The 72,089-nt window shown below is 34.4% G+C and overlaps 1 long non-coding RNA gene across 1 annotated transcript; it reads left to right on the forward strand.

The window, feature by feature from the left end:
- Positions 1 to 6,687: 6,687 nt before the first annotated feature.
- Positions 6,688 to 39,392, forward strand: LOC146406120 (uncharacterized). The gene is made up of 3 exons (XR_014806030.1): positions 6,688 to 7,411; positions 8,829 to 9,108; positions 36,742 to 39,392. It is a non-coding gene; the product is annotated as an uncharacterized LOC146406120 (long non-coding RNA).
- Positions 39,393 to 72,089: the final 32,697 nt, after the last annotated feature.

Genomic DNA, 72,089 nt, shown 5'->3' on the forward strand with positions numbered 1-72,089 from the left:
GACTCAACATATTGAAAGTATTAAAAGACAAAGCCAAAGGTAGGGTATTAAAATAGGCCAAAGAGATGGGAAAGAAAAACATTTCTTACAAATAAGTTACATTAGGTTGATATTTGACTTCCTAGAATTAATTTTGACCATCTAACAGTCAATAAAACAAGTAATCCACTCAATTCATGATATTTGTTGTTGTATGGACTTGTGCAGAATACAGTGATGCTCTCCCATGGAGGGATTCCTATCATCCACTGCACAACCTTCTTGCCATCTGCTTTCTCAGTTGGCTCTTCCTTTTCTCTCCCTCTTGCTCTTTAAAATTACCTATTTCTCACAACCCAGAAACTCTAGGCTTTGAAATAGTCACTGCCAGAGTAAGCTCCTTCTCCTTTAACATTCTGGCTTTCATGTAACCTGGGTAATCAAAGATATCTAATCAAACAGAATGATATCCCTGAAATAAAGTGTTTTGGAAATAAATTCTATACATTGAGCTCTTTAAAATGATACTATTATTAAAATATTGTTATTAATATTTTTCATCTCACAACACACAAATATTTACAGCTCAATTTTTCAGCCAACACACAGTTCCTTCGAAGTTTTATCACTGAGAAAATATGGATTCTACCAGTGTAAGTAGAGAGATTGAAGTGAGACTCATAGCCTCATTATTTCATCATGCCCAATCTTTTTTCTGATTTCTTATTGCTAAAGAAATATTTTTCCTTTATAGCCACTAGTTAAAAGATGAGTAACTTGAAGATTTTTATACAATCCCTTCCTCCTCACTTTTTACATGTAATCACCAACTATGTCTAGATAATTCCATCTTCTAATGGTTTTCTTAACAAACATATATTCTTTCTTATACTATTTCACCATAAACTCTCAGCTGCAATATACCAATAGTCGACCTTTATAACACCTGCCTTCAAGATAAGTTCAAGCCGTCTTCCATATCATTGCTAAATGAATCATTCTAAAATCTAAATACATTTCTTTACTTGGAATATTCACTCCATAAATGATGTATCTCCTAAATCACCACCAAGTAACCATGAAAAAAAAATCTATAAAAAGCAACTCGAGCATTAACTTAGAGAACAGTGGCCATAGCCTTCAACCATTGATTTGGTGCCATATCTCTGCAGTCCCATAGGAACAGGTACTTATCTTTCAGAAGCATATGAAAGTGTATACCTTTTCCAAATCTTATTGTATCATATTGTGAGCAGTGGTTTAATCTTCTACATCTCTCACTAGGTAAGGATTTTTCTAATGGCATGTGTAATGTACATTTATTCAGTGATTAGTAATTCCAGGGAGTATGATAAAAAACTATGCATGGATTACCACATAGATTACAGAAGCAGAGTAAGAAGTTAGCTAAATGGTAATGAAGACAAAATTCAAACTTAGACAAGGCAGCTGAAGAGAAGGTTTTCTTAACAATTGCACTTTTTTCTTTAGAGTTCCAGAACCATTTTTCTGTTTCTCTATCTTGTACTATAGTAAAATACCAGAGCGGTAATAGACATTTTGTAAATATTCACTGGATTATAACATGAATGAATGATATGTAGATAAACAGTGAATATATTAATAGAGTGCTTTTCACTTTGATATAACATATTTGCATTAAAAGTAAGATTTGGCCAGAGCTTGCAAGCAAGAGTCTACGCTTAAAATACTAACAAAACTATGTTTGAATCGAACCTTCATAAAAGGAAAAAATACATTTTTAAATTTGGGAGTACTCTCTTATAGATTCTAAAAGATTTAAATGATTACTATGTTTTGAATAAATATGTAGACTCTGCTTTGTGCTTGGATAGATTCAAAATATGGCCATATTTTGAATACACAAAATGAGTCTGAAAAATTCTCTTTACTTCCCTCTGCTCCACATATTTAGCAATTTTAGAGGTGGTGATCATATGCATCCTAACAAAATACATCATCAGATACCTCATCGTAACATGAGGTCCCTTCTAGTTCCATCATTTATAATCTTCTGATTTAATTTATATTATATGTTTTACTAGTGCACATCATGTTTTCTTTTAGTTCCTGACAAATTTATTTTTTTCTCTCTAAGTCTGTAAACCAGTGCTAATTGTCATGCCTAATCTATAGGCCAATTTGTAAAGAAAAAAAAAATCCACTGAGGAAATTGCAAAGAATCCACAATTTGAGAAGAGTAGAGTGGGAGACCTGCTGTGCCTGGATTGAAACAGCTGTTTCATGAACCTTAAGCATCTGGGGAAGTCATCCAGAGAAAGGCCATCCACTGTGCTTTGATCTCTCCACTGAAGCACTGCCTGCCCATATGCTTGGTGAAAGCCCAGCCTGTTAGGCCCATGCCTAGGGCTAGTTTTCCTCTTGTTTCTGCCCAGGAAATGGCACCAGAGTGTTTCTAAAGTATAAGTGAAATAAAATTTCATTATGGTTGCGATCTGGATAAAACTGAGGTTACATGATATTACATTAATTGGGCTGAGTATGCTTTATAAGTGAAAGAAGGGGAAATTAAAAAAAAAAAAAGAAGAAAAGGGTAATGTTTAGAAACATGTGTGCAGAACTGGATGGCTTTTTTAAATGCTTCTCAACTATTTTCACTTTAATCCCCACAAAAGCCCTATGAGTATACCATAATTGCTTCCATTTTATAGATGAAAAAACTGATTCTCAGATAGTTGCTAAGGAACACATAATTAGTAAATTTGGGTCTGGACTCAAATCTAAATTCCCTGTTACAAATTCCTTACCCCTTTCATCACTGGCATCAACCCAATAGGGAAAATATACTTGGCATATTTAATTTCCTAGAATAAATTTGATACATATTTTAATGGAAAATTTTTACAGAATTAGAAATAATTTGCATGGGTTGTTATGTAGGACACAATTTTCTATAGCTTGTTTCCATAAGAACAAAAACTATTTTCATACAACATTCAATTTTTCACCTTATTCTCTATCAGTGAAAACAGTTAATTAAGAATATAATTGAGCATTGACGATGTATTCTAATCAAACATCAATTGATTCATACAAAAATAACATATAAAGTGTTCTTAAATACTTAAATAAAATCTTCCTGAACCATGAATTTCAAGGACATCGTTCTGTCAGGACCAACTGATTTTTGATACCTACCTTTGTCAGAAACCACCACTTTTTTACCTCATCTCGTCTCCTCCTGTTTACTAAAAGTACCTCAAAAAACTAAAAAAAAAAAAAAAAATAGCATTTCTGAGACTTTCTGTGAAAAGTCCATATGACCTATAAGTTGCTAATAATAGCTGGATGACTCCAAAGGAATTTCTTAAAGTTTGAAAAATTCATTGGGATGCACATTTTGCTCTTTGCTCTTTCTCTTCTTCCTGAATGGAAGGTGCACATGTTGCTATATAAGCAGCTGTCAACTTGGGACTATAAAGAGATGAGAATGAAATGCACTGTCTGCTAAGGATAGCTGAGAAAAGAAAGAAGGAACTTATTATTGTAATGGATTGTGGAGCTAGTGAACCAGTCCCAGCCTGCCTGGTATGATAGAAATAAACTGATATTTAGTTGTATCACTATTATTTGGGTTCTTAGTTACATGCAGCTTAACATAATAACTGATATATTTACCCTGAACCAACCACATATTGGGAGAAGGATGGGAACTGATTGTCTTATGACTGGTCTAAGGCCTCCCACCTCACTAATTTCTACCTCATTAGACATAATTTAAATCAGGCCAATAAGGGCCTACATCACAAAAACCATACAGATGCTATAGAATGGGGAAAATCCAAGACTTATTAAGAAGGGGGAGAAGAAATAATAAATGATAGTCCCTCTCACAATGTCCACTATAATATTAATGAACCATAATTGATTTCAGTATTCAGACAATTTCTTTCTTTTTTTTTAGACTGTTTCTATATAGTTATTGTAAGCAATGATTTGTTAAACTCCTTTGTAGATAAACCACTCTAAGAGTTTCTGTGTGTGTGCATGTATGTATGTGTTCAGATAGAGAATTACTGGCACAGATATTAAATTTTCTTATAACCTTTAATATATTTTGCCAAACTGATTTTCACGATATTTGTTTCAACTTAAATTTATTTCCAAGTGTATGAGAATGCCCAAAGTATAGTTACCACCATCATCATTTATTTCTATCACCATATGTATATATTTAACTTAGTTCCATATGCAAAAATTATCTTACATATTGATTTTAATTTGTTTCAAACATTTCTAGTTTTAGTTTTTTAAGTGTGCATTTTTATTTGTAAATATCAAAGTAATTAATAAAAATTTCAATAAGTATAAAGTGTAATTTTAAATAAATGTCCATTAAAATCTCTCTGGCTGTGGTTCTCAAAATTATATGTATATATCAGAATCACCTGGAGGGCTTTACCCCCCAGATTTATTGAGGTAGAACAAATAAAAGGACATATATTTAAGGTGTACAACCTTATGATGCTATTGTATGTATACATTTTTAAATGATTGCCACAGTCAAGTTAATTAACATATTATTATCTCACATAGGTACTGTTTTGTGTGTGATGAGAACACTTTTAAGATTTACCCACTTTGCAAATGTCAAGTATACAATATTGTACCATTAACTGTAGCTGCCATGCTGTACATTAGATCTCCAGAACTTATTTATCTCATAACTGAACATTTGTACCCTTTAACCATCATGTCTCAAACCCCACCTCACACACCCCAACAACCACCATTCTGCTATATGATTCTATGAGTTCAGCATTTTAGATTTCACATATTAGTGAGGTCCTGCAGTATTTGTCTTTCTCTGCCTAGCTTATTTAGCATAATGCCTTTCAGATTCATCCATGTTGTCACAAATGGCAGGATTTCCTTATTTTTTATTGCTGAATAATGTTCCTGTGTGTATCAGTTTTTTTTATCAATTCATCTGAACACGTAAGTTGTTTCCATATGTTGGATAATGTGAATAATTATACACTGAACATGGTACTGCAGATATTTCTTTGAGATACAGATTTAATTTCCTTCAGATTTATACCCAGGAGCAGGACTGCTGAATCATATGATAATTTTATTTTTATTTTTAACTTTAACTGCATTTTCCTCTTATGAACAGGTTATGCTTTTAATTAATTTTTCTAAGAATTATATTGTCTTTGGCTAAAGATTTTTTTTGGTTTTTTCATATGCGCCAATTATTTTTCCAGCTCCTTAACTGTATTTAACACTTCTCTTTTAATAATTTTAATTACAAGATTTCAAGCTTGTGATGTATCTTTTGTGATTTCCCACATTGCTTTTATATCTAATTATATATTAGTTAATTACTCATTTATATTTTCTTATACAAAGATATTTCTACTATTTTTAACAGCTTTCCATTTTGTTGAAAATCTCTATGGGTAGTTTAATCTTTGCTTAATTTCTTTTTTAAAATTTTCATCAGTTTTTCCCACAGTTCCTGTGCATTGATGATATTTTTCCAGCATGTTTAAGAATATGCTCACTAATGTTTAATATTTCCTATATTCTAAAACAAATTTAAGAATATAAATTTCCCTTCAAGTTCTCATTCAGCGCCATTAAACTTCACATATCATGCTGCTATTCAATCATAATTAGTTTATAGTAGTTAATAAAGTATTTTACTCATTTACTATTAATAAATTTATTTTTATGTTCCAGAGCTATAGGTTTGAGGACATATGTTTATTACTGAATTATTCATGTTGTAGTGTAATCAAAGAACGTTTCTTTATGTGGAGTTATTTCATAATTTGATGAAACTTTCTTTGCAACCAAGAAGCAATAACTTTTTGTAAATGTTGTACATATATATATATATTTGAAAAAAGTGGGAGCAACATCCACAAGAAGGCAGAATAGGAGGCTCCTAACTCTCCCTTCTCTCCAAAGCAGATGCACAGTCCTAAACAACTACACATGCATCAATTCCTCCTGAGAAAAATCCAGAAACCATGAGAGTCCCCTACGCACCAAGCAAGTGAGAATACATCCACGTTGAAACAGGTAGGAAAAGCGGGGGCTCTTGCCTCATAAACCTGCCACAGCGCCATATAATCTGGACACAACCACCAACTCCCGTTTTCATTGAGAAGTTAAGAGTCTGGACCACACATCAAATGCACCAACTTCTGCAGTTTCCACCTGAGAGGCTGACAACCAATTTTCTGGGAACTGACAGGGCCAGAAATTTCACCCTCCAGGGGCCACAGAGAACAAAGAGGCTTTTTGAAACCTACACAGAGCACTCCCAGGGGCTGACCCCTGCCCTTCGACTACAAGAGGTCAGACGGAAAGGCCCAGCTTTCAGCCTCTCTCTATAAAGAGCTAGACTGCGTATGGAGCTTCCAAACACTTGTGAACACTCTATGCCCCTGGAGAGTCTAGTTTAGAACTTGCTTACCTTTTTTGCTGACGGTGTCCTCTGGGAACCTGGCCCTGTTCTGCCTGGTGAGACCTGAGTCAACTCAGTAAGGCTTCCACCCGCAGCCATATTTTTTGTCGTAGCGGCTCCACTGGGGTAGCAGGTGTAGACCACTGAGAGTGGAAATGAGGGAGGCCAGAGGGTGCTTCCCGTGGTTCCGCCCTCTGCCCCACCCCACATCGGGGAAATAAAGTCCCGCCTCCAGCTCCGGATGGGAAGGAATTGGGCTGTAGTATAGCGCCCTGGCTTTTCCAGCGGCTGAGGGACTGGCTTCTAATTTGTGTGTGCCTGGAAACTGCTGGGGTCTGGTATTTGCTAGTCCCTCTGGGTCTACGGAAAATATGAGGGTAGTTTTGGTGGTTTTGTACAACTCTCAGAAGGGCCTCTCCCTGCCTCACTGCCGCACCAATGTCCAACTCCTAGCTTCTCCGTGTAAAGGGAGAGACTGCACACCCAGTGTCTCAGCTTTCCAGTTGCTTCCTGAGGGCGTAGCTTCCAAAAGGCCTGCGTTTGGGAATCTGGGACCGGCAATCGCTAGTCTCCGGGGAGTTTAAAATGGTGGGCGGGCACTTCTGCAGCTGCCGCCACTCCTACTCCAGGTGGGACCAAGCCTCTGGCTAACCCATCTGTCTCTGAGAGCCGAAGCCCTCCCCAGCCCCAACCCGCATTCGATTGTATGGAAGAGGGAGTGGAGGGGACGAAGAGCAAAGCAGTGGTGGGAAGAAGACTGTGGTCTGGGCCTTGTGCAGTCTTTGCCAGAGCTCCTCACCTCAGCTTTGTGGAGAGCAAGTAGGCGAGAAAAACTCCAGCTCCCAGAAAGAAGAAATTGGATCACAAATCTAGCACCTCAGCTTTTCCGGCTTCTGTCTTGCCTATTTTGGGGGACTAAAGTGACTGGACAAAAGGCTAATCTGGAAAAAAACAAACAAACAAAAACAGGTAACTTTGTGAAGGGGTACCGGGACTTTTACATAATTAGCTTGACTGTAGTAATCATTTCATTAACTACTATATCTAGTGTTTTCCAGCATTTAAAGTGTGTCTTATGACGGTAGATGTTTTTAACTAATAGTCTTTTACTATCATGGATATGATATTATATATATGTGTATAATATATGAATATATATAATATAAGTGGTCTAATCTTTTTTAAACGGTATTTGTGTAACATCTATTAGTAACATTTATTAACATTTCATGCTAGTTATAATTAACTAAAACCCTCATCAATAGTATTGAAGCCTTCAGTTCTCAGAAATTGACTTCTGAGTCCCTCTCAAGAGGAGGTTGTTCGTTTTGTAGAGAATTTGCTTATTGATATCAGGAATAGCAAAATGTATTTTAATATAGTGTATGGCTTATGTAAACTTGATTATAAAAGCATATCCTCATGAACAAATATACATAAAATGTAATGTTGATTTAACATTTTATAAGCCCAATGATTTATCTTAGATATATCTCAAGTACCTATTATAAAATAAGGGATTTTTTTTACTTGGTTCCTGTAATTTTCAAATCAAGTATATATTTATTTTAATCAGTCAGACTCATGGGCTGATTCCCAATGACAAACACATGGAAGACTTAGATTTAAGCCAACAGGCAATTTATTACTTTTACTATGAGGATGATGCCGTTGCTTTTTGTGGGACTAGAACACTGATGTTTATCATTTTTGGCATCCCAACGTGACATAAATGTGAATAGTACTGCATTGTAATCAGAAAGTTTCCTGAGGGATAACATACAGTGATTAGGTTATAACTTCTTCCTGTTTAATGATTACTTTTCCCCTGTAGTAATCTTGATTGGATTTGGTGATATCCTACATATTTACAGATTGTCCCTTAGGATAAGATACTTCTAAGATGGCAGCTCTCAAATGTTACCTCTTCATTTTTTCATCTTTTCCTTTCAGTAGCTAATCTATTATTGAAATTAAAATACACATCTTTAAAACTCATTCTCAGAATTCTTATTTCAAGTCTTCTTCCTGTCCTTTTGCTGCTAAAAGTAATTAGAACCATTTGTAATGTTTTTTTGAACTACAATTGTCCTTTGAAATAGACAGATGTTGCACTAAAATATATGCTTTGGTATGGGTTTTTGGCTTCTATATTAAGGCACTAATGATTTGTTAAGAGTAAAAAATAATATATTTTATAAACATATTTTCAATTTTAAATGATAAAATGATGATTTCTTTGTGTCACATAATTTTACATCCCAACATTCTATGATTCTGTGTTTGTGATTGTATAATTAAAGAATTCTAAATAAGAGCCCTGTAAATCTTCAAGATGTTTTGTTTTATGCATACTAACTCATTTTCTTCTCATACTATTTTACAGATGGAAAATGAGTCACAGCAAAGTCAAATACTGTCCTAGTGCACAAAACTAGCAGGGGTGGAGCAAGTATTCAAATCTTAGCAGCCTTGTCCAGGGTCCTCTGGGCTTTTTGGAGCCTTTGGCTACATATGATAAATGGCAATACATCAAACTACATCTATTACCCAAAAAGAGAATGGGAAATTTCTTATATGGATATAGGAATCCAAGAAGAAAATATATAGCATTGTCTTGGAAGTAGAATGTCAGCATACTGGGATGAGATATTATTTTTGACAAGGTAAGTGTTAAATTCAAATGTAAAATTTCCATTTTTTCCACTTATTAGTGTAGCATAATCTTTTGTTAACCAAAAATATTGTAAATCTGTTTATAAGAATGCTATAATTGTTCTTTTTTTAAAACTGTGGATATATCTATCTTTTATTTTCATTTTTGCCTCATGTATTTTTTTGTTTGTTTGTTTGTTTGTTGTCTTTTCTAGGGCTGTACCTGCGGTACATGAAGGTTCCCAGGCTAGGGGTCTAATGGGAGATGTAGCCGCCGGCCTTTGCCAGAGCCACAGCAACATGGGATCCCAGCTGCGTCTGCGACCTACACCACAGCTCAGGGCAACGCTGGATCTTTAACCCACTCAGCAAGGCCAGAGATCGAATCCACAACCCCGTGGTTCCTAGTCGGATTTATTAACCACTGTGCCACAACGGGAACTCCCATAATTGTTCTTATCATTACATAATCTTTTTTTCTGGATGTTTTAGGCAATAATCAAGAAAACACTAACAAGAGAAAGAGATATTTGAGAGAGATTATCATTAATATTTGCAGAGTGATTATATTCTTAAAAATACATCCCAAGGAATTCAATTAAAACATTGTTGAAATTGAAAAATTCACCTCATGTGAAAATAAAATGGAAATAGTTCCATATGGCAACATAAAATATAAAATGTCTAATAATATGAAATAAAATATACAGATCTTTAAATATGTATTACAAATGTTTCTTGGAAGGAAAATGAAGAAGACAAATAATTGGACATATACATAATAATAAATGGTATTGTCTCTGTTAATTCACTGATCACCTATTTATTGGGTTATCAGTGTATGGCATATTCTCCATGGATAAAATGTATGAGCCAAATGAGCCAAAACACTGCCTTTACAGAGCTTACTATAGAGTTGTAGAGATAGATTAGTCATATGGCACTGTAAAAATAATTATATAACAGAAGACTGTAACCTAGTCAGGGAGTTCATAAAAATTACCCTCGGAAAGAGACAGTATACTTAACATCTAGTATAAATAGAAGAGTCTCCTTGGTGCAGAGGATGTAAATGGGTAGCCTCTACAAGGCAGAGGGAACTTATAGTAAAGAGCCTGGTTGGAGCAGAAACATAGAAGTATTATGGGAATACTCTGGAGTTAAAGTATAGTGAGCAAAAGGAAGTACATTACAAGGTAAAACTAATATTGGGTACATATCAGGTGATACTAGTCCTGCTCAGACAGGTTAATAATGTATTCTGAAGAACAGAAGGAGACCATTTTAACATTTTTAATGAGAGGGAAACATGATTCTACTTGTGTTTTGTAAAAATTTCCCTGGCTGCAATGAGAACAAATTTAAAATGGGATAAGAATTCAGGGAATCCAGAAAGACAAAAAGGGAAAGCATAGAGGGTGAAGACAAAACAGAGTCATTTAATGAGACTGAAATACTAAAAGAACAAAATATTTCTGGAAATTAAAAAAGTAGAACAAGTAACTAAAAATATTGCCTGAATATCTATCTATCTGGCTTCACTACAATTTAGATTGTCATAAAAAAGTGATTTTATATGTGGAGAGAAACATTTAGTGAGTAGTGTCAGGACAAATAACTGTGGGAATTTTTTAATTAGAACATAATTTCAAAACTTTTATCAAAATAAATTTAAAATATTAAATATTTAAATGATATTTAAAACTTTAAAATTTAATAAGAAAATTACCTAACTAAAATATAAGTTAAATATTTTGGGACTAGGGAATATTCTGATTATTAAACAATTAATCTCAGGTTCGAATTGACCCTCTATACTCTGCTTTGTGAGAGTGGGGCTGGAACTTTGCAAACCACATATCTCTTTTTATGGCTAGTTCCTACTTTTTTATTTTTTCAGTAGAAGTAAATAGAGTAAAGTTGTAGGAGGAAGAAGGACATGCTACTTCTTTCTGTTTCCTACTCCTGTGCCTATTACAAAGCAACTCCTTTCAGCAACAGAGCTGATTTCTATGGCGGCATCTGATGTCAGTTTTCAATGTTTCCATGCTATGGAAAAGCATGCTTTTCATGTTGTGTCATCTCTTAGGTAGCCCAAACTTGGCATTACCCCTTCCTCAGAGGTGTAAGTTCTACATTCACAAAACTCTTCCTCTAATGTTTTAAATGTTAGCAATTTCAACCTTATTTCTTTGTCCTCTTGCCATGGTTGTGGTATCTGCTCCCTCTGCTATGATTTTTTCTTTTCTCTCTTTTTTTTTTTTTCCGTCTTTTGTTTTGTTTTCCTTTTTTTTTTTTTTAGGGCTGCACCTGCGGCATATTGAGGTTCCCAGGTTGGGGGCGAATCTGAGCTATAACTACTGACCGATGCCAGAGCCACAGTAATGCCAGATCAGAGCCACATCTGCAACCCACACCACATCCCATGGCAATGCAGATCCCTAACCCACTGAGCGAGGCCAGGGATGGAACCCACAACCTCATGGTTCCTAGCCAGATTCATTTCCACTGTGCCATGATGGTAATTCCTGTTATGTCTTAATATATCCTTTTTTACCTATCTAGTTGTCTAAGACCTGGTTTATTATTCTTTATACCAAAATTCTATTAAACTATCTGATGAAGTGTCTATATTTAGACTAGACTAGCTGATAGGGAACTGTTATTTAAGTATGATATCCATTAAAGAAACTTTAAAAGAAAAGAATCACAGATGCATCAATGTTTGTTAGAAAACTGACCAGTATTCCCTGAGAACCTCCTATGTGTTAAGCACTTCTCTAGGTGGAACACTGGAGTAAAGACAGACTGAATCCTTGACATTAAGAAGCTTACATGGGAGTTCCCGTCGTGGCGCAGTGGTTAACGAATCCGACTAGGAACCATGAGGTTGTGGGTTCGATCCCTGCCCTTGCTCAGTGGGTTAACGATCCGGCGTTGCCGTGAGCTGTGGTGTAGGTTGCAGACGCGGCTCGGATCCCGCGTTGCTGTGGCTCTGGTGTAGGCCGGTGGCTACAGCTCCGATTCAACCCCTAGCCTGGGAACCTCCATATGCCGCGGGAGCGGCCCAAGAAATAGCAACAACAACAACAACAATAACAACAACAACAACACCAAAAAAAAAAAAAAAAAAAAAAAAAAAAAGAAGCTTACATGATCTTGGGGGTTAGATTATAAGGCAAGAAAAGTTCAAGTGTTGATAATTTCCTTGATGAAGATAAACAATAATTAATATGCTAGTGTTGTAACAGTCTTTAAGGAAGGGAATGAGATGGAAATTTTATTTGAGACCTAAAAGACAGTAGTAGGCAAATGGGCAATGAAAATATCCGAAGCTTCCAAAGCACAAGAATAAGCATGTACAGTCCTGAGAGTGAAATGATCTGTCATTCTTTCTTCTCTTGAAAGAAGGGGAAAAAAGTCTCTTATCCTGCAAGAAAAATAGATAGATAGATAGATAGATAGATAGATAGATAGATAGATAGATAGATAATAAAGAAAAGGAGAGTGAAAAAAGAGAGATAAGCTAAAATCAGATAATGTAGGTATTTTAGGTCATGGAAAGATGTTTATATCTTATTCTGGTTAAACTGAGAGCATGTTGAAGGGGTTTAACTCATAAATGATAGTATCTGATTTATGCCTTTAAAAGATCACTCTGGCTGCAGAGTGTTGTATGACTTGTAATGTCTAGCAGCAGTAAGACAGGTTTAGAGCAAGGAGTAAAGGCAGAGGGAGTAGATGGGTTGTTGCTTGCAGTTACACAGGCAAAGAGATAGTGGCATTAATTAAGAGGGAGTAAAAAATTCTTTTGTTGAAAATGTGTGTACAAATTAAACATAAAAAGATGTTGGAGTTCCCATTGTGGCTCAGTGATTAACGAATCCGACTAGGAACTATGAGGTTGTGGGTTTAGTCCCAGGCCTTGCTCAGTGGGTTAAGGATCCGATGTTGCCTTGAGCCCGTGAGCTATGGTGTAGGTTGCAGACAGGGCTCAGATCTGGCGTTGGTGTGGCTGTGGCGTAGGCCAGCAGCTATAGCTCCAATTAGACCCCTAGCCTGGGAACCTCCATGTACCACTGGTGCAGCCCAAAAAAAAGATGTACAGGAATTTTCATGGAAGTATATTTTACATCGAAAGGGGTATCTTGGTATCTGAAAATAGAACACCTGTGAAAATGAAATTATGATACAATAGTAAATAATATACAACTATTAAGTTAATTTATATCAATTTTATTTATGGAAAATATATCTATGATCTACATGAAACTATAAATTACCATAATATGTCTTTATATGTATATAGTCATAGAAAATGGATTGGTGCTATCAGGAGTTTGTATGACTTTGAGATTTGTTTTTCTCTTTTTTGGATATTTTTTATTGTTTAAAAATGAGGCAGGTTTTTTTTTTTCTTTATGGTCAAAAAATAAAAATTAAGAAAAAGTGAAAATGTTTAAAAATCATATCCTATCAATAGAAGCAAAAAATGTATTTACCAAAGTCTAACACCTGTAAATAACAAAACCCTCAGTGAACTAAGACTAGAGGGACACATGATAAAAACTTGATAAAGAGTGTACAAAAAAATCCGTAACTAACATCATACTAATAGCAAAATCTCAAGATTTTCCCACTAAGACCCCATACAAGACAAGGATGTCCCCTCCTACCAGTTTTTCAACATAGTGGATGTTCTACAAACATTGCTGAGATAAATTAAAGAAAATATAAATAAAAAGAAAGATATACTAAAAAAAAAGAAACAAAAAGAAAAACATCTACAAATAAGAAATGTTGGAGAAAAGGGATCTGGAGAAAGAGAACCCTTTTACACTGTTGGTGCAAATGTAAACTGTTGCGGCGACTATTGAATACAGTAAGGAGTTTCGTCAAAAAAAAAAAAACAAAAAAACAAAAAAAAACAAAAAAAAACCTATGATATAATGCACTGATTTTACTCCTGGGTGTACATCTGAAGAAAATGAAAACACTAGTTCAGAAAGATTGATGCACCCAAATGTTCATAGCAGCATTATTTACAATTACCAAGATGTGGAAGCAACCTAAGTATCCATCAACTGATTAATGGATAAACATATATAAATACAAAGAAATATTACTGAACCATAAAAAAGAATGAAACTTCACCATTTGCAACAATGTGGATGAATCTAGAAGGTATGTGCTTAATGAATTAAGTCAGAGAAAGGAAAATACTCTATGTTGTCAGTTACTTTCAGTTTGAACTGCTGATTCAATTGATCTCAATTAAAATCACTGAAAGTTTTCTTGTAGATATCAATAAACTGATTCTAATATTTATATGGAGAGGCCAAAAGCCCAGAATAGCACACACAATCTTGAAAGAAGAAGAAGATTGAAACTGCTCTACTTCAAAACTTGTTGTAAAATTAATAATAATCAAGAAACTGAGGTTTGTGATAAAATAGACAAATAGATACTGGAACTAAATAGAGACCTCTGAAATGGACCCTCGTAGTGTAATCAGCAGATCTTTGCAAAGGGAGCAAGGTCAACACAGTGGAGAAAATACAGTCCCTTCAGTAAATGGCTGGAGTAATTGGGCCTCAGTAATATATACCCTTTACAGAAGTTAACTCAAAATGGACAGAAGACCAAATGTAGCATTCAAAACTATAAAAATCTGTAAAACAGGATTAAACTTTGATGTCCATGAATAGGCCTATGCCTTTTTATATATAACACCAAAGACATAATTCATGAAACAAATACTTGATAAACTGTATTTCATTAAAATTTAAGAACTCCTTTTTGACAGACACTGTCAAGAGGATGAGAAGTCGTTTTCTACCGAGTAGATGAAAATGTTTGCAAACGGCAGTGATAAAGGACTGTTACACAAAATAGACAAAAACCTCTTTGAAGTCAATAGTAAGAATACAGCACAATTAAAAAAATGGCCAAAGATCTTAGCAGACTGCTCAGCAAATAAGATATACAGATAGCAAATAAGCATATGGGACGACGTTCCTTGTCATATGTCATCAAGGAAATGCAAATTAAAATAATACTGTGATACCATCACACACCCATTAGAATGGCCAAAATACAAAACACTGAAAACATGAAATGCTTACAAGGATTTGCAGCAACCAAAATTCACTTATGGCTGGTGGAAATGCAAAATGTTGCAGCCATTTTGGAAGACAGTTTGGCAATTACTTACGAAACTAAACATATTTTTACCATAAGATCCAGCAATTACACTGCTTGATATTTACCCAAAGGAGTGAAAACTATGTCCATACCGAAACCTGAACATGGATATTTATAGCTACTTGATTCATAATTGCTAAAACTTAGAAGATGGGAATTAATATTGTTAAATTGTCATAAAAAATCTATTAATAATAAATGCTAGAGAGAGTGTGGATAAAAGGAAACCATCCTAAACTGTTGATGAGACTAAGCAGGTACCACCACTATGGAGAATACTCTGTAGGTTCCTTAAAAAACTAAATATAGAACTACCGTATGATCCAGCAATCCCACTCCTAGGCATATATCTGGACAAAACTATAATTCAAAAAGATATATGCACCCATATGTTCACTGCAGCTCTATTCACAATAGCCAAGACATGGAAACAACCTGAAAGTCCATCAACAGATGAATAGATTAAGATGTGGTACATATACACAATGGAATACTACTCATCCATAAAAAGGAGCACAATAGTGCCATTGCAGCAACATGGACAGAACTAGATGCTCTCATACTAAGTGAAGTAAGTCAGAAAGAGACAAATACCATATGATAACTCTTTTATGTGCAATCTAAAATTTGGCACAAATTGGAGTTCCCATCGTGGCGCAGTGGTTAACGGATCCGACTAGGAACCATGGGGTTGCGGGTTCGATCCCTGGCCTTGCTCAGTGGGCCTATGATCCGGGGTTTCCGTGAGCTATGGTGTAGGTTGCAGACGCGGCTCGGATCTGGCGTTGCTGTGGCTGTGGCGTAGGCTGGCGGCCACAGCTCCGATTGGACCCCTAGCCTGGGAACCTCTAAAAAAAATAAAATAAAAATAAAATATTGCACAAATGAACGTATCTACAGAACAGAAACAGTCTCACAGATGTGGAGAACAGACTTGTGGTTGCCAAGTGGGAGAGGAAGGGAGTGGAATGGACTGGAAATTTGGTGTTGGTAGATGCAAACTATTATATTTAGAATGGATAAGCAATGAGGTCCTACTATATAACACAGGGAACTATGTCCAGTCTATTGTGGTAGAACATGATGGAAGATAATATGAGAAAATGCATATGTATAAATATATATGTATAACTGGTCACTTTGCTATACAGCAGAAATTGACACACCATTGTAAATCAACTATACATTAATAAAAAAATTAAAAAGTAAAACTTAGAAGCAATGAAGAGGTTCTTCATTAGGTTAATAAACTGATGCATTCAGATAGTGAAATATTATTCACAGATAAAAATAAATGAACTATCAAGTCATGAAAAGATGTGGAAGCACCTCCAATGCATATTTCCAAGTGAATGAAGTCAGTCTGAAAAGGCTACCTACTGTATAACTTCAACTATGTAACATTGTAGAATGGCAAAACTGTGGAAAAAATTAAAAGATCAGTGGTTTCCAGGAGTTGAAGGCAGCGAAAAGGATGAATAGACAAAATAGAGAGGATTTAAGGGGCAGTAAAATTATCTGTATGATACCATAACAATGGATAAATGTCATACATTTGTCCAAACTCATAAAATATACAACCCCAGGCATGAATCAGAATGTAAACTGCAGATTTGGGATATTTATGATGTATTGATGCAGGTTTGTCAGTTGTAATAGATATGTCGCTCCAGTGGAAAATGTTAATTATGGGGAAAGCTATGTTTGTGTAGGTACAGGGGATACATGGAGAATTTTATACTTTTCCCTCAATTTTTCTGTAAACTTTAAACTGCTCAAAAAAATAAAGCCTTTATTGAAAAAAATGAGAGGAAGAAAGAAAAGAAGTTTCTTCCTTACCTCAGCAATATTCTTAGGCCTCAACTAATTTGGGGCTTATAACTCCAAATAATATATTTGCTTTTATGCTTTCCTTTGCTATTTCTACACAATATGCATTCTTAATTTAGATGTATCTTTCTGTATATATGAGTTAATTGGAAAACTTCTCGATTAGTGATATGTTCATACCTTTTTAAAATTATGTTGTTAATGTGTTTCAAGAATTTGTATTTTTTTACTCTTTTATGGCTTTATTATAACTGATATACAAGAATATTTAAATGGTTTGATTTTGTAAGCATATAACCTATGAAATCATCTTCATAATCATGATAATGATTTATCCATCGCCATAAAAGTACCTACATCATGCTGTTAACCATCCCCCAAAACTCCACCCCACTTTTATGCCTAGGCAACCACCAATCCATTTTTGTTATTATAGACTGAAATTTGAATTTTCCAGAATTATATGTGTATGTGTGTATAATGTTATAGTATGCACTCTTTTATTTGGCTCCTATGCTTAGTATAACTATTTTGAAATTCATCTGTGTTGTCACATGTCAATAGTTTGTTCATTTTTATTGATGCTTAATATTACATATTATTAATGTACTATACCACAATTAGTTTATTCATTCATCTATTGATGGATATTTGGGTTGTTTCCAGGTTTTGGCTAGTACATATAAAGCTATCATGAATATTTTTGTATAACTCTTTGCATAAACATGTGCTTAAATTTATCTAGTCAAAAACCTAGTAGTGGAATAGCTGGAGCACATGCTAAGATTTATCTTTAATTTTTCAGTAACTGTCAAACTATTTTCCAAAGCTGTTATATTGTTTAATATTCCCACTGGCAGTATATAAAAGTTTCACTTCTACTAGGTCCTTTCCAATACTTGGTATGATCAGGCTTTTTAATGCTAGCCATTCGAGTAGGTATATAGTACTGTCTCATTGTGATTTTAATTTTGCATTGCCCTAATTTCAAATGATGTTGAGTATCATATTGAAAATGAATTTATCCAGTTTGGAAAATGGCTAAAAATTTAAACAGATACTAGATTTTTGTTTGGAGTTATCCATTCAGCTTGTATTATTTCATTTATTTATTTATTTACTTTTTAGAGCTACACCTGTGACATACAGAACTTCCAAATCAGAGGGTCGAATCAGAGTTGTAGCTGTCAGCTTACACCACAGGCGCAGCAATGTGGGGTCTAAGCTGTGACTGTGACAGACCACAACTCATGGCAGTGCTGGATACTTAACCCACTTAGCGAGGCCAGGGATCAAACTCACATCCTTATGGGTACTAGTTGGGCTTGTTACCACTGAGCCACAATGAGAACTTCCTAATTTATAATCATAGGCCATGATTGTGTGGTTATGTTTTATCTCAAAATTTCAAAGTGACTTTCCTTAATTCTAAATGTCTGTCGGATTTTTATAGGTCTTCACAGACTTTTTTTATTATTTACTCCAAATACAATTTCTCCATTGACACAGCAGTGTCTACCACTTTTCTTTACATATCACTCATAAATTAATAAAATAGCTTACCTGCATAACTATCTCTATGGCTCTCTCAATTTTACAAGGTTAATATGTATATTTTAACATAAAGAAGAGAACTGATGAGCAAGCATTTTTTCCCCCCAAGATCACACAGTTATTAAATGATAAGGCTAAGGTTCAAAATACATCTACCTTATTCCAGAGCCTACAAGCATGCTTTCTAATTCATGTTCATTGTTCTCAGGGTTAACACCAGTTTTCTTTCACTTATGGTTTGAAAAGAAGGTACTGAAGAGAAAGGCTTAGTAAATTTGAAGTCACAATTTTGCCCAAAGTTTTTCAAAGCAACATCTCTCAATTGTATAAAGAAAATGGGCAATCATAGCACTGGATTAGTGGAACTCAATAGTAAGAAACAAGATTATACTTTTCACAGCTATTCTTTATGCATTTCAAAAATATTAAGTCCAATTTAAGACCCAACTGATATATGTCTCATGTAAAGATTTTTGGAATTTTTCATCTTTTCTCTAGAGCACTCTTTCATAAATGTAAGTTTAATCAATATCAATATATAAATATTGTAGAGATATGATATGAAGATACGAAGCTTTAAGAGATAGAAAGCTTCCAAATATACTGTATCCTCTGTTCATGTATGGCACAAAGAATAATTATGAATGAACAAACATTTTCATAATCATTTTTCCATTTTTCCTTCAAATTTTAGTAATTCCTTCAAACACTCTTTCAGAAGTGTATATTGAATGCCTGCTCTACACCTTGCATTGACAATTTCCTTGTCACCATGGTAAGAAACTAGCACCTTCATTATCTTAAAATCACTTGACTGGTATTTTCATGTTTAAACCCCTGTGAGGATTTTTTCTTTAATTAGTACCTATCCAAGGACTTGAAATTTCCTGGACAAGGTAACACCAGGAATTTCTTTAGCAACCCGTACACTTTAGAAGAAATTAGCTTAATTTAATTAAAAAAAAACATCTTCTAGAAAGATGAAATTCACTGCACTAACATATATCCTCATATAACACAGCCTTGCTCAGAAAACTCTGAATTACCAAGTGTAATTCCAAACATCTCAAATTACAAAGGATTCAATTTCTGGCCAACTTCCAATTCTATATCCTATTTCCTATTCGGATATCCTATTTCCTATTCGGATACCCTAATTTTATAATATTTCAACCCAAATACTACCCCTAATTTATTAACCCCATGTTATTTTCTGGCTGAGAGGTCTATCATTTTTCCTTTCTCAGTTTACAACCTGGTTTAGCACTGTAATCAATACCATGAGTACAACCTCTACTCTAATATTCTTTCCCCCCCCACACACCTGTGGTACTTAGCTGACAAAACCTGAATTCTCCACCTACTTCTGCAGTATACCCAGATTGCGAATGTGGGAGCTGGAAAAGGATAGATAACCTCACAGACTAGTCTTTCTTTGAATTTTTGGCCACAAACCTCAAGTAAGCCTTGAGCCCTTTCATAAATCCAACTGTGTTTCTATCAGACATTTTCTCTTTGCTCTCCAGAAATATTCTTTACACTTTTTAAAACTACTCTTTCTTGGGAAACTGATCTTTAAGGATAGGAACTTCAGATTTTGCAATATTTCAGCCTTTACTGGGAGAAGTCACTTATCATATTTCAATTAAGATCATCCAAAATTTTTGGTGTTTCCATTGCCAGCCCTCCCCATTAACAAAAACTTGGGCTCAAGAATACCCATATTTCTCAGGAATTCACTACAGCATTCAACTTCTCTTCATTATATCTCTGACTCCCTCCCTTCCTGGGGCAAAGGCTATTTATCTTGTCTTCAGGGAATAGAAGTCTCACTCACACTTTTCAATTGCATGTCTAACATTATTGCTATGACATGCAAGTTTTTATACCTACTCCTAAAAGCCAAGTTTTTAAACTTCCTATCAGGACTTTTTGTTATGTTGTGTTCTACCCTATCATACCAGTGTGACAGGTCAAGCTTTATGAATGGGAGGAAGCACTGGAATAGATTGAAATATTACAGAATACTGAGGAATAGGGTCATATTTCACACATATTCAAATATCAGTCTGTTTCATACACACTCAAATATTTTATATTTGAAGTTTTCTAGATTCACTGAAGTTTTCTAAATTAGCCCCAAGAACACATTAACTATAAATTAAAGAGACTTCTTCAGCTGTTAATGAGCTTCCATTACTGGAGTATTAAACTGAATTAGAGCTATCATCTCTCTGGTATATTGTCCAGTAAATGAATGCATCATAAGGAGATTGAAGAAGATAGCTTTCCAGAAAAAGATGAATTTTGTGACTCACTCAAAATCTAAAGTTTTATGCTTTTAATGATGAGGTTTGAGATATAATGAAGTTTTTAGTCAAGATCATTTTCCTCTGATACATATATCCCTGATGTACTACCATATAACCATTACAAACTCAGGCATGCTCTGAGTTATTTTAGGTATCTACAGTGCATTAAAGTTTATTGTGATATTCTGGTAAACATTTTACCATCCTCACCAATTCCTTATGTTGTTTGTAGCCCTTATATGACCTTAATATTTTAGAAGATGATTGTTCAGGAGAGTGTTAGGTGTCCTGTGGATTTCAGAAAAGAGCTGTTTCTTTTGTAAATACTCACATAAGGGCAAAATGACCAGTATTATATAACTATTGGCAAAACTCTTTTGTAGAAAGAACAATGGATTAGACAAAGGAATGTGTAGATGACATCACCTCAAGAAGCTTCAATATATTCAAATATATATAATCATAAGAAAAATATGATTCAATAGAAAAACTAGGCAGAAAAAAAAGTGCTCTAGTAGAGGTGGACATGTCTTCAATGATAATTAGAAAGGCAGCAAGTGAAAAGTAGCATGATAAGGATAATTTAAAAAGATAGATGAGAAGACAATTGAAAAGATTAGGCACAAAATGAAGTGTGGGAGGAGTGAAGAGTTCTTTGTTCTATAATTGTGACACTGGATGGAATTAAAATTTCAACATGAACAGGATCTATTATTTTGAGGTGAAATTAGGGTAATACTAGCAGCTGGCAGTGTCCTTTCCAGTGAATGAAGGTTTCTGCTGATTCTCTCCAGTCCTTTGGAGCCTACAACACCAGTTTTTTTTAAAGAAATCTTTTTTTTTTTTTTTTCTTGGCTTTTTAGGGCCACACTGTCAGCAGCATATGCAAGGTCCCAATCTAGCGGTGGAATTGGAGCTGTAGCCACTAACCTACACTACAGCAACAGCAACGCCAAATCCGAGCCGTGTCTGCGACCTACACCACAGCTCAAGGCAATGCAGTATCCTTAACCTACTGAGTGAGGTCAGGGAATGAACCTGCATCCTCATGGTTCATTTCCTGCATCAAATTCATTTCTGTTGACCCACAATGGGAACTCCCAGTGTTTTTATCTTAAAGCTATTGCTTCTCATTTAAATTTTGTTTTGTTTTGAAATTTTAATTACATCAAAGTCACGGAATCCTATGCAGAAACTCTCTATCTAGTTTTTTTTTTTTTTTTAGTGTCCTTTGACTTCTTTTTTCTTTTATTAAAATTACATTGATTTACAATGTTGTGCCAAATTCTGCTGTACAGCAAAGTGATCCAGATTCTTTTGCTCATATTATCTTCCATTATGTTCTATCCCAAGAGACTGGATATAGTTCCCTGTATTATACACTATGAGGGTCTCTTTCTTATCCATTTTTTTTTTTTTTTTTTTTTTTTGTGTGTGTGTGTGTATCTTTTTGTCTGTCTTTTTAGAGCCTTAACTGTGGCATGTGGAGGTTCCCAGGCTAGTGGTCAAATTGGACCTACAGCTGCCAGCCTATACCATAGCCACAGCAACGCCAGATCCGAGCTGCTTCTGCAGCCTACACCACAGCTCACCACAATGCCACATCCCCAATCCAGTGGGCCATGGATCAAACCCACAACCTCATGATTCCTAGTCAGATTTGTTTCCGCTGTGCCACAATGGGAACTCCTGCTTATCCATTCTATATAACGATTTTTATTTTTTTCATTATAACTGGTTTACAGTGTTCTGTCAATTTTCTACTATACAGCATGGTGATCAGTTACACATACATGTATACATTCTTTTTTCTCACATTATCATGCTCCATCATAAGTGACTAGACACAGTTCCCAGTGCTGCACAGCAGGTTCTCATTGCTAATCCATTCCAAAGGCAATAGTCTGCATCTGTTAACCTCAAGTTCTCAGTTCACCCCACTCTCTCCCCATCCCCCTTGGCAACCACAAGTCAGTTCTCCAAGTCCATGATTTTCTTTTCTGTGGAAAGGTTCATTTGCGTTGTATATTAAATATAAGATATAAGTGATATCATATGGTATTTTTCTTTCTCCTTCTAACTTACTTCGCTCAGTATGAGAGTCTCTAGTTCCACCCATGTTGCTGCAAATGGCATTATTTTGTTCTTTTTTGTGCCTGAGTAGTATTCCATTGTGTGTTTTGTGTGTATATATATATATATATTTACAACATCTTCCTAATCCAATTATCTGTCAATGGACTTTGGGTTATTTCTATGTCTTGGCTCTTGTGAATAATGCTGCCATGAATATGCAGGTGCATGTGTCTTTTTTAAGGAAAGTTTTGCATGGATATATGCCCAAGAGTGGTAGTTCTATGTATAGTTTTCTAAGGTACCTCCATACTGTTCTCCATAGTGGTTGTGCCAACTTACATTCCCACCAACAGTGCAGGAGGGTTCCCTTTTCTCTATACCTGCTCCACCACTTATTTATGGACTTATTAATGATGGCCATCCTGACTGGTGTGAAGTGGTATCTCATGGTAGTTTTGATTTGCATTTCCCTAATAATCAGGGATGTTGAGCATTTTTTCATGTGCTTGTTGGCCATCTGTACATCTTCCTTGGAAAAATGTCTATTCAGGTCTTTTGCCCATTTTTCCATTGGGTTATTGGCTTTTTTGCTGTATGAGTTGTATAAGTTGCTTGTATATTCTAGAGATTAAACCCTTGTCAATTATATCATTTGAAACTATTTTCTCCCATTCTGTAAGCTGTCTTTTGTTTTCTTTTTGGTATCCTTTGCTGTGCAAAAGCTTGTTAGTTTGATTAGGTCCCATTGGTTTATTTTTTCTTTTATTTCTGTCTGGATATATTTTCTGGGTTCTCTATTCTGTTCCACTGGTTTGCATGTCTGTTTTTGTACCAGTACCACACTGTCTTGATGACTGTGGCTTTGTAATATTGCCTGAAGTCTGGGAGAGTTATGTCTCCTGCTTGGTTTTTGTTCCTCAGGATTGCTTGGGCAATTCCGGGTCTTTTGTCATTCCATATAAATTTTTGGATTGTTTGTTCTAGTTCAGTGAAAAATGTCATGGGTAATTTGATAGGGATTGCATTGAATCTGTAGATTGCTTTGGGTAGTGTGGCCATTTTTACAATACTAATTTTTCCAACCCAGGAGCATGGAATATCTTTCCATTTCTTTACGTCTTCTTTAATTACCTTGATTAATGTTTTCTAATTCTCAGCATTCACCTCCTTGGTCAGGTGTATTCCCAGGTATTTGATTTTTGGGGTGTAATTTTAAAAGGTATTGTATTTTTGTATTCTTTTTCTAATATTTCATTGTTAGTATACAGAAATGTGTCTGGTTTCTGAATGTTAATCTTATATCCTGCTACTTTCCTGAATGTGTTGATCAGTTCCAGTAGATTTTGGATTGAGTCCTTAGTGTTTTCTATATATGGTATCATGTCTTCTGCATATATTGACAGTTTTACCTCTTCTCTTCCTATTTGAATGCCTTTTATTTTTTTGTTTGTCTGATTTCTGTGCCTAGGATTTCCAATACTATGTTGAATAACTGTGGTGAGAGTGTACATCCTTGTCTTGTTCCAGATTTTGGTGGGAAGGCTTTCAGCTTTTTCCCACTGGCTCAGGAGCTCTGTATGTGTGAGGCAATCAAGAAAAAAAAAAGAGCCATAAACATGAAAATAAACTACTGAGGCTAAATTATCAATCATGGAATGCTGTGTCAGTCACAGAGGTATAGATGAGACTCCTCTAACTACCCTAAAACTGATAAGATATTGAAAAAACATACACCAAATATAACTAATGAATCAGTATTAATAAAACATTTAATATTATAGAATTTCCTTGAACACTTACTATAAATTAGTAAATGTCTCATTGACACAGGGTTACAAATGATTGTTTAATCTCAAATTTTGGGGAATTTATCACAGTGTTTGAGAAGCACTTGTTTAAATTCACAGTAACAAAATTTAAGTTTCCTGTGATATACTTTTAAAAAGTAATAATTAGAATATATGTCCAGGCTGAAACACATATGTAAAAGGACTTTATGAAATAGTTTGGGAAAGTGAATCTGCAGCAAATCACAACTTCCTGTGTATAAACTTAATGTTACACTTCAATAACTTTTAACAATTACCAAAATGAGAGCATTTAAAGGGTCATAGCATGTATTTCAGTAGTTACTATTAAAGATAATTTTTTCAAAATATTAAATCATATATTGTATTATTGAATGCTGATATTTAATTTTATCTGGAATTGTTAAAATTATGGAACATTTTCAAGTGCAGTATTAGTTATAACTACTCTAGTGTAGATATCATGGAAATAAAATATTAATAAAACTTGTAGATATTATACTTTACTCGAATATAACATATCAAATATCAAATATACACTAGTGAAACATGATTTAAAAATCTTCTAAGGACATAAATATAAATATTTGGTATATTGAGAGATTGTTAATTTTGTTCTTTAACTTTAATCCCCTGAGAAGGGTAAAAATAATTCACAAAAATTTCTTGTGCAGACAAAAAATGTCGTTAGTTGGACATGATAGAATTTGCAGCTATTTTAAGTCAACATGAGTTGTTTAATCCTCTATCTGGTGCAGGTAGAATTAATTCATTACTAACTTCACAACAAATTTCAGGGAAACTAGGTCTGCTGTAACTGTTAAATTGTTGTAGAAATTTGGAAATGTTGAAACGGTCTCATCAAGAAACTGTGCATAATGTCATTTAGTGCATTAACAGAGTCTCCCAAATCTTGTTCAAAAGTGTCTTTCTATCTTTGTTTCACCATTGCGTGGCTCATTTGAAACAGCTAGCATGTCTGAAGTAGTTTATAACTGTGGTTAAAGAAACTATTCAACACAGCTCGTTAACTAGCAATTTTACTTCAAGACCATCTAGAGTATTTGATTCTTCCTGGTTTATTCCTTTGAAAAGAGAAGAAAAATACTACAACTTATAAATATACTTGTTGAGTGTGGGTGGTTTCTTGATGAGTTAACTGATAATATTAATTCAGTTTGTTGGCTAACTGTTTTTTTTTTTGTGCATATCTTTGTATGGATTGCTGAGGGTAGCAATAATTCTGTACACATGCTTAATGTTCTAACATCATTGGTAATTACTTGCCTCTTCCCCTGGAGTCTCATAAGGTGAAGATGGTCAAGTAATTTGAGTTCTAGTCCCTGCTGTGTAGTTGGCTTTCTCTACCTGAGTAAACACCCAAACAATACTGATTGTAAGCATTCATTTCACTTGGTTGAAATAAGGACTCTTTTGATAGTTCTCCCTCGCACTTGTTCTCTCTCTTTCTACCTCTTGTCTTTTACCCTAATTCTTTCTATATCATCACCTTTATATTTTCAATCTTAATAAAATTTGTGTTTATTCCTGAAAGAATATAGATTTTCTGTGAAATACATAAATAATAAAAACTAATATAGTGTTCAATACATTATGGCTTAAATTTTGATCAACTTCCTTAAACCTCTAACTGTGGAGAACTTTCCATGTCTTTGCCATGTTGCCTATGGAGACTGAGAGGAGCTAAGTCTATAAACTTTTGGTTAACTGACTGAAGCAGCTCCTATGGTAGGAAAAGCAAGGCAAGTTGCTTCAGTTTGCCTGAAAATTGTTATGTAAATAATGAATTTAGGCCTAGAATTATTACGGGTAGCCAGTGTATATGGTATTGTGTTTCCACAACAGGTCTATTCTCAGTATTAGAAGATTTACTTGGATGGATTGAGTGTGTGGGAAGGTCTTCCTGACTAGCAGTACTCACTTTCAGGTATAATGAAGAAAAAAAGAGATGGACATTCTGAGATATTCTAATACAGAAATAAAAAGAGCTTCACTTTTGGAAGCTGTATCAGATGCCCTGCTCCTTCCCAGCCTTACTGATTTTTTAGATCAGATAGTAGAAATACCTTTGGACAGGGAAAGATAACCAATAAATCAATTTGTTGTGTTGTAGTTTGGAAGGGCCAAATATGTAGGAGATTTTCTCACTTTTGTGAATTCATCTTTTGATTAATTTATCCTAATTATTTTCTCACAACTTAGTGTCACATTAACCACCAAACTGGAAGCTTTGTTATCATTCTCTACTCTGATGAACATATTCTGGTCTGTGTCTTTCTCCACTCTTGCTCGTTTTTTAATAAAATACCATGTGATTGTGAAAAATCAATTGTTGCCCTCTAATTCTCAGAACTGTAATAGATTTATGTTATTGTGGTTTTTAAAAGTTATTGTAACTGTGTTAAGTTACAATATCAAATTGTAAATTCTAAATAAGTGCTTCAAATTATTGGTACTTATTTGGCTGGTGCAATCTGAAGTTCATGTAAATGTGACTGAATTGGTGATGTGAGGCATCAGATGCCCTTAAAAGTACAAGCTTCTCTTTACCCCACCTAATCCCCACCTCTTCTTCCCCTTTTTCCCATTTCTTTTCTTCCATTTTCCTTTCTGATAAAATTTGGATAGAGAAATGTCTAATTTCACAATCTCCAATTTCTCTCTCAATCTTACTCGAGATAGCTCCAAGCTATCTCACACACTTCTGAAGCTATTCTAAGAACATAAAGACCTCCATAGTACTAAATCCAGCAGTTATTCAGGCACTTGTATTACCTGACTTACTGTCAATATTTGGCCCACCTGATAACTTAGTCTTGTTCAAAGCATTGTTTTTCTACTTCTCTTGAGATATTTCCTAACTCAGATATAACTAAAAGAAATTAAGGAGTCTGTGTCCATTTTTTCATATTTGACTGCTGATATCTTTTCAGCCTCATCCCTCCGTTTTCCCCATTAGCCCCAGATCTACACAAACTGGTACAAAAGCCTGGGTGCTCCCTCCTTTGGGTACAGGAGGAGTTTTAAACTACATAAGCCCCTGGTTTTACACATTGACCCTCCCCACCCTCCACCCCCCACTAAACCTCAAGCCTGTAACATACTTCCTTTTCTTCTCAAGTCATTTTGAGCCAGCTTGGGAAGACCTCCCTGCTCTCTCTTCTTAACAGAACTCAGTAAGAAAATCTATTTTTTTTTTATTTTAGTGAACCCTCACTCCTGAAGTGATTCCATACAGTTTCAGAAATTATCTATATGCTGAAAATTCCAAGTCTGTTATTTATATCAGCCTCTCCTTTGGATTCTCAACATCTATGTAAATTACCTGGTGGGTGTCTCTACTTAGATATCTAATAGATATCTCAAACTGAACATTCAATACTTATAATCTCCTCTAACCTTTTTCCACCACAGTTTTCCCATCTATTTAGTTACTTGATCTAAAAATCTTAAAATAATTCTTTACTTCTTTCCTTCACAAATATGTATGCAAATCTTATCTGCTCCACAATAGAAATATATGCAAAATCTACCTTCTTACACTGCTACTACTACCAAAGCTAGCTACTATCATTTCCAAATCAGGATGTATGAAACAACCTATAAACTCTTATTTCTTCTTCAGCCATTGTCCCAAACTCTTCAGGCTCAAACACAGCAGGTTAAGTGATCTTATTAAAATATACAAGACCATTTCATTCCTTTGCTCAGTCCCATCCAGTGGCTTTTTGGCTCACTAAGAGTGAAAAATATATTTCTTAAAATTGTGTATAAATCAGGATAAGCTGCCACCCATAATTCTCTGACTTTATCTCCTGTTATTTTCCCAGTAACTTGTTCTACACCAGCTTAAGTGGCTACCTTTCTACCTGTTAAACACAGCAGACATATTTCTCTCATAGGCCTTTGCTTGTGCTGCTTCCTATGTCTGAAATAAAATCCCTCCATGTATCTTCACTTCTCCCTCACTCATGTGCTGTACAGTCATTGTTCAACTCTCACTGTCTCAGTAAAGTGTTCTCATCAACACTTTGTCTTCTTTACTGCACTTATGAAATCAACAGTTAATACATTGTTTTATATTTTGTTTAAATTTTGTTTCATAGTTTATTTCCCATTATTAGAAAATAAGATTCATGATAGCACAGATTTTTCTGTTTATTCCATTGCTAGAACTGTATTTAACACAATATGTGTTGAATCATTATTTGTTGAAATATTAATTAAAATAATAATTAGGTTTACATAATATAGTCTTGATAAGTTATTTCTACTACAGTCTATGTTTATAATTCAATCAACAAACCTTAGCTAATTTATTTGTTTTGTCTATATCAGTGATGAGGATAATAACAAAACATGTTATCAGGCTGGATGCTGAGAAATAACCTGTATGGGAGATCCTGTCATAGCACAGTGGAAACGAATCCAACTGGGAACCATGAGGTTGTGGGTTCGATCTCTGGCCTCTCAGTGGGTTAAGGATCCGAGGTTGCTGTGCGCTGTTGTATAGGTTGCAGACATGGCTCAGATCTAGCATGGCTGTGGATATGGCATAGGCCAGCAGCTGTAGCTCTGATTCGACCCCTAGCCTGAGAACTTTCATATGGCATGGGTGGGTCCCTAAAAAGCCAAATAAAATAAAATAAAATAAAAATAACCTGTATGACTTATCTAACCCATAGTGGAATATACAAGTTATGTTTCAGCCAATGTCTAGAACAGCTGTGTATGTAAAATATTGTGCCTTTCTCTTAATCTTGCTACTATTTAAAAATATTTCCTTTAGATCAAAGATCAATAAGTGAACAATAGTTATTAAAGTACCCATTGTGCATAATTCTATCTGACTCCCTATCCTGGAGGCTGAGCAGAAGACTAACTTGGGCTTGGTTATATCAGGCTCAGAGCCTGAGAGAGAAAACTTAACCACACAGATTTTAAAAGGTGTAAAGAGGGTAACTTGCATTAATAGAATAAAGAGCTAAGTATGCAATTGAAGTCCAATGAGCAAAATAGTGATGGTACCTCAGAAAGATGCCCTCGAATAGAAATTAAACCGAATATAGATAAGATGAATCATTAGACCCAGATAAGCAGACACAAAGCAACTTTAGCCAGTTAAAGAGAGTTGATGAACCAGAACAATTTCCAGGAATAAAATTTGTTGCCTACAGGTTGACTTTTTGTGTTTGTTATGGGGTGGGGCAAATACACAATCTGACCTCAAGGAGATTTCAATCTAATGAAAAAGGACTGAGACCAAAATATATAACATACTAACAATACTCAACACAAACATAGTTTTAAAATTAAATTACACAGAATTTTAAGTCCTGAGAGTTGTAAAGTAAAAGCACATATAAAATAAAAATTTCAAAATCTAAATGAACATAAGAAACAACTAAATTTCATTAAAATATTTAAAAATATGCAGTGCAGTTGTGTCATTTAGACCACTTTGGGTCAATACTATGTCTATTTTTAAATTGAAAAAAACTGAAGTTTTGTTTTAGTTCTGTCTCTATACTAGAAAGCTAACTAATTATGAACAATTTTTTTTTTAACCAAGGAATATTATTACAAAAATGTTGTTTAAGTTTGGATGGTCTACGCAGATTTTATGGTATTAATATTGTCATATTGAAATTGGAACATGCAAAATAAATGATTTGTCTAATTTAGAAAAATCTGGTTTGATACTAATGGATTATGTAGTTTAAAAATAATCTCTTGGAAAGAGACACTTAATTTACATTTTAAAGCATCAGTCTGCTCTATCCAATGTGGTTAAACCTCTTTTGAGAAAACCAGGTTAAGTGTATTAATGTTTGGGCTGTTGAACATATCATTTAATATTGTGCACTAACATTTATTGATTCTTGAAAGAGATTTGCTAGTAAAGCTTCATTCCTGTCCTGCTTAGATTAGGCTTATCCTGTATTAATTCTTTAGTTTGATCATTTAAATGTCTCCCAAGTTCGAGTTTTACATTTTAATTTATTCTTAGGCCTATGACAATGCAACTAAAACTTCAAGACTTTGCTCAGTGAAATGATTTAGTCTTGATTTTAATAAGCTTGGGAAAATTGACAGCTTTAAATAACACGAGCAAAGCAGTATTTTTCAAGATTTTTGTATGTAGCCCATATGATTATAAATGTTATGAACAATGGGATGTGATTGTTCATAGAGAAAGGAAATTCCTTTTTATAAATTACAATGCATCTATTCTTTCCAAGTAAGAAACTTCACAATACTTTTGATTTTTTCAAAAAATAGCTAGTGGATAAAAAGTATAAAATGAGTCAATCAAATTAAAAGATAACTGAAATTTTCTTATTTTAATATTGTCTTTGGGTTTACCCATGAGAAGGAAGAGGACCCAAAGGTTGCATATCATAATATCAAAATTAAAAGATGTCTGTAATTACTCAAAACTAACTAAGTCTTTCACAGAATTTCTTTGTGTTTCTATGGTTTCAATTTTACAAGTATGATGACCTCATTTGATGTCAAGTGTCCATTCCAAGTCCTCCTCAAAAAAATTTTTTTTTGGACATAGAATATAAGGAGTCAAGAAAAAATGGTTAATAAACAATCACTTTTCTAAGCAACCATTAGGTTTTTTGACTATAGATGTATCACCTTTTTATTATTCTAACATCCTTCAGGTATTTCTGATCTCCATTTCCTAAGAATTTTTTTCCCAAATTTCTATAGATATTGTCTTAGGAGACTATTACATTTATTAGAAAATTTTTCACTTACTTTTAGTAGGAACCTGTGTGAATATGCCTCATGCACAAGCCATTTGTATCTAGTTCTCTTAAGAAAAAATTGAGATGATGTAACATCTGAATGCTCATACCTAGTTTTCCCAAGTAACTGCATAGCTGGAAGCTGACATGAGGTAGGCAGCATGTCTACAGTAACTATATACTAGGGATATATCTTAAGATCTTATTTATTAATATTAATTAAACAAAAATCATCCTAGTCAATGAGTTGGGCAAAAGTTGACAAATTTAATCAAAAGTAAAGTAATAAATTAATCAAACAACTAACGGGTTCAAATAAGAAAACAATGCTTGCCTAAGCGTCATACATTCTAGAAGAAATATAAAATATTTGAAGAACAATATCCCTATAACTGCAGATTTTGCTTTGTATGGTTTTATAACATAATAATGGCAAAGTGGCAATGTTCAGCCTTCATTTAAGGGTTACTGAGAGAAATTTTTAAATGCTATATGGTGTTTTTCTTTGGGGGAGGGATAAGAATGCACCAAGACTGAGAACAGTGAGAGCAAATAACCTCTTGAATAGTACATCTGGCCAGGACCTATTTCGTTTATAGCTCTGAGCAAGTTATTTAAATAACCATTAAAATGATGATACTGGTGTTTGTCACCCTAAAATGTTATATTTTTTCTAATATATCATCTTCAAAGCTAAAATAGATGCCTACATTTTATTTTGCAAAGACAGTAATGTTTTTCCTTTTGAAATATATTTTAGCTATAAATCCTAAGTAAACCTATTCAAATAATTCTTATATAACTATTCTCTAATTTAAGTGGCAAATCTCTGACACATATTTACCTGGGTCTCATTAGTAGATAGTGTTATCAATCATCACTGAATTTCCCCAGGTTTGACCACTCTCTTCCCTTGCAAGTAACTTTCAAAAATGCTTCATATATTGCTTTTTCCTTACTCCCTCCTTCTTATAGTCTTGTCTTCTTACCTCTCTCACACTTCCTTGCCCCTCTATAAATTCCTGGTACTGTTTAAGTTGCTATTATATAGCAGTGAACAAGACTAAGTCACAGCCTGCATCATGGTGGGATATGGAGATCCTACCGAAGTACACAAATATGTAAATTATTGATTTGCAGATATCAAGAAAGTTTGTGAGTTAAATAAAGGAGGACAAATTGATAAACAGTGATTCCAGGAAGGAACACTTAAATGAACACCTTTAAGGAAACTCTCTTTCTCAGGAGGTAACATAGGACCTGAATGACAAATGTAAATTGTATAAACAAGGAAAGATATAAGCACTGCAAGAGTAGATTTTTTTTTTTTTAGAAGATCTTATTTCAATTAGAAGTACTCTGGGTGAAAAATAAGCTATAAGCATGAAGTGTTCATTCTAGAGATACAAAGATAGTTAAATATTATGAAATCTACTTGTATAAATAATCATATAAATAGGTCAGCAAAGAAAAGTTATATGACCATCTCAGTATACGCCGAAAAGGCATATGACAAAGTTTTAAAACTATTCCTTATCTGTAACCCTTAGGAAAACAGAAGTAGGTAGAGAGTTCCTGCTATGAAGCACCAGGTTAAGGCTCCAGTGTTGCTGCAGCTGTGGCTATGTCACACCTATGTCATAACTATGTCACGCCTGCGGCTCTGATTCAATACCTGTCCTAGGAACTTCCATACGCCACAGGTGTGGCCAAAAAAAAAAAAAAAAAAAAAAATTAGCAGATGACTGTTTCTTTAATGTAACTTAATGTAACTGAAAATGCAAAATTTTATACCAATCTATAATAGTCTAATGTTTCAATGGAAATACTATTGAAACACTAGCACAATGAAACTTTGGAATCATTTCTGTTGAACTCTACAGGGAATAAAGAAAGCACACCATCATTTTAAAAAATAATGATTTATAAGTACTAGCCAATGCAAGGGGAAAAAGTTGTAAATATACAAACAGAAAAAGAAACCCAAAACAAAACCAACTTTCACTGGATTGAGCAAAATTTTGGAGTAAGTATGGGTTGAATAGATAACAAACGAGTTTGATGAAAAAGGCAAATGCTGTATTAAGTAAAAAGGGGTTGGTCACTGCCAGCATTTAGCCATTATTCTAAGTATATTGGAAATTTAATGGAGAACCATCAGGAATCTCAAAGACATGAGATCATGAACCATTCTGATTGTTAATTATCAAAAAAGTTTTTCTTGTAGTTCCCTCTTCTATTCTAATTTGTGCATATGAAACTGCTGGTCACCATTTTTAAATCCCATGTTGGTATTCTCATTCATGGAAATGTTCTTATGTAGACAGCTTCCATCTCTCTGTGTTGGAAGTTGGAGATACTAAATAATATCCCCTGAAATGAGAAGGAACTTTGAAACTGAAAAACAAAGCAGGCAACTCCGTAAAGTGCCATTTTGAAGTTTATCGTGGGTAACTAACAGGCAGGATCAGACAAAAGCAAGCTGACTCTACACCACCTAAAGGGATAGAGGGGGATTTAAAGGTGCCAAAGTTAAAGATATAATCTGACTACAAAGTGAGAAGCAGATCTGTTGATATTGATGGGAGCTGGGGGGTTTTTCCCTCTCCCAGGGGTGTCTCTTGGCCATTAACCATATGCATCCGCAAGAAGCATTCTTCCAGTTTTACATACCAAGTGAAGGTTAGGGTAGAGGAGATAAGGAGCTTATCTGGCTTGGGTACATTCCTTGTGAGTTAGACTAAAGCTCAATCACATGAAAAGCAGGAGTAGGACTGCTGGTGGAGCTGAAAAAATGGAGTCAGTGTGGTTCAGCCACACACTCCTATTTTTACACTTGTCACAATAATCTTCTGCCTTTGGGACCAAAGGCTGTGGTCCAAGAGCATTTGAGTGCCAAAGCTTCTCCAGAACCAGTGGAAGAATTACCAAATACGTAGTCTTTCTGTTCAGTGCCATGGTGTATTTTGAATTCAGTAAACCCGTGAACAGATTCACCACTTATGCTGAATCTACCAAGCCTCAAATCAAGCATAGGCTCCTACCTGCACCCCTTTTTCCTAGGAGTCAGCATGGTGTCCTCCACTGACCATTTCTTTGGGCCTTATATTTTGTGTTTTGTGCTTAATTCTTGCTCTTTTAGCTAAACAAGGCAAACAAACAGAAAAACACATCTAAAGTCTACCAGCATATTCACCAATGCAAATAAATATCAGTGTCTGGTACCAGGCTACACTGGGCCAATAAGCACTTGAGCTCAGCTGAGACAACCACTTACAGAGCCATTTACAGAAAATGTATATCCATCAGACTAGGAGTAATAATCTGATTTCTCCATTAAGGAGACTGAGGAAAATTATGATATATATTAAAGTAGTTTAATTTTATCTATATTACCGTAACAAATTGTTTTTGATTAAAATTCTTCTATGAAAGGAATATGTATTTATTTTGAAAATTGTGAAATATTCAAAACTTTCAAAAAGAAAATATTAAACACTAGTAATCCTACTAGTCAAGGTGAATAAGTGCTAACATTTTGTAAGTACTTATCTGTGTGTGTGCATTTATTTGGTAACTATATGTTCATAGTATTTCAGAAATTGATTTTTTCCTTAATTTGTTTTGAGTATTTTTCACATCTTAAGTATCTTTTAAGATTTTGATTTCGTATCTTGGTTTAGTGTTACATTTTAGATTTATTTATATTCTGTATTTGCTATAGGCATGACAGATTTGTGCTCTTTTATTCTCTGTTGAGATTTTTCTTATATAAACAGAATTATAACTTGATGTCACCTATATTAATATCATTATTTCAAATAGGTAGCTTTCTACAATAATTATTTTGGATATTTGAATAAAGTTTTATCATCATCTTAAAGTAAATACACCTATTTCTTTCTGCATTTTATTGGTTACATGGAATATTACTGGATCTTTTAATATACTAAGTCCGATTCTAGGATTTAATTTATCTTAGTTATTTTGAGTGTGTCTTTGAGTGCTCACTTTTTCTTAAGAAATACATGCAGATGGCATATTTTATAACACTGATTATCTAAAAGCAACTTTCAAATTTTTTTTTTTTTTTTTTTTTTTTGCCTCTCTACATTGAAATCAAATTGGCTTTGTCTAGGAATCTAATTTCACAATTCTCATTGTCTTTAGACATTCTTATTTAAATGAGTTAGAGGGTGGCCAGATAGTTTCCATCTTGTAGATTCTTTCAAAGCTACTTATAGAGATTATTTTTGAAGTTCTGTAAAAGTGCAACATTTTCACAAAGGTATGCCTGAATTTTGGTATCTTTTAAGTAATGTTGCTTGTTTCTCTGTGAACTCTTCCTATGTGAAAAGTTAAGATTTTAGCACAGAAAGATTTTAAAAGTTATTATCAAGCAACTGTTGTATAACCTCTCAGCATTGTCCCCTCTTTCTGGTTGGGTCATCGTAATCAGTATTGCTTTCTTTGCCTCTCTGAATTCTGAGATAGTTTCTTAAGATTATTATTTATATTTTTTAAAAATTTCATTTTACTTGATAAAAAATCTGATGATATAATAATATGTGCAGTTTTTTTTTTGTTTTGTTTTGCTTTTGTCCTTTTATAGGGCTGCAACCGTGGCATATGAAGGTTCCCATGCTAGGAGTCTAATTGGAGCTGTTGCCTCTGGCCTCTGCCAGAGTCCTCAGCAGTTCACAGCAATGCCGGGTCCTCAACCCACTGAGCGAGGCCAGGGACCTAACCTGAAACCTCATGGTTCCCAGTCAGATTCTTTTCCACTGTGCCACAACGGGAACTCCTCATATGTGGTTTTTTTAAGCAGTCATATAGTCATGTGCTGTCTTTCCTATTTCCTAATTAGAGAATCATTATTCTTGCATAAATTTAATTAAATTGTGTTGAGAACTTGAATAAGATATTTTCTAAAAGGTGTTGCTAATACTGCTTACCATTGTCTTTCAGAATGCTTTCCTTTTAAAATACAGTATTTTTCATATAGCTCATGAGCTCTTATTACTTATTTCAATTTCCTGGTATTCATATTGAAAATTGAATCTGTTTATATCTTTCAGATACAGACAAATGAAGATGGAAAACTGTCAGATTTTCTGTGGTGCACTTACCTGCTTCATTTATCCAGTAGCTTGAGGGAAAAGGTATGGTGGCTGAGGCTCAATTCAATTTGAATAGAAAGTGTTTCTTCTCTCCTAGGTTTTCCCCAACTGTGCTTGGCCTGGCTTTCTTGCTTTGTTAGATGATTGGTTCCACTGTTTATGGGGCATGGTGGTCAGCCTTAGCAAACATCTTTATCAGTGCTTTTACTTTTCACCTAGTGTGTTTGTCTCTAAAAATTATAAACCAAAAGCACTCTCTAAGGAGTATAGCCTCTTGTGTTTGAATCTCTTGCTAGACTTGCTGATGAATCCAGGTGTTCCTTTTGATTTTATTTTGATATGATGTGTCAATGCCTTCTGTCCACTTCCCTCTATGTGGAAGAATGTTAGTGGGATTCTGTTAAGATCACTTTGTTTATTCCTCAAGGTGGCTTTTCCTTCCCACTGAGCAGCATTGCTTTATGTCCAAAATGTTCTAAATCTGATACTATTCATTCTATATCCAGCATAAAGAAATTCCTTGAATATACTAAATTTTGGGGTCTATATTTTCTCAGTTTTAAGAACTCACACCACACATGTGCACACACAAACAACATTGGAATAGGAATCAAAAGGATTTTTTAATGCAAATTCTTTTAGAAGGTGTTGTTACTTGAGAACAAAGTCTCCAAAACCTACTTTATCTCTGTTGTTTGCTATACACATTTATCATGTCTGTCAATAAATATAAAGTTTATCTTTTAAAATATAGTTAGATTATTTTCTTTGAAGAAAAAGTACTAAGTGCTTACTGTTTACATGGCTTTCTGGTTAATAATGCATATGATGCTTTGTGGATGTGTGGGGTTGGTAGTGAGCATTGAAGCAATAGGCGGGTAGATCCTGTCTTCCAAGAGTATGAACCCTAACTGGAGATGTAAAACACACACAAACAACAACTACCTAAAGCAGAAAATGCAAAAATTCCTAAGCAATAAAGGCAGTTAAGTACCAAAGGTGCTTGAAGGAGGGAAGAACATTTATCGGACTAGCTGATTCGGAGAAGGCCGTACAATTTTAACTTAGACTTGAAGGAAAGGTTTGGTTTCAGAAGAGTTGAGTAGTAGTGGTTAATCCAGGTAAGGAGAGAAGAATGCAATTCAGTACATGTACGCTAGAGAGATTAAATGTATTGCCATATAGTCTGATTATTAGGATTGTTCATCATGATTTCTACTAGAACTTTTGCATATTTGCAGCTGAAGCTTTAGTTATTACTTTTCAGGGGGCAAATTGTATCTTTGAGTAAATGACTCCTTCTTGAATCATTCTTCTGTAGCGAGTTTATAATGAAATCACACAATTTCAACCACTTGAATTGAAGGTTTTGGAGATATTGGCTTACATTGTTTTTATTAAAAACGTTTCTCTTCTCCAACTGTTTTAGGAAAGAATCTGATCAAACAGGAAAGTGTAAGTTGATCTTAGTGAACTTTTGTTAGCAAAGTTTCACCTAAATTTTCAGTGTATACAGAATTGAATCTAACAATTTAAATAAGTTTAGCAAAAATACTATATATGTTTCTTCTTTGTACTTATAGTTTGTTTCTACAGCATTACACTAGTAGATTAAAAAAGAAAACATTTATTACACGAAAGTTTGATTATGTGTAAATGCATAGGGCAGTATTCATTACTGACCCTACTTTCTTAATATTTAATTTTCTCTTCTACCAACAAAGTTGACATTTTCTAGTTTACAATAACTAAAAGTAAAGAGAAACATTTTATTCACAAAGATTATGTTAAGCATTCTATTTTCATCCACTTTGGATAATATGATATTGTAACATCTTGAAAAGATCCAGGAAAAATTTGGAATCATTGAGTTTTATTATCAGAATATTTTCAGAATGGACTGAGAGATACATAACATTATTATACATATTCAAGAATAATAAGTCAGCAGAACACAATGTTTGCACTTGGTAGAATAATTCTTAAAAGCTTATTTTCATTCTGCTACAAATTAGATTTTCATATATGTTCATGATGATTAGTTTGAAACAAAATCATTTGCTCAAAAAAGTTCTGTGATTTCATTCTTACATGCTTATACATTATTAAATTCTGACATAGGGTAACTCTAACAACCTTGAATTAAAATCAGATAAATGCATATCCAGATATGGGCTTAAATATTTATAAATTATATGATCTTGGGTAAATTATTTAACTTCACTTGACTTCAGATTCATTTGACTTCAGTTTTGTTATGTGCAATTAAAATAACTCATTCTAATGTTGTAGCGACTAAGTGAGATATTTTGAATAGAATTTCCAGAAAATATTAGGTTAAACATAATACCTGTATGCATTTCACTGATGATAATTTTCATTTTCAATTGACTTTCTGATTATAATATTAAGTGTATATGTGAAAATACACACACACACATATATACATATATATATATATATATATATATGTTTAGACTTCTCTTCTGGCTCAGCAGGTTAAGGATTCAGCATTTTCACTGCAGCTGCTTGGATTGCTGCTGTGGCACAGGTTTGATCCCTGCCCAGGAATTTCATCATGCCATGGGTATGGCCAAAAAAGAAAAAAAGAGAATTAAACCATAATATACTGGGTGCCAGAAATAAAAGGATCTAGTAGCACATCAGAGAGTTTATATAAATATTTTTTAATTGAAGTATATCTGACTTAAAATATTATATTACTTCCCAATGTACAACATAGGGATTTGATATTTTTTTATAAATTACAAGCTATACAAATCTATTTAATGTTGTTTACTATATTACTTGTACTATAAATTACATCCTTATGACTTATTAAGTTTGTAACTGGAAGTTTGTATTCTTAATCCTCTTTACATATTTCACTAATCTCCCTGGTCTCTGGGAACTATGGCTTATGTTCTGTATCAATGTCTATTTCTGTTTTGTTATAATTGTTCTTTTTTTATATATATTCCACATATAAGTGAAAATGTGCAGTGTTTGTCTTTCTCTGTCTGACTTATTTCTCTCAGTATAATACCCTCTAAGTCAATTTGTGTTCTTGCAAATGGCAAGATTTCATCCTTTTTTATGGCTGATTAATATTCCATTGCACATATATACCACATTTTCTTTATCCACATATCTATTGATGGGCACAGATTGCTTGCATACCTTAGCTATTGCAAAAAATGATACAATGAACATTGGGGTGTGTATATATTTTCTAATTAGTGTTTCTGTTTTCTTCAGATAAATACCCAAGAATGAAATTGCTAGATTAATGGTAATTATTTTATTGATTTTGAGGAATCTTCATACTGTTTTATTGAGAGTTACTGTGTTTAAGCTTTATGTTTATATATACATATCTAACTGGTGGATTTAAAATGTGTGTCCAATTCCATGATCATACTAAATTCTTCCTAACTTTTTATCTTACTATGTAGTAAGAGTCAATACTTCTAATAATATTCCAGAGGCAGCTTCTCAGCTATCTAGGGCTTAATGCATCAGTTATTGCTTAGAATTGGCCTGTTTTTGAAAGTTAAAAAAGACCATTTATTTTAATTATTTTTGCTTTTTATAAAAATAGAATTATTCCAAGGAGAAAAGTGGGACCTTGATTATGATAGTACTAATATATTCCCTCCTGCTTTGCAACTTTTTTTTTTTTTTTCCTATTTCTTGGACTGCTCCCACAGCATATGGAGGTTCCCAGGCTAGGGGTCCAATCGGAGCTGTAGCCACTGGCCTACCCCAGAGCCACAGCAACGCGGGATCCGAGCCGCGTCTGCAACCTACACCACAGCTCATGGCAATGCCAGATTGCTAACCCACTGAGCAAGGGGACCGAACCTGCAACCTCATGGTTCCTAGTCGGATTCGTTAACCACTACGCCACGACGGGAACTCCTGCAACTTTTGATATATCATAGCTAGCCTATTTTTAAACTTTTCATCTTTCTCTAACAATAATAATTTCTAAATTAAAGGAAAATTCTAATTTGGTAGATGAACAGCTGACTTAACAGTAATTTAATCTCTGCTCATGTTCTAGTATTTTTTTCTACTCCCCAGTGTCTGTTCCTGAGTCTGCCTGTATTTTTCAGTTGCCAACCTTCATGAAATTTGCTTATTCTATTTTTGACAAATTATTATTGGCATATATGTTAGTACATTAATCCTCATTAACTTTCACTGTTTAAATATTTAAGCAGTAGCAGCATTATAAAGCACTATATCTTTAAAAATAAATATATTCTCACCAAAGCCATCTTGTAAAACAAAGAACGAAGCTGGAAGCATCACACTCCCTGAGTCCAGATTGTACTACAAAGCTGCAGTCATCAAAATAGCATGGTATTGGCAGAAAAACACATAGATCAATGGACCAGAATAGGGAGAAAACATAGAGCCCAGAAATATATCCATGGATTTATGATCAATTAATCTTTGACAAAGGAGCTAAGAATATACAATGGAGAAAAGACAATTTTCAATAAGTGGTGCTGGAAAAACTGGCAATCTACATGTGAAAGAATAAAATTAGAACATTTTTTCACACCATAACAAAAATAACCTCCAGATGAATAAAAGACCTAAATGTAAGGCCTGAAATCATAAAACTCCTAAAAGAAGACATAAGCAGAACACACTCTCACATAATTATACCAATCTTTTTTTATCCTGAGGCAAAAGAAGCAAAAGCAAAAATAAACAAATGGAACCTAGTTAAACTTAATAGCTTCTGAACAGCAAAGAAAATCATCAACAAAATGAAAAGAAAACCTGCTGAATGGGAGAAAATATTTGCAAATGATGACTCTTTAGGGGTTAATATCCAGCATCAAAAATTAAACAGCCTGATTGAAAAATGGACAGAAGATCTGAGTAGACATTTTTGCCAAAGAACATATATAGATTCTTTGCCACATGAAAAGATGTTCAGGAGTTCCCGTCGTGGCGCAGTGGTTAACGAATCCGACTAGGAACCATGAGGTTGCGGGTTCGGTCCCTGCCCTTGCTCAGTGGGTTAACGATCTGGCGTTGCCGTGAGCTGTGGTGTAGGTTGCAGACGCGGCTCGGATCCCGCGTTGCTGTGGCTCTGGCGTAGGCCGGTGGCTGCAGCTCCGCTTTAAACCCTAGCCTGGGAACCTCCATATGCTGTGGGAGCGGCCCAAGAAATAGCAACAACAACAACAACAACAAACAGACAAAAGACCACAAAAAAAAAAAAAAAAGAAAAAAAAAAAGTTCAACATTCTAATCATCAGAGAAATGCAAATTAAAATCATAATGAGCTATTACCTCACACCTGTCAGAATGACTATCATCAAAATTCCACAAGTAGTTAAGTGTTGGCAGGGATGTAGAGAAAAGGGAACCCTAGTACACTGTTGGTGGGAATATAAATTGGTTGAGCCATGATGGAAAACAGTTGTGTAGGATACTCAAAAAAACTAAAAATAGAACTACCATATGATCCAGCAATTTCATCCCTGGATATATATCCCAAAAAAACAAAAACAGTACTTTGAAAAGATACACACACTCCAGTGTTCAGAGCAACATTATTTGCAATAACCAAGATATGTAAGCAACCTAAGTTTCCATCAATCAATGAATGGATAAAGAAGATATGATATATAGGCAATGATTTATTACTCAACCATAAAAAGAATGAAATTCTGCCATTTACAGCAACATGGATGTACCTAGGGGGTATTGTGGTTAGTGAAATAAGTCAAACAGAAAAAGATTAATACTGTATGTTATCACTTATTTATGGAATCTAAAAAAAATAAATGAGTGAATACAGCAAAACAGAAACAGACTTACAGATGTAAGGAACTGACTGTTGTTTACTAGTAGGAAAAGAATGCGGGGGAAAGCAAGAAAGGGAGAGATACAAAGTACTGTATATAAAATGGATAGGTTTGGAGTTCCCGTCATGGCTCAGTGGTTAACGAATCCGACTAGGAACCATGAGGTTGTGGGTTCAATCCTTGGCCTTGCTCAGTGAGTTAAGGATCTGGCGTTGCCTTGAGTTGTGGTGTAGGATGCAAACGTGGCTCGGATCCTGCGTTGCTGTGGCTCTGGCGTAGGCCCATGGCTACAGCTCCGATTCGACCCCTAGCTTGGGAAACTTCATATGACACGGGAGCGGCTCAAGAAATAGCAAAATAAATAAATAACTAAATAAATAAAATGGATAGGCTATATTCTTTTTCTGAGGAATCGCCATACTGTTTTCCATGGTGGTCGTACCAATTTACATTCCCAGCAAAAATTGTCACAACACTGTAATTCAGCCATACTTTAATAAAAATAACGTTAAATAAAAAAGCAAAGTTTTAGAATGGTAAAAAATGAATAGGCTACATGATTGTATGGCACAGCATAGGGAATATAGCCGCAATTTTGTGGTGACTTTAAATGGAGTATAAACTGAAGTTATTGAGTTGCTGTGTTGTACATCTGAAACTAATATGTTGTTGTAAATTACTGTAATTGTTTTTTTTAATTTACTTTTTATTGCTATTTCCCCAACACACTTTTTTTCCCCACTGTACAGCATGGGAACCCAGTTATACATACATGTATACATAAATTTTTTCTCCATTGTCATGCTGGGTTGTAAGTATCTAGGCATAGTTCTCAGTGCTACACAGCAGGATCTCATTGTTAATCTATTCCAAAAGCAATAGTTTGCATCTGTTAACCCCAAGCTCCCCAATCACCCCACTCCCTCCACTGCCCTCTTGGCAACCACAAGTCTATTCTCCAAGTCCATGATTTTCTTTTCTGTGGAAAGTTTCATTTGTTCTGTATATTAGATACCAGATATGAGTGATATCATATGGAATTTGTCTTTCTCTTTCTAACCTACTTCACTCAGTATGAGTGTCTCTAGTTCCATTCATGTTGCTGCAAATGGCGTTATGTCATTCTTTTTTATGGGTGAGTAGTATTCCATTGTGTATATATACCACATCTTCCTAATCCAATCGTCTATTAATGGACATTTGGGTTGTTTCCATGTCTTGGCTATTGTGAATAGAGCTGCAATGAACATGCAGGTGCATGTGCTTTTTTAAGGAAAGTTTTATGCAGATATATGCCCAAGATTTTTAAAAAATGTTTCTTATCAGATTTCTACCAGTTCTTGCATATTAAGACTCATTCCTTTCAATATTATTTTCAAGCAGAGAGAGAAAAATAATTCCTTAAATAGCTGTAAGATGGGAAAGTCCACTGGACCTCCATCTTACTCAAATGAGCAATAAATTATATAGGATTAAACTAATGATATTGTGGGACTAATTTTTTACAGTTGGATGGCCTAGCCTATTCTGCATAGTACACCAAGATACTGTCTCCAAATATGTGACTGTGCCTCCATTCATGATCTTGACTATAAACTCTTTTTTTCATAGATAATTTTAATTATAGTGATTTCTTTAAAAGATGATTTTTTGCTAGTTAAATTTTTCTCGAGTTGTCTAAATAAGCTTTGCTATATATAGAACATAAATTCAGAATACTAAAAATAGAAATGAAGTCCAGTATACACTTATAGTAATTTCATGACATTATGAAAGATTAAACTACAAAAATTAAAGCATAGCAAAACAATGAGAGAAACAGAACCTGTCTTCTCACACATACATACTTCATGCAATTGTCCTATCTATACATCTGTACATCTTTATATACATTTTCACGAGTATATCCATGACAAAAATGTATAGTTTTTAAGTATAATAAAAGAGTACAGTATAATAAAAAATAGATATTACTTTCAGGTCACTTCGTGAAAACTTTGGGACTATTATAGTGCCTTCATCTTCAATTAAGTGCTGTAATAATAGTTATCATTAATAATTATATAGTATATATAATTACATATTATATGTAATTATATAATAATTATATATTATGGCACCTTCATCTTCAAGTAAGTGCTATGATAATTATAATAATTATCAATAATAATATATTAGATAATTACTATACAATATATAATTATATATTATTAAACATTATATTATTATCATTATTACCACATAACTGACCCTCTGTAACTCTGTATGGTGCATGCTTTCAGAGCATACCCTAGATTAAATTTCTTACCTCAGTGAATACTTGAGATGCTGAAGTTAAAAAATAATTACACATATTCTAAATTCTCCTAGTTTTTGCCATATACCACTCTGCAAAATGCCTAACCTCACTCCTAAACATTCCAGGAACATAAAGTCCATCTCATAAATGTATACTCAAGTGCTCTTTTGCCAGAAGCCATCACAAATAACTTACTAGGTACACAGGATCAGATTGCCTGGGTTTTATTCCAGCACTGCAGCTTGTTAGTGGGAGGCCTGAGCCTCAGGCCATTCATAGGTAAAATGAGGATATTAATTATACCAACTTCATATTTTGTTATAAAAATTAAATGTGTTACAAATCTTGTAAAGTTCTTAGAACAATGCCTGGCACATAATAAGCACTATATTGGGTTTTTTTTTTCTTGATAAAAATATAAGTGCTTGGAGTTCCCGTTGAGGCACAGTGGTTAACGAATCCGACTAGGAACCATGAGGTTGCGGGTTCAGTCCCTGCCCTTGCTCAGTGGGTTAACAATCCGAGGTTGCCGTGAGCCGTGGTGTAGGTTGCAGACGCGGCTCAGATCCTGCATTGTTGTGGCTCTGGCGTGGGCCAGTGGCAACAGCTCCGATTAGACCCCTAGCCTGGGAACCTCCATATGCCGCAAGAGCAGCCCTAGAAATGGCAAAAAGACCAAAAAAAAAAAAAATATATATATATATATATATATATGTGCTTAAAATTTTTATGACAATAATTGGTATATCATTAAATTAATATATAAATGAGTCTTTGATGATCTAAGATGTTTATTTTAGCTGAAATATGCTTTTCATGTCAGAAGGAAAGGGTTAAATTCTTTCAAAAGTTTTGTCCCAACATAAAATCAAAACTCATACTACTCACAGATGTTTTCACATGGAAGCCATAGTTCTTCCTGCTGATTGGGAGCTAAAATCTGGTTCTTGCTGCACTGCTCACCAGCTAACTTGATGGTATTACTCCCCAGAGGTGAAACCTTAGTGTGACTCCTGGTCATCAAGAGTATGCATCACAGGTTTCTAATCACCACCATCCCGACATTAAGCCCCAAGGTTATTCTTGCATAAATTTTTTTTGTTTTGTTTGTTGATTAGTTCTCATTGGTTCTGCCAGCCCTTACTATAATAAACCATTTTTTTTCTATTCTTTCTTTTTTTTTTTTTTAAACCATGATATCCATCTTTTCTTCTGAGTTTTCCTATTGCAGTTCATTGTCGCTATTCTAGGCTTTTGGTGAGAGACCTTGGCCTTTGACTTTTTACTTCCTTTAATATCTTTTTGAAAGAAAAAAGATGTGAAACCAAGTAGTGCTCTGAGTGTATATATTTTATTTCATCCTTCATTTCAGATCTCAGTACGGAATTGATGTACAAGAGCCTTCCATTTGCTTTCGCTTTCTACTCTGAAAGGGGGTGACCCAGAGAAGCAGCTAATTCTCCTGCAGAAGCTCTGGTAGACCAGTGCTGTTCTTTCTTTCTGATTCATAGTCTGTGTTGTTTGAAAGGAAGCAGAGTTGACCTGGGATTTTATTTCAAGGCTATAAAGTGTGTACAAACTTTAAACATCTGAACAAAATGAATGACAAAAAGAAAGAATTAATAAATATATGTATAAAACATATTTCTCTGTAAAATTATTTGATGTGTTCACAGAGATAACTGTATCGTAGCATAATTTAGAATTTCATGTGGAAATTTAGCACATGAAACCAAAGTATAAAAATAAGCAAAAGCCAATAAATTCTCTAATGCAGTGAATACTTATAAAGCTGAGTGTGAGCATGAATGCAACTTTAATTTTTTTTTTTTTTTTTTTTTTTATGGCCACATCTATGGCATATGGAAGTTTCCGGGTCAAGGACTGAATCTGAGCCATAGCTCTGACCTACACCATACCTGTGGCAATGCTGGATCCTTTAAGCCACTTCACTGGCTGAGAATTGAACCCATGCCTCTTCAGCGAGCTGCTGCAGTCAGGTTCTTAGCCCACTGTGCCACAGTGGGAACTCCCAGCTTTAATTTTTTTTTTAATCTGTCAATGATAAGATGAAAATATCATTGCTTACATGGGTCATGACATCCGTAAAAACAAATTCAAAGGATAGGGGAAGTCAAACAGAGATAAGGAATATATTTCATTGGAGGGAATATATGCACATATTTATGAAAATACACACTTTCACACTTATAACTATATTCTTATATTTCAAGTAGGTATTACTTATAAATGTATATTCAGGAGTTTCCGTCGTGGTGCAGTGGAAATGAATCCAGTTAGGAACCATGAACTTGACAGTTCGATCCCTGGCCTTGCTGAGTGGGTTAAAGATCTGGCATTGCTGTGAGCTGTGGTGTAGGTTGCAGATGAAGCTTCGGATCTGACGTTGTTGTGGCTGTGAAGTAGGCCGGCAGCTGTAGCTCCAAATATACCCCTAGTCTGGGAACCTCCATATGCTGTGGGTGCAGCCCTTCAGATATTTGTCATTTTGAACTCCTTGTAACTATAACAAAGGAATTTCAAAGCCTTGAAGATTTACTGTGAGTTCTGACAAGGTGATGAAGTCAAAAAGAATATAATATTCATTATATAGTGCCTACATTTGTGGATATGCACAGCAATTAATGAGTCTGATACTCTAGCTTCTCTAACTCATTAAAAGACCGTGAGTCACAGTTGAAACACATTGCACCCAGTTCTCCTTTCCTATCCTCTGCAAGCGGTAATATTAGGTTTTTTTCCCACACGACTTGGCTGCATTCTCTAGCCATAGGGTTGCACTTATGAGGCATTTTCCAAATAAGAAAGATTCATTGCCACACTAGAAAATTAAGAATATAGCTGGAAATTTACTTTTTTTTTTTTTGGTCTATCACAATTTAATCTTCAGCTCTAATAGTTTATTTGCTAATCCTACTTGACTAAATTCTTGTAGAGGTCTTTAATCTGTAATGATATTTATATCAATGCCCGCAAGCAGTGCTATAGTTAATGGTCTGCTATCATTTCCATTATAAACTCCCTATTGCACGAGTAACAGGAGAACCAAGAACCTGTGACTTTCCTAGCTAAGGGCACATTTCAATGCTCTTCTAAATTACAGTATTAGCAAGAGCACTTTTGTCAAGCAGTATTTTCAGGCAATTTAAGAAGTAGCATTTAAAGAGGAAAAAAAATCAAAACTCTAATCACTGTCTTAATCCAATAAATATCTGTAGGTAAATTTTGTTCTGTTTTGGTAATTTTTAAAACATGTTAAACATACATTTACAAATAATGAACAGTTTTGTGTCATTGTGTTACTGAGATACTGTCTTTAGCTTCTGGCTTCAATTAAATACAAAATAAATTTTTTAAATGAGGAACCTTTTATATTTATGATTTACTTAAGTTTTTAAACAAGCCACTACTCTATTGAGAGAGGTATGAATGAGAAATATTACTAACATATATTTTATGAGACAGCTTTGTAATGTAAACATTATATAATTATAATTGTAATGTCATTGAAATGGATAAATATAACCATAATGTTCTTTTCACTGAATAAATTATACAGCCAAGTGTCTCATTATGATGTTACAGTCTTGCCTTGCTTAATGGAGCAGGATATAGAACCAGTAGTTCTGATCTCTTCTTGACTTAGCTGCTATGGTTTCTGGGGGATGATAGCTCTTAAGAGAATAGTCTTCCTTTAATAAAATTAGGAATTTCTCCAGGGAACAAGCAAATGATAAAAAAAATACAAATTAAGGAAATACAATGTTAATATTTTTATTTAAAAAGTGGTAGAAAGAAATCATATTATACCAACTTTACCATTAATCATAAGATGTGAAAAATAGAACATGCAGAATACAATGCATATAATTTTCAAAGATTAATTGATCTCATTACAGAATTCTAGGGCAGAACAGAGGTTAGGTTGCTGGGGCACCTGGTTCATTGTAACAACTACCCTATCCAGGGTTCCCTTCCCCTCTATGCTTCCCCTGGTCAGTGTGTCCAAGAAGATTCATGAAGGAAAATAGACAAAGAACTTCACTAGCCTGTGGCTATCTTTGAAACAAAATGCAAAACTTCTGTGAATGAGTCATTTTGAATAATTTGTTTTATGACTTTTTTCTAACACTTAAAGCAAAGGCACTTAAAAATCATAACCATTTTTGTCATGTATTTTTGAAATTTATTATATACCTTCCTGTATATATAAAGAGAACACATTGAAAACCATTTAAACTGTCACTGATGATTCAGTCAGAATTTAAATTATTGTCCTATGATCTAATTTAGCAATGTCCCTAGGGCATATTGAGTTATGTAAGGCTGTTTGCCATTATGTTAAATGACCTTACACTGTGCTGTATTTGTAGCTCTTATGTTCTGATTGTGTGGATTTTTTTTCTTTTTTTTTGATTTTCGTCTGATGCCTGGCTGGCATATTTTGCTGCTCTCACTGAAAATGTTAGTCTGTATTTCAATTTCATTCATTTGAATTTTATGTTATTTTATATTTTTAAAATTTAATTTAATGTTACTTTGCTTCTATTCTACTGGCAACCTAGGAAAAAAGTTGTTAGGAATACATATAAAACAAGATTCCATATCTGTGAATAAGAACCTGAGTGTGTTTAGTGCTTGAGCTTTATTTCATATATTATGTGATATGAGTTATGACTCTTCAAAAGTTTTCTTATTCCTTACTCCACATACTATGTTTGTATATATATAAGATATGTTTGGAAAATTACTGAATGCCAACAGGTGAGTTGTTACAGTACAGAGAGAAAAATTTAAATCATTTTAATATATTAAAATATTAATAGAACCTTATGGAAATATCTTCAGCAATTTCATTACATAAAACCTATAAGCTGTTTTGGGATTTTGTATGAATTTTAGAAGATAGTAAGTATCTATCAAAGATCCCCTACTCCTTGCATTTTAAAAATAATTTGGATGCAAAAATACTAAGGAGGAGTTCCCGTCGTGGCGCAGTGGTTAACGAATCCGACTAGGAACCATGAGGTTGTGGGTTCGGTCCCTGCCCTTGCTCAGTGGGTTAACGATCCGGCGTTGCCGTGAGCTGTGGTGTAGGTTGCAGACGCGGCTCGGATCCCGCGTTGCTGTGGCTCTGGCATAGGCTGGCAGCTACAGCTCCAATTGGACCCCTAGCCTGGGAAACTCCATATGCCACGGGAGCGGCCCAAGAAATAGCAAAAAAAAAAAAAAAAATACTAAGGAAATCTGATATCTAAGGTAATATCTAATATAAGATATATAACTCTAGGAGTTCCCATCGTGGCACGGTGGAAACAAATCTGACTAGGAATCATGAGCTTTCGGGTTTGATCCCTGGCCTTGCTCAGTGAGTTAAGGATCTGGCGTTGCTGTGAGCTGTGGTGTAGGTCGCTGACGTGGCTTAGATCTGGTGTTGCTGTGTCTGTGGCATAGGCCAGCAGCTGTAGCTCTGATTAGACCCCTAGCCTGGGAACCTTCATCTGCGGCTAGTGCAGCCCTAAAGAGCACACACACAAAAAAAGATATATAACTCTATTAAAATTTTTCATGGTAGTATTGCATTGGCAATTGTTGAAAATTGAAACCACATGCATGTCCAATGATAAAAATAATACTACCTTACATGTGTTGTGGGTTTACTGTATGTCAAGCACTGTTCCAAGTACTTGTCATTTAGTAACTCTCTCTCACAACAAACCCTAAAATGGGATACTATTTTTTTAAATATAAGGGAACTAAAGTATGAGTGTTTATGAAATTTCACAATACCACAGGTAATAAATGGGGAGTCAGAATTCTAGCCTAGCTGGTCCAAAAACATAGATTCTTACTATTATGTACCTCAGTAGGAGACATATAATAAAACATTCTGTAAAACGAGTCATCATTATTAAGCCTTCAGAAACAGAAAGTCATAGAAAAGCACCAAGCAAAAATCCACATACTTTGTGATTACATGTCTTTTAAAATGTAGTTTCCAAAGTGACTGCTAGAAAACATAGAGAAAATGGCAAAGATAGAAGAATTATTGGTTTTTTTCCCTCTTTTATATATATGTATATTATTATTGTAAAAACACAACATGAGATCTACCCTTTAAAGAAACGTTTAAGTATACAATACAGTGTTGTTAACTATAGGTGCATCTGTACAGTAGAGCTCTGGAATTTAATCATCTTGCATAGCTGCAACTTTACATATCCATTGAATAGCAATATCCATTTCTTCCTACCACCAGACACTTTTCTGATCTCTGCCTCTATAACCGTTGTGGGTTCTTCATATAAGTAGAATCGTGTAGTATTTTCCTTCTGTGACTATTTAATGCTTTTTTAGTGAGTACATATTGGTTCATAATAAAAGTGTATATGTAGACATTAAAATATATTGTAAATTTAAGGAAAAAAACTACAGGATCTCATTAAACTTAAAAGCTTTTGCACAGCAAAGGAAACCATAAAAAGAAGGAAAAGATAACCCACAGAATGGGAAAAAATCTTTGCAAACAAAGCAACTGACAAAGGATTAATCTCCAAAATACAAAAACATTTCACAGAACTTTATATAAACAAACGACCCAATCAAAAAATGGGCAGAGCATCTAAATAGACATTTCTCAAAAGAAGACAGATGAGTGCCCCCCAAACACATGAGAAAATATCAACGTCACTAATTATTAGAGAAATAGAAATCAAAAGCACAGTGAGGTATCACCTCACACCAGTCAGAATGGCAATCATCAAAAAGTCTACAAACAGTAAATGCTGGTGATGGTGTGGAGAAAAGGGAACCTTGGTGCAGTGCTGGTGGGAATGTGAGCTGATGCACCCACTATGGAAAGCAGTGTGGAGGTACCTTAAAAAAACTAAATATAGAATTTACCATATGATCCAGCAATCCCACTCCTGGCCATATATCTGGAGAAAAACCATAGATTGCTAAGATACATGCACCCCAATAATGTTCATTGCAGCACTATTTATAATAGCGAAGACATGGAAGCAACCTAAATGTCTATCAACAGAGGACTAGATAAAGATGATGTGGTACTTATATGCAATGTAATATTACTCAGCCATGAAAAAATAGCAAAATAATGACAATTACAGCAACATGGATGGACCTAGAGATTATAATACTGAGTAAAGTCAGACAAAGACAAGTATATACTATCACTTATATGTGAAATCTAATTTAAATGATACAAAATAACTTATTCACAAAACAGAAACAGACTCAAAGATTTTGAAACTAAATTTATGATTACCGAAAGGAAAACACTGGGGGAATGGACGGATTTAGAGGTTAGGATTGACATACACATACTGCTATATACAAAATCTGTCAGTAACAAGGACCTATTGTGTAGCTTGGGGAAATCTATTCAGTACTCTGTGATAGCCTATATGGGGAAGGAATCTGAAAAAGAATTAATATATATGTATATGCATGGCTGATTCACTTTCTATACACCTAAAACTAAGGCAGCATTGTAAGTCACCTGTATTCCAGCAAAATTTATTTTTAAAAAACTGACAAAAATTTAAATAAGCAAAAACTACAAATACTGATGATATGAAGGACAATTGGTTTTTTTTTTGGCAATATTATTCACACATAAGAGACCTACCCAAATGTTTGTGATATACCTTGAGGAGGTCCATTCTCTGCCAGCCCTTCATCAGATTCAGAAGCCTAGTGGGTTAGAGATTGAGTTGGGCTCAGTAGATAATATCTTCATTCCTTGTGATAAGAATATGTATTTTCTCCCTCTAACTCTCCCAGATGATGTTTCCTGAATACAATTCACTAATTCCTTTAGTGCCATCTTTGCTCCATCTGGAACACACCAGCTAAGTGGCCCATTATCTTTCTCTTTCCTTCCTCATTCCCACTCCCTGGTCCCCTCCAAATCTAGAATCTTGAGGTTTTAGGAAAGGGTCTAGTAAGATTTGCCCTTACTCAGTACTCCCTTGGCCAGAAATATTTAAAAGATTTTTACTCAGTGGGAGCATAGAGGGAGGTTAGAGAATTTTGAAAGCATAGACTCTGTATACACTCTCTTTCCCATGCTCAAAAAATAAATGTGTATTCTCCTTCCCCAGGAATGGTTCATAGAAATAAATTTCCACAAAAGTATTATAGAATCTCTTGTGATGACATTACTAGTATTCAATTAGCTGAGTCAATCCTTCTCATAAAGAAAATTTTAGAAGAGCTGTTAATATAGTATGTGTTAATTATCTACATTATTAGATAGACAAGGAATAATTACTGAAAGTATCAACAGCAACAAAAGCCACGCTTTCTTTTGAAAAGATCAATTTTGAAATTGATCTTTTTCATACCACTATTAATAATTGCTATTAGTCATTCGTGGACCTCCTTCGATGCGTCACGTGTTGTGCTGTTTATAAGTGTCAGTTCTCACCCTAGTCCTGAATATTAAGATAACAAACTTTTCTATAGTCAAGAGAGTCTTCTCTGTGCTTCTACTCATTGCCCTTTACTGCCTCAACAATTTTATCACCCAACCCACAAAACCAGTTGTAATATATCAGTAGTTTATTGAGTTATCACTGTCTCCCCATATTCTCTGTTTATACTGAAACCTTTGCTTTAAGGAAGAAGTAACTGTCTTGGCAAGAAATAGGAAGTTTAACCATCAGAATATGCATTCTCTTACTGAAAAGCTTAACAGCATTAACCTAAATATAAGACAAAATTATTTGGAGAGGTTATTTATTCATTTTTCTCCCTGAGCCTTTTAATAGGAAAAAGTTCCCCCAGATGGATGTTTGGGGAAAAAAGAGTTGGTGAAGATTTAAGCTATGCATTTCACTCTGAGAAGTAGTTTCAAGTGCCTCTTTATCCAAGGAGGTCTCCAAAATAAGAAAACTAGATCTGAGTTAAAGTTATAAATATAATAATAAGGAGAGCAGTGCTATCAGGAACTCTGGGAGGGGCTGCCTCACCCTGGCCCCAGAGTAGAGATAGTGGTATGGGCTGCCAGGGGCAAAGAAGGCCCCAGGTAGAACAAAGAAATGATGTTCACAAGAAACCACATTTTCTGACTCATATTTTATGTTCGTATTTGGCATCATAATTATTCTAGTTTGTGGTTCTGTGAAGAGCAAACTGAAACTATAAACTCTCTCTGTAGGTACCAAACATGAAAGCACAAAACTGGTCACCTTATCTCAAAAAAAGAAAAAGGAAAATAATTAGATAAAAGGCAGTATATTATGCCAAAGAATATTATACTGATCTTCAAATATCTATATATTTTATTGCCAGTTGCATGGATTCAGGTGGTTATGAGGTCATTCTAGCTATTCCTTTCCTTGACACACCTGGCCTTTCTTCTGCAGTTAGAAAAGGGGAGCCCAAACACAGGGTTTTGGAAGAATAATTGACAAAGGTCTACATTTATTTTTATGGCTCATTTTTAATAAAGATTGAGGTAAAATATAAATAAAGGCCAATATGACCTGCAGTCTTTTATTTGTTTACATAGAAGAAGCAGAGAAATTCAGGTTAGAATGTGAATATGCCTCTGATTAAGTCCTGGCCTCACAGAAGATGAAGAAATGCCAGAAGCCAAAGTTATCTGCCAGCTATCTAAAGAGTCGGATCCAGTGGGAATGACCAACTTCTTATTTGTTTTTCATGCTTTGGGTCAAAGTTGGTTGCCTGGGTTACACAGGTCCTCTTTCCCATCTGGACAAAGGGAAAACAAACTCGTGTGTCCATGCCATAGAGGAGCCACATGAAGGAAAATAGCCACTTGTTTGGGAACTAGCTGCAGTTCTATGTATCTATCAGATGGACTTCATATATGCAGTTAGTTTTCCTGAGAGGAAAATCTATAGTTCAGAGAAGTAACATCAACCTTAAGGACTGCTTTTCACCTTTTATCAGATAATTGAATGGTAGGTAAAATAAGAAGGATATTGGGTAGAAATAGGTCATGATTTCTGTTCTATAGTCAGTCCTCTCTGTTGTCTATAGCCTGAGGGCCCTGCTTACTAAGCAACCTCATAAGCAGAGATAACTAGTCAGAAACATGACAAAAGTCTTTACAAGAGAAGGAACAGCATACCTAGGCACTTTACCGAACTAATGAGGAGGAAAACAAACAAACAAAAACCCTTTAGTTCAGTGGTCTTGCTTTGCCAAGTTTTCCTGCAGCCAACTTCTTAATGTTATCTTAAGCTATTTATTTTGTTTAATTATCTAGTTCCATTACAAACTGCAATGGCTTGGCTTTAAATTGCACTTAAATATTACCTTTGAAAGTATTATTACTATGTTCACAGAACAGTTTGCTATCTAGATTTTATAATATTCATAGAGAATAATGTATGTTGGAATTGCATTTAGGCTAAAGGAGTACATAAAAGGGGAAGTTGGCAAAACCCACAGGATAGCATTAAGAAAATGAAGCAGAGTAATGCTGCCAAAAAAAATGCAAATCTTTCAAAGTCCATTACTACTGTTAATAAAGAAGAGAAGGAAAGCATCAGCTTCCTGACTAAACAGGGTACCACTCACTCACAAAGATTCAGGGGCCATTCCTTTGACTAGATAAGTTTTAGACTTTACAGACTCTGAAAAGGTGTCTTAGATCTTCATTAAATAAGATTAATGTACACCTTTTGCAGGATAAAAGACAAAATTAAAATTTTTCTTCTGTAATTATATGAGTGATAATTATCTGTACATGGAGATATGTGACTGAAGGATCAGGTGAAAGAGAAACAGTTACTGGGTTTTCCTTTTTGAGATAGTTCTGAGATCCACTATGATATTACAAAGAAAATCCTCATTTAAGTTACAAGACTTTTAACAGAAAATTAACAGTGTAAAGAAGGTTTTCAACAACTCACCCTGTCAATGGTAAAATTTCTGCTTCTGTACAGATGCTCTGTACTCCTAGGTTTTTTATACCAGAGCATTTATTTAGAAAATGTGATGTCAGTGGGAAAGTCAGTGAGTGAGTCTCTTGATGAACAAAATAAAAGTAACCTCCTGAGTTGCTCTATGATTTAAGTAAATCCAAATATTAAGATAGGTACTTAAGAAGACCCCCGAACTCCCTCAGTCTGTAAAAATTCTGCTCACTGAGTACAGCTGTGAGAAACTTATTGTCTTATTTGCTTGAACATCCAGTTGATCAAATGTATTAAATGCTCAAATTATAAAAAAAAAAAGCAATGCAGCAATGAAAAAGTTCAAAAGCAGGAGACAAATAGGCATCACCTTAAGTTCATCACCTAACTGAGGACAGAGAGCCTATGCACATGGAAATAAACTCCATGGTTATTACATCTCTTTACTGACATAGAAACTAAATACACATGTGCTAATGGGATAATTAAGTGGACTCCTCAAGCTCCTTACCAATTTCATAATTTCCTAGCTTACTAAGAGGGAGTGATTTTGTAAGTGACTTTGACATTAAAAACAAACTGGCTCAATAAGAAATTGCTCAACTGTATCTATTTTTTTGGTGTGTTTGTTTCCTTTTTTTTTTCTCAGTAGGCTATTAGCACATTTAGGTAAGATTATTCTATTACTGATTAAGTGTTTGTTGTCTGTTGCACTTAAGACATCTATTACTCTGCACTTGCATTGCAGGTTACATTGGCTAAAGAATTTATGTAGCTGTTCTTACAATCCTGAAGTGAAAATTAATAACTGCACTTACAGTCATCACACACTTACACCAAAACATGGAATCTTTTATTTCCTTCTACCACTCTGCCCATAAGCTACATCTGCATTGGGGATCTACTGCAGAATGAACCCTAAGTAAATTTTTCTCCCAACTAGTGTTTATATTTGGTATCTTATTGACATTAAGTTAAATTTAACTCTTATCAAACCCTACTGTCCTATTCTTTCTTTTATGCTAATGAATAGTTGATAACTAGCCAAGGTTGTGTTTATCAAACTGGATTTGCCAAATCAGTTATTCAGCTAAGTCTAATTCCCATAATCAAATAAACTTGGGAAAACAAACAAACAACTACTGTCTCTTCCTTTTGGAGAATCATAATGCACATCAGTAGGCACTGAACAGTCCTGTTGTAAGGAAATTTGTCTTCATTAGGTCAGTGTTTTCCAAATGTGATTCATCCTATAGCATTTTTTATTTTGCAAAGCTATGCTTTATGCTTAAAAATAAATCTGAGGAGTACAGTTAGGGAAAGGCTAGAATCAAGAATAATTCTTCCTTGGGGTAGAAGTTGAATTTTCCAGTGTCAGTCTATCATGGATAAGAATGGTGTGAGGGTAAGAGGAGAGAAAGTGGTAGTCAAGGCTTCTTTTTGTTATTGACAAACTGCTCTGCCTAGGTGTAGAAAAACCTACACTCCACTCCACTATGTCACTCCACTATGGCCCAGAAAGTACCAGGTAGTCATTACAGAAGGTTCTCTCAAGATACAGAAATGTCTTTGGTGAACTCTACAGTGAAATTTAGCAAAAATATGTATACATGTAGATTGTAGACATTATGATAGGTATTGATGATTCTTTAAACAAAGCACCATTCTTATTAATAGCCAGCTGCCTTGCAGGCAGTTGAAAGGGCATAAGTGTGGTCAAATGGGAAAGGTCTTTAGATTTAAGATGTATAAAACTGTTTGAATACTTAAATAATTTCTAAATCTAAATCTCAGTTTTTCTTTCCTTTATGTGTATGTAAAATTGGTAAACAAATGAAAAAATGGTATATAATATGTGCTAAATGAGCCTATTTTATGTTTTGGTTCTGAATTTTACTTTCTTTTGACTTTCTTTGAGATAAAAGGATCACGGAACTAAAGATTGGAGAAAATGCTGAAGTGATATAAAAAACTTATAGAATGAAAAAAGACTAGAACATAGGATTCCCATACATAATTTACAAAAGTAAAAATGATAAACTTTATATTTTTAAGAGTTTCCTTGTGGCACAGTGGGTTAAGAATCTGGCATTGTCACTGCAGGGGCTTGGGTTGCAACATCACTCACTAGAATGGTACACTTTTACCAAGGATGAACTTACTTGATGAAATATAATCACCCAAAGTCCATAGTTTACATTACATTTCACTCTTGGTATTGTCCACTCTGTGGATTTTAACAAATGTATAATGACATATACCTATCATTATGGTGTCATACAGAGTATTTTCACTGCCCTGCAAATACTCTCTGTTCTACCTATTTATCTGTCTGATATCAACCTCATGCAACCACTATTTTTTTTTTTTACTGTCTCCATAGCTTTCTTTTTCTATGCCATATAATTAGAATCATAGAGTATATAAACTTTTAAGATTGGCTCCTTTAACTTGGTAATGTGCACTGAAGTTTCCGCCATGTCTTTTCATGACTTTGATAACTCATTTGTTTTTAGCACTGAAAAATATTCCATTGTCTAGATGTACCAAAGTTTGTTTAACCACTTACTTACTAAAGGAAATATTGGTTGCCTCCGAGATTTTTTGATTGGGTTGTTAGGTTTTTTTATAGAAAGTTCCATGAGATGGTTTTATATTTTGGAGATTAATTCCCTGTCAGTTGCTTTATTTGCAAAGATTTTCTCCAATTCTGTGGGCTGTATTTTTGTTGTTGTTTTTTTCTTGTTGTTGTTTTTTTCTTGTTTTGTTTTTTATGGTGTCCTTCATTGTGCAAAAGTTTTTGAATTTAATGAGGTTCAATTTGCTTGTTTTTGTTTTTATTTTCATTATTCTAGAGGTGGCTCAAACATATTGCTGCAATTTATGTCAAAGAGTGTTCCACCTATGTTTTCCTATAGGATTATTTTAGAATCTGGCCTTACATTTAGGTTCTTAACCCATTTTGAGTTTATTTTTGTGTATAGTTTTACAGAGTATTCTAATTTTATTCTTTTACATGTAGCTGTCCACTTTTCCCAGCACCACTTATTGAAGATCCTGTCTTTCCTCCACTGTATATTCTTGCCTCATTTGTCATAGATTAGTTGACTATAGGTGCTTGGCTTTATTTTTTGGGATTTCTATCCTATCCTATTCTACTAATCTATATTTCTGTTTTTGTACCAGTACCATTCTGTTTTTATTACTATAGCTTTATAGCATAGGCCTGGAAATATGCTGTTTACAAGAGACCCACTTCAGATCTAAGTACACATATAGATTGAGAGTAAGAGGATGGAAGAAGGTGTTACATGCAAATGGAAATCAAACCCTGGAATAGCAATATTCCTATAAGACAAAATATACTTTAAAATAAAGACAGTCACAAGAGACAAAGAAGGACACTACATAATGATCAAAGGATCAACCCAAGAAGATATAACAATTGTAAATATATATGTACCCAACATAGAAGCACTAATATATAAGGCAAATGCTAACAACTATAAAAGGAGAAATTGACAGTAACACAATAAGTGGGAGACTTTAACTCCTCACTTACATCAATGGTCAGATTATCTAGACAGAAAATCAGTAAGGAAACACAGGCCTTAAATGACACATTAGACTAAATAGACTTACTTCATATTTACAGAACATTCCATGCAAAAGCAGCAGAATATACATTCTTCTCAGGTGCACATGGAACATTATCCAGGATAGAATACTTCTTGGGCTACAAATCAAGCCTTGGTAAATTTTTTAAAATTAGAATTATATCAAGCATCTTTTGTGACCAAAATGAGACTAGAAATCAACAACGAGAAAAAACAGCAAAAAATACAAACTCCTGTAAGCTAAACAATAGCTACTAATCAACCAGTGGATCACTGAAAAAAACAAAAAACAAAAAGGAAGGAAAAAATACTTAGAGACAAATGACAATGAAGATATGACAATCCAAAAACTATGGGACACAACAAAAGCAGTTCTGAGAAAGAAGTTTATAGTAATCCAATCTTATCTCAGGAAATTAGAAACACCTCATATAAACAACCTAACCTTACACCTGAAGCAACTAGAGAAAGAAGAACAAACAAAACCCAAAATTAGTAGAAGGAAAGAGATCATAATGATCAGAGTAGAAATAAATGATTAGAGAAAAGGAAATCAGTAAAGAAGATCAATGAAACCAAAAGTACGTTCTTCAAAAAGATTAAAATTGGTAAACCTTTAACTTAGACTCATCAAGAAAAGAAAGGGAGAGGGCTCAAATCAATAAAATTAGAAATGAAAGAAGTTTTAACTGAAACCACAGAAATACAAAAGGTCATAAGAGGCTACTATAAGCCGCTATACGCCAATAAATTGACAACCTAGAAGAAATAGACAAATTCTACAAAGTTACAACCTTCCAAGACTGAACCAGGAAGAAGTAGAAAATATGAATAGACCAACCACAAGCACTGAAATTGAAACTGTGATTTAAAAACTTCCAAAAAACAAAAGTCCAGGACCTGATGTTTTCACAGTCAATTTCTTTCAAACATTCAGAGAAGAATTAACATTCTTCTGAAATTCTTCCCCAAAAATTTCCCAAGCTCATTCTATTAAGCCACCATCACGCTGATATCAAAACCAGATAAAGATACTACAAAAAAATAAAAGAAAGAAAATTACAGGCCAATATCACTGATGAACATAGAAATAAAAATCCTTAATAAAATATTAGCAAAACTAATCTGACATAAAATCTTAAGCAGAAAAAATTTTCTAAGTATACATACATGTTTAAACTGAGGCATTCTCTCAATTTCAGCCGAGTTTCTAAAGTACTTGAGTTCCTCTCTTCTCAACAGGTTAAGGAATTGGCATTGTCCCTGCCATGGCTCAGGTCACTGCTTTGCCCCAGGTTTGATCCCTGGCCCAGGAACTTCTTCATGCCAAAGGTCTGGCCAAAAAAAAAAAAAAGATTCTAGTGCACAAATAATAACCGTATAATAACTACTATGAAAATCATTATACAAAAATTATTTCAATATTTTAACTCATAGGTTATGTTAATATATAACTGGAGCCCCATTAAGCAAATGATATTGACATGGATTCTCAACTACTTTATTGAGACAGTGAAATTTTGGTTCCTATTTCACACAAATAAAGCCTCAGGCTTAACTAATTGGTAGTTAAAAAATTTTAAAAAAGCAGGAAATTTGTGTGGAAGGCAATTAAGGAAAATATTTACCAGTATCTTGTAGAGAAGAGATAGTTTACAGTTCCCTTCTTAGTTGTGATGCCTTCAGTCCACAGGGCCTCATCTATAGATGCCTCATCTAATTTCTGCGTGATTCACGAATGAATGGTTCTGCTGAATGAAAGAATCCTGTTGACCACATTAAACATGATGGTAAAATTCTCCACAACAGGTCAATGAGACAATCACAGAATATTACAGACAGAAGAAACTTTACATGAATCCCCTCATTTTACATATAAGAAGAGAAGATGATAGGTGAGAAAGTAGTCACAATGGTAAGATTAGAACTTTCAGTTTTTGGTCTTTAAACTGTTTTCTTAAAAAAGGAACTCAAAACTTTCAATATTTAACCCAAGCTTAATGTTCCACTTATTTATAATTCTTCTTCATTAAACATTTACATGTGTTCTACATACTTCTTCTTTTTTTTTTTATTTTCCCACTGTACAGCAAGGGGGTCAGGTTATCCTTACATGTATACATTACAATTACAGTTTTTCCCCCACCATTTCTTCTGTTGCAACATGAGTATCTAGACATAGTTCTCATGTTCTACATACTTCTAACTTACCTGAACATTAATTTTGCAGGCCTTCTTTTCTGAAGCACTTATCACTTCCTACTTCTGAGATATATGAGACATTATAATAATGAATCAAGAAGATATGATATATACATATATTCATAAAAAATGAATGAAATCTTGCCATGTGCATCAACATAGATGGACCTAGAGAGTATTCTGCCGAATGAAATGTCAACAGAGAAAGAAAAATACTATGTGATTTCATGTATGTGTGGAATCTAAAATAATAAAACAAATTAACGAACATAACAGAGTCATAAATACAGAAAATAAAATGGTTGTTGTCAGAGAGGAGAGAGTTGGGAGGATGAGAGAAATAGTTGCAGGAGATTAAGCAGTACAAAGTAAAAGTAAGAGAAAGAGAGATTGTTACTATAGTTAGGATATCTCAGATATCTAAATGCATTTTCATATTTCTATAAACAATCCCCAAACTTCGAATTGCCAGCGTTTCTCTTGAACTGAAGTGCATTAGCCAGAATTATTTAGACTAGATTATTTAGAAAATATATTTGCCACTTCTCCTTTTACCATCATTTTTATTCTTTTACTGTCTCTATATTGTGAATATATTGAAGGCTCCTTGAATGAAATATAAGTTCTATACATTTGCCAATCCCACAAAATGCCTAGCAAGTTCCTTAGACCTAGTAAAAATCTAATGAAAATTTCTTATTTGATTGACTGACTCATTACCTTAAATGGAAATTTAAAATTTCTTTTCTTCCTTTATTCTAAGAAGCCTGAGCACTGGTGCTTTCTTTATTACCCATTAAGATATTGAATTCTTTACGGTTTTCATAAAACACACGTATGTACACACACATGCATTTAAACTTAAAGTCAGAAACAAATAAGCAAACAAGTAAAAGGCATAAGTGATTTTTTTAAACTCTTTCCAAGGATAAGAAAAGATTGAAATTACAACAACAAAAAAATTAAGTAGTTATAACATGTCTGTACCCATGATAAAGAAATTCCCACCTTCACTATTGTCATCTAAAAGAAAATGTACCTCCTAGGAACCCAGGTGCAAATGGTTTGACTGAGATTTCTTAGAAATCTAAGATGACTTCCATACCTTTTCCAAATCATTCTACAGTGTTGTTGGTTTTTATCTTTTCTTTTTCACAGCTATTTTTGAGATGGTGCAGCTGCAGCTTGTAAGCATAACAATAGTTCAGCTTACTGGCATCTATTTCCTGATTTAGATCAACAGGGAAATAATTATGAAGATTTGAAATAGAGTGCATGCAATAGTTGTACATTTAAAACTTATTATGAACCTGTTTAAGTCTAATACTTAGAGATTTTTTTTAAGTGATGCTTCAACAATTTCCCTTTGGAAAATTCCTTTAGCTAAAATTGAATTTAAAGATTTTGTGGACTGATTTTATTATGCAGAACATTTTTATTCTTTTATCTTTCATTATAATGACTTCAATATAAGAAAAGGGTTAAAAGATTTCTCTGTGACATTTTTGTATTTATGTATAACTTAAGCTGTTTTAAATGGTCAGTAGGAATAAATGGTGAAACTTTGAAAATAATCGAATAAAACTTTGAATACATTTGGTCAATAGGAATAAATGATAAAACTTTGAATACATTTTCCCAAGAAATACTAATTATTCATATTATCTTTGAAAGTCATGTAGTTAATTTCCTTATTTTATATTCTAGTAAATATGGATTTCACTATGTATTCAAATCAATATGTCAACTATTTTTTCCCTTTTTTTCTAATCTCAAGCCAATGTAGATATTGCCCAGGTTTTACTTATATTTATAGTAAACAAATTGTTGTCATTTTTTTTTATTTTATTCTCTTTTTGGGCAGCACCACACATGGCATATGGAGGTTCCAAGGCTAGGGGTTGAAATGGAGCTGTAGCCACCAGCCTACACCACAGCCACAGCAACACCCACCACCGAGCCACATCTGTGACCTATACCACAGCTCATGGAAATGCTGGATCCCTAACACACTGAGAGAGGCCAGGGATCGAAGCCACATCCTCATGGAACTAGTTGGATTCGTTTCCACTGAGCCACAACGGGAACTCCCCCTAAAGTGATTTTATCTCACAAACTCAATATACTATTGAAATCTGAGTATATTGAACTATTTTTTATGCTATGATGAATAAAGCTAGCTGTGAGGAGCTGCCAAAGAATTCTGGAACTGAGATAGCTGCTAGACTCATAGTGTAGTTATTGACAGATAAATAGTATTCATTAATTTAATGATTAATTAAAGAAATATTCATTAACTGAAAATTACACTAGTCATTGGGATAGATACTAAAGTCAAAGTACCAGCCTTTCAAGATGCACAGTCAATTGTGGTGCAGTGAAGATAGAGCACAGACAATTATAATTGACTGTGATCAATGCCATGAGAAGAGCAGCTAGTTTTAGAGTTCAAGGGAAGGAGTTTTTTGGAGCAGTGATGACAAAACTAAAACTCTAGCAGAATTAATTAGAAGCTCATCAATGAAGAATGAGATGGTCATTGGGGAGAAGAAAGCAGAACACAGCATGAAGGAAACAAAACATAATGAAGATGTGTACAAAGTAGAGGACTGGCAGAGAGGCCTGGTCCTCGTGTGTCCTGCTAAAAAGTGGATTGTCTCCTAAGACTACAGGGAGTCATTGAAGGAGCTGCATAATGTAACCTGTTGTAAAAGGATCTTTTTTAAAACATTATTTACATACTGTAACTGTGTGCCAACAGTGTACAGAATGAAATGAAGGAAAATTAAAGAATAAGAAAAACAAGGTCTGGAAGTAAGACATACTTGGAGAGGAGAGGAAGGCTATGTTTGAGCAATATTAGTATATAGAAATGGCTAGAGTTGCTGAACAATTGGACGTGATTGGAGAGCAGGGACCCTTGGTTGACTTCTGGGTTTCTAGGTTGTTTTTTGTTTGTTTGTTTGTTTGTTTTTGTCTTTAGTCTTTTTAGGGCCACACCCACAGCATATGAAGGTTCCTAAGCTAGGGGTCTAATAGGAGCTGTTACTGCTGGCCTAGGCTAGGCATCTAATCGGAGCTGTTACTGCTGGCCTACTCCAGAGCCACAGCATCACCATATTTGAGCCACCTCTGAGACTTAAACTACAACTCATGGCAACAGCGGATCCTTAACCCACTGAGCAAGGCTAGGGATCAAACCTGCAACCTCATGGTTCCTGGTGGGACTGGTTTCCACTGCACCAAGATTGAAACTCCTGTGTTTCTAGTTTTGATAGCTGGATAGGGGTGAAAAGATGGAGAGCATGTTTGAAGGATAGAGGCAATGATTTACAATGTGGACAAATTTACTGTAAAATGACCCGGGACTTTCCAATGGAGATCGAAGGGGTGATGTACAATGGATAGTGGCGGGGGGAGGAAGTGACTACGTCAGAAAAGAACTTTAAAAAAATTCCACGTGGGAGTTCTGCTTGTCGCTCAGCAGAAACGAGCCCAACTAGTATCCATGAAGATGCATGTTTGATCCCTGGCCTCGCTTAGTGGGTTAAGGATCCAGCATTTCAGTGAGCTGTAGTATAGGTCGCAGACACAGCTTGGACCCTGCGCTGCTGTGGCTGTGGTATAGGCTGGCAGCAGCAGCTCTTATTTGACCCCTAGCCTGGGAACTTCCATATGTAGAGGTATGGGCCTGAAAAGCAAGAAAAAAAAAAAAAAAAAAAGCAAAAAGCATAAAAAAATCCACAGCTCAGTAAATTCGTAAGGAAATTTTTGTTTGCTTTGATTGGTTTAATCTGTATAGAAAACATAATTTAAGGATACAATTTGTATTTCCAATCTTCACTCGTTTTACCAAATGTTGATATTACCTCTGTATAATTTTTAGGAAAGCTGAAAGTGAATACTAATCAGGTAGTGTGTAGTTTTGTATGATATTAAACTGCCTCAGATGGTAGATATAAAGTAATACTAGCTCTGTGCTTGCTGTTAGAATAAGAATCTAATGCTGAAGAAATTTCAGTGGTATATTGAGAATAATTCAGTGTCAGTAACATGATCTCCAGCTCTAATATCAATTAGATTCAGTAACTCTTAGGTCTAACTTGATGACAGAGCTGCCCTATTAAATCTTCAGATATTACTTACATCAGGAGATTTTTTGCCACAACCTATAGACTCCAATTTGATAGTCATATGCTTATCTGGCAAAAGTCTGAGTCAATGTTGATAGTAATCTCCTCACTACTCTTTGGTTCATCCTTATGAAATCCATGTACCCATGCATCTCAGTGAGATGTGTTTACTAGAACAATAAACTCAGTCCAAATCCATGAGTTCTCTTTCAGCAGATAATTAATATGATGTTCATATGCGAAGGACAGTTCTTTATTTGACTAATAATATGAATTTGTTGCTTTTTTCATGAAAAATATACATAAAAATAAAAAATACAGCCTCAAGAATAAACCATTTAAATTTTAATCCTACAGTATTAAATTATTCCTCTGAAAATATTTTAACAAATTGATAAATTGACTTGAAATTCTTTATTTATTTTATTTTTGGTCTCACATGTGGCATATGAAAGTTCCCAGGAATCAAACCCATGCCACAACAGCAACTCAGGCTACTGCAATGACAATGCTGGATCCTTAACCCACTGCACCACAGGAGAACTCCTCTCTTGAAATTCTTTATGAAGATCTCTGCCTTCTGAGTAGCACTGATATACATTAAGGCAAATAAAGAGTTAAAAAAGCTAAATACAAGCTACTGAGAATGTGATTTTAAAGAACAGGTTCCTCTTTGAAAATCAACTTTGCACAATCTCTAACAAACCACAAAGTTTATGAAAACGAAGAATACTGCAAATCCAACATTAATCAAATTACTCTATAATTAATGTTATCAACCTTTCCCAGAGTGCAACCTACCTACCTTACTTTTAGGATTTATTTTCATTCTACAGACACTCAGATTACAGCTTTTTGAATTATTTTTTATTTTATTGTATAATATAATCCCTGATACTTAAATTGTCACTAATTTTGAGAGTTTTTAAAAGGCCATCCCCTCATATTTTAAGATGAAAAATCTGGTAAATCTGCCTTCTCAAATTGATGTTTTCAGTATGTATATGGGTATTGTTAATGGGGGACTGAATGTTTTCCCAAATCCAATTTTACACTAGTGTCCATGGGCACTTTAAAAATGAGAGAAACTGTTATGTACACATTATTTCTATATGAAAAGATGCCCTTCTCAGATATGCTTGTGACCTCGTTTATTGTATTTTAGAGATATATTTTTAAGTTTTTATTATAATTGACTTACAATGTTTTGTCAATTTCTGCTGTACAGCAAACTGACCCAGTTTTATATTTATATGTATATTGTGTACACATTCATTTTTTCACAATTCCATCATCATGTTCCATCACAAATGATCAGTTATAGTTCCATGGGCTGTACAGCAGGACCTCATTGCTTATCCATTCCAAATGCAATAGTTTGCATCTACTAACCCCGGACTCCCAGCCCCTTCACTCCCTCCCCCTCCTCTTTGGCAACCACAAGTCTATTCTCCAAGTACATGATTTTCTTTTCTGTGGAAAGGTTCATTTGTGCCTTCTATTAGATTCCAGATATAAGAGATATCGTATGGTATTTGTCTTTCTCTTTCTGACTTACTTCACTTAGTATGAGAATCTCTAGTTCTGTCCATGTTGCTGCAAATGGCACTATTTTGTTTTTTTTTTTAATGGCCAAACAGTATTCCATTGTGTATATGTACCACATTTTCTTAATCCATTCATCTGTCAATGGACATTTAGGTTGTTTTCACGTCTTAGCTACTTGTCTAGTGCTACAATGAACATAGGGGTGCATGTATCTTTCTCAAAGAAAGCTTTGTCCAGATATATGCCCTTGAGTGAGATTGCTGGATCACATGGTAGTTCTAGGTTTAGTTTTCTGAGGTACCTCCATACTACTTTCCATAGTGGTTGTACCAATTTAAATTCCCACCAACAGTGTAGGAGGGTTCCATTTTCTCCACACCCTCTCCAGGCTTTGTTATTTGTAGACTTACTAATGATGGCCATTCTGACCGGTGTGAGGTGGTACCTCATTATAGCTTTGATTTGCATTTCCCTAATAATTAATGATGTTGAGCATATTTTTGTGTACCTGTTGGCCATTCATATGTCTGTTTTGGAAAAATATATATTTAGGTCTGCCCATTTTTCAATTGGATTGTTTGTTTTTGTGCTATTGAGTTGTATGAGTCGTTTCTATAATTTGGAGATTAAGCCCTTGTTGGCTGCAAAATTGGAAACAATTTTCTCCCTTAGGTTGTCTTTTTATTTTTTTATGGTTTCCTTTGCTGTGCAAAAGCTTTTAACTTTGATTACATCTCAATTGGTTTATTTTTGTTTTTATTTTGATAGCTTAGGGAGAATGACCTAAGAAAACTTTTGTAAAAATTGCTCTTTGATATAACTGAATTGTTTGTATTATAGATTGTCTGGTGTGCTTTGATTATAAAAATTTGACTACATTTTGAAACACAACTTGTTGTGAATTTTTTTTTGCTTATTGTCTTTTTAGGGGTTTACCCACAGCATATGGAAGTTCCTAGGCTTGGGATTGAATCAGAGTTGTGGCCTCTGGCCTATGCCGCAGCCACGGCAACATCAGATCCAAGCTGCATTTGCAACCTGCACCACAGATTACAGCAACACTAGATCTTCAACCCACAGAGCAGGGCCAGGGATTGAACCTGTGTTCTCATGGATACTAGTCTGATTCATTAAAACTGAGCCGCAATAGAAACTCTGCACAATTATTTTTTAATTGAAAGTGTTTAATTGAATTGTATAATCATTTTGTAACTAAGTAAAAAGCATTCTATTTGAAACATTAAAATGTTCACAGATATTAAAAAAACAAGTATATGTTCAAATCTTTTGATACAAAACTTGTAATATAAGTAGTTTTTGCTCCTTGGAAGATAATAGGTCTTGTTGGCAAATGTCATTTTCTTTTGTTCAAAAAAAGGAGGGGAACATACAAAGGAACTGTAGCTTTGGGAACACATAAAGCAAAAATGGTGGCAGAAAAAAATCCTAGGAAGGAAAGCAACTTTATTAGACATTGCCATGGAAAGAAATAGTTCAAATGAAAAAATAAGTGCTTTTGCTCTCATGAACAGGCTTATAAGACTGTGCTGGATTTGGTCTCATTAATTCAAAATAGTAAAAAAGTGCTGTAAGTTACAAACAAAAATGCTGGTAAATAAACCAGATGCTCTCAGCAAGATTAGAATTATTTTTCAGCTCAACATAAGACTACGTTATATATATAACATATATATTATATATATATATATATTTATATTTTCAAAACACATTCTCTTATCAGTTATGATCCAGTAAAAAACATCTTATAGGAGTTCCTGTTGTGGCGCAGTGGTTAACGAATCCGACTAGGAACCATGAGGTTGCGGGTTCGATCCCTGGCCTTGCTCAGGGGTTAAGGATCCGGCGTTGCCGCATTGCTTTGGCTCTGGTGTAGGCCGGTGGCTACAGCTCCAATTCGACCCCTAGCCTAGGACTCTCCATATGCTGTGGAAGCGGCCCTAGAAAAGACAAAAAAAAAACAAAAAAAAAAAACTTATGTTTCGGATAATTACTTAGTGTCAGATTATGATGTAGACCTTAGAATAAATTATACTTTCCATTGCATTAGAAACCTGTACATAAATATAAGTTCAAATAGCCAGTAATAAGTACTGTTTTTGTAAATATTTTTATCTTTTTTATTATTGAAATTATTTTAAATTAATATCTTATCTCACCTCCCATGTCCACTTGTTAGGGAATGAGAAAAAGAACAGAAATATTAAATAGAACTTTAAAAATGGCAAACACCTTCATGATTATGTATTAAAGACAAATCAAATTCATCTTATCTTCTAATTTAGTGGCTTAATTAATTTGCAAACAGGCATGACAGCAGAATAGCAAAAAAAAAAAAAAAAAGCAAAAGAGAGTGAGAGAAACTAAATGCATTTGTGGTTTCTTCAGTAATACAACTAAGAATAAAGTATACTGTGATTTTTGTTTATAATTTTTTATGCAATTTCCATATAATAGAAAAGTGCATAATGCTTGTTTGAGTGATAAAGTTTAGGATTAATAAACAGTATTAATAATATCCAGGATGAAAGATTGAAAGAAATAGCCACAGGATATATTCAGATTTAAATTTATGATGCCCGCTAGGTTACACAGATGTTTACTTTCTGTTTCATAGCCCTGAATAGAAAAGGAGAACCTCAACTGCCTTGGAGATTTTTTCCTAGGATAAGTGTAGGTTATCATCAATAGAGACCCTGGAGGGATATTTTGATTAATAGGATTAAAATTACATATTAACCAAGACGAGTAGCTTTGTGATTTTTTTTTTTTTATAATCACCAGTTGGACAAGAATGGATCTGTGCCATTTGTTTTAGTTGAGACCAAAACTACCACTTTGCTGCCACCTCATATTTCCTTTTTCACAATGCACTCTCCACAGACTTTTCAATCCCTGACTTCAGGTCCCCAAATTCTCATCATCACCATCTGTGTATCTTTTTTCTTTTTTTTTTAAATTTCAGGGCAACACCCATTGCATATGTAGGTTCCCAGGCTAGGGGTCAGTTGGAGCTGTACGCCCTGGCCTATGCCACAGCCACAGCAACGTGGGACCTGAGCTACGTCTGTGATCTACACCACAGCTCTTGGCAACGCCAGATCCTTAACCTGCTGACCGAGGCTAGGGATTGAACCTGTGTCCTCATGGATATTACTCAGATTCATTTCCGCTGATCCATGTTGGGAACTCCCCTCCTGCATGTCTTATAAGAGTTCTCAGACCTTTATTCATCTCCTCAGCATGCCCCTAGACTTGAGCATTATGTGAATCCCCTTTTTTCCTTGAAGACCAAAGAATGCTGTACTTGTAATGACTTGATTTGACTCTAATCTTCACTCTGCATAAAATTTACACAGATCACAATATGATATCCATCATCTCTTGGGCCCTTTAACTTAAGCTATCCAATTGATACACTTTATTTTGGCAGTAACACAACAGCAAAATCTGACAAAACATTGATTTCTAGGTAATTGCTCTGCATCTTTCCACTTACTCTGAGATTGATTCACATTTGGACTTGTATCTTTGTACTGATTCTTGTCAATAGGCTCCATATCTTGACCCTCTGTATTTGCTTTTGTTCTCCCATTTGATAGGTTTTGGAAGTTCTCTTGGATTTTTGAAATTTGGTTTCCCCTCTGGCTCTTGATTTTCTGGTTTTGGCATCTTCTGCTATCTATAATGACAAATTCCTACCTTAAGTACTAGCTCATGGGAGTCCCAACTAACATCTCAGTCCTAATCCCATTTGTCCTCACTTAGGGTTTGACCTTTATTATGTCTAAAGTTTTTGTGTTAATACAGAAAAACTTCTCTAATTTTGACTAACATGCTATTTTTGCTGTTCTTCATACATAGTCAAACTATTTCTCCTGGCTTCTGGCATTGTTCTCTGAGGAATCTTTTTGTTGTAATATAAATAGACACTGGAAGAGTACACACTTTAAGGCAATGAGTTAAAATTTGAAAGAACACAATGCAGTATAAAAATGTGTAAAAAACATAGGAATAATTGCTACATAGATGATAAACATGCTCATTAAATATATATATGGAAAAATCATAAACATAGTTATTAATTGGGGAAATGCAAATTTACACTACCATGATTACTGGTTTTATATCCCCTATATTGTTGATAAAAAAGGAACCTGATCAAACCAAATTAAGTAAACCTTTAAGACTCTCTGGTTTGAGTGTAGCTTGATATGCCTACTTTAGGAAAAGTGTTGTCATTCCCTTAATATTCACATATCCCTAGGTTAATCAATTATATGTGATAAATAAGTATTTCACATTTTGTCCAGAAGATATATAAAAGAATATTCACAGTGGCAATTTTTTTGACAGCAAAAATCTGGAAAAGGTGAAAATAGACTTTGACAAAGAGTAGACAAATAAATGGTAGTAGAAACACACCATGGGAGATTATGCACAACTAAAAAGCTGTGAATAAGTTGCAGATACTTACAACAATACATGTAAATGTTAAACTTGCATTGATTGAGCAAAGTAATTGCCATAACACTACCTATATCAAGATATAGTTTAATAAAGATTAGAAACAAAATAATACTATATTTTCTGGCATGCATATAAATAATATAAAACTACGAGAATTACAAGAATGATAAATACAAAACTACAGATACTTTTGTGCCCTGGGGTAGAAGTAAGGAAGAATGAAGGAGAAGATGCAGGTAGAAGACTATTGG

This window comes from Sus scrofa, chromosome 1 (assembly GCF_054392235.1).
Source record: "Sus scrofa isolate SSC_HxYL_T2T_F1_AM1 chromosome 1, Sscrofa_HxYL_maternal_Yorkshire_Landrace_v2.0, whole genome shotgun sequence".
NCBI classification, from domain to species: Eukaryota; Metazoa; Chordata; class Mammalia; order Artiodactyla; family Suidae; genus Sus; species Sus scrofa.